Source organism: Schistocerca gregaria, chromosome 7, assembly GCF_023897955.1.
Source record: "Schistocerca gregaria isolate iqSchGreg1 chromosome 7, iqSchGreg1.2, whole genome shotgun sequence".
NCBI classification, from domain to species: domain Eukaryota; kingdom Metazoa; phylum Arthropoda; class Insecta; order Orthoptera; family Acrididae; genus Schistocerca; species Schistocerca gregaria.
The window spans coordinates 241477950-241550038 of NC_064926.1; the positions used below are offsets into that span (position 1 = coordinate 241477950).

The 72089-nt window shown below is 40.3% G+C and overlaps 1 protein-coding gene across 1 annotated transcript; it reads left to right on the forward strand.

Annotated features, from left to right (window-relative positions):
• Window positions 1-4722: 4722 nt before the first annotated feature.
• Window positions 4723-31344, forward strand: LOC126281532 (transaldolase). Its single transcript, XM_049980579.1, has 6 exons — window positions 4723-4906; window positions 11204-11327; window positions 22698-22805; window positions 23340-23471; window positions 25383-25756; window positions 30880-31344. Exons 1-6 carry the CDS (start codon window positions 4810-4812, stop codon window positions 31050-31052), a joined length of 1008 nt encoding a protein of 335 aa, XP_049836536.1. The 5' UTR covers window positions 4723-4809; the 3' UTR covers window positions 31053-31344.
• The last annotated feature ends 40745 nt before the right edge of the window (window positions 31345-72089 follow it).

The following is a 72089-nucleotide window of genomic DNA, read 5'->3' on the forward strand; positions in this document are numbered from 1 at the left end:
AGAGATTTTGCTACCAATGGATGATTTAGCTGCTTTTACACAGTGGCTTCCAAGTCGTAATTCCTATCGTAATTTTTGGCTAATACAGTGGGTAATGCTGCAATGTAATGTCTGCCTCCTTCATAGCAAACAACGACATGCCACTTGCCCTTGTAATAACATTGCCACTTCTGCTTGGTTAACAAATAGCTGCTTAATACTGTAGACATATGTGTAGGAATAATTTCCTGTCCATCCGAGGCCGTTTAACAATGTTGTGCTCATTTTAATCACCATACAATACAGTACATGGGCATTTCACCACATGCTGCTTCGGAACCCTTCCATCTCACAAAGAGAGATCTTCTGCAACTTTCTGTCGCAACGTTTCTCCTGCCTTATCCTGCCACAGAGATTTTAACTTAGGGCTAAAGCCATGGCTTTTGCAGCCTTAATTACAAAGGTTCATTATACTTTTAAAACTAAGATCTATTTAACAATATCGAGAGGTTAATGCAAAATACATAATTCACAGCTATACTTTAAAAACACAGTTACAGATTATTGGTTGCATACTTTGCAGGCTGGTGGCAGCACCTTACAGCTGCGGGCTGCCTTACTATATCCTACTGCCATTAGATGGCACATGATCCCTCAGCGGTTTGTCATCTCACTACTTGCTATACACAGGTTGTTATGACTGTCCTGCTACTGATCATATCTTTTAAATTATGACAGAGAATAACGAAAAAACTCCTATGAAATGAAACAGAATAATGCTTACACTGTGTGACATATACTTGTGTCGTTACAAGCAGTTATATCTAGTCTGTATTTCTTTGACTACATTGATTGCAGCTCCTGCCTTGTATAGACGCCTCATGTCCCATATTCTGAATCATATTTGTTTGCCATTATCGTCATCTGGGTTTTTCATAAATAGTTTTGAAAGCGTCTTAGGGTTTTTATGAAGAAAGAATGCTGACCTCTTGTCAGATCTGAGGGACTACCCTCACCCATTACGGAGTTTTTGGCTTTTCAGTAGGGGTGGGTTTCCTTAGCCTTTTTTTCTGAATAGCTTTTTCTCTTCGTTGACTCATAAAGAGTAGTTGAGGTTGATTTCCTAGCCCTCCAATACAGTCTGCTCACTGACCCAGTTTCCTGCTGAGGCTGGTTATCCTGCTTTTTCTGGGTTACTTGACTTAAGCTCATCATGTCACATCACATCACAGTACCATCACATCAGGGTGTGTTCACACTGTCCATCACGTCACATCACCTCAACTGGCTTAGCTCAGCACTGAACAGTGAAAGCTGGTGAAGTGAATGCTGTCAAAGCTGTTTGTTTTGCCTGTTTTCATTCTCATTCATAGGGTATAATTTTTGGGGTAATCGTCCCTTGGCCAAAAAAAATTTTCATTGCATAAAAGAGAGCAGCTAGAATCATCAGTGGGATTCATCCAAAATATTCTTGCAGAAAGCTATTCTGTAAGTTTCAAATACTAACCACCACATCTCAATACTTGTTATCTTCAATAGTTTTTATCTCTAATAACCATTATCTTTTTACATTTAATAGTGCATACCATAATCACAACACAAAATTAAGACATGATTTACAAGGGGGTCTGAAATATCTAAGTCTGGTATAAAATTGAGTTCACTATCATGCCACAAAAGTTTTCAGTTTCTTCCATCAGGTATTAAAGTCCACATTAATGTTCTGCCTACATTTAAATCTACATTAAGAAAATACCTTGTGGATAAGTCATTCTGCTGTCTTGCTGAATACATGCATAGTAATTAATAATATTTGTTGTAAATTTCTGTTTCTGTTTTAAGACTCTCTGTTTATAATGTTCGCCGTATTTTGTCTTCCTTGTTTAATACAGTCAACATATAAAATATTCTTTTTTCTGGACCACAACTTATTTGCAAGGATTTATTTCATTTTTGCTTGAACTATACCTTATTCATTTTGCTTCATCTTTTAAACATACTCAACAATTTGCAACATTTTTATTATGTAGATTTGTTTATTGTATTTCTTTAATGATATAAATAGACTCATTTCTGACATTTGTGATCAATCACAATATGGATAAACGGAATTCAAAACAAAATAACAAAATAAAAAGTGAGTTTATGAGTTACTATCTGTGATTAAAAAAATCGGAGTACAGTAGGAAAATTGAGGAACTTACAACAATAAAATTCATTAATATTCACAGCAAGCTTTATAACATACGTTCTTTATCAGTTTTGTGCGGCAAAGCGCTGTTATTGTTAATAAGCAGGATGGGCGTCAACTCTATTCTGTTATTACATAATCTAAATAATTTTTTGTATTGAGATATCTGATTCCGCTTGTTTAAGAACACTGAATGAGAAAAATATCTAAGTCCCCATGGACCATTTGCAGTTTAGCAGGAATACAGGGCGTAAAAACAAACATCAAAAAAAGTTTCGCATCACCTCAGTTCCGAGAGTTCCGGAACCTATATAGAAAATTGGAGTCGAGATCAACATAAACATCATTTCCGCCCTTTTTATTTCTCATGAAAATCACACATTGCATGTTGTACCACCACATACCGAGATTCTCAGAGGATGGTGGTCCAAATTGTTGTAAGCACCTGTATCTTTAATACTCAGCAGCACGACCTCATGCACTGATGTATGCCTGTATTCGTTGTGGCATACTATCCACAAGTTCATCATGGCACTGTTGGTCCAAATTGTCCCACTCCTCAATGGCGATTCGATTTAGGTACCTCAGAATGGTTGGTGGGTCACGTCGTCCATAAATAGCCTTTTTCAATATATCCCAGGCATGTTTGATAGAATTCATGTCTGAAGAACATGCAGGCCACTCTAGTCGAGCGATGTCGTTATCCTGAAGGAAGTCATTCACAAGATGTGCACAATGGAGGCGCGAATTTTCGTCCATGAAGACGAATGCCTCGCCAACATGTTGCCGATATGGTTGCACCATTGGTCGGAGGATGGCATTCATACCGGCCGCGGTGGTCTGGCGGTTCTAGGCGCGCAGTCTGGAACCACGCGACTGCTACGATCGCAGGTTCGAATCGTGCCTCGGGCATGGACGTGTGTGATGTTCTTAGGTTAGTTAGGTTTAAGTAGTTCTAAGTTCTAGGGGACTAATGACCACAACAGTTGAGTCCCATAGTGCTCAGAGCCATTTGAACCATTTTGATGGCATTCATGTATCGTACAGCCGTTACGGCGCCTTCCGTGACCACCAGCGGCGTACGTCGGTCCCACATAATGCCACCACAAAACAGCAGGGAACATCCACCTTGCTGCACTCGCTGGACAGTGTGTCTAAGGCGTTCAGCCTGACATGGTTACCTCCAAACATGTCTCTTATTATTGTCTTGTTGAAGGCATATGCGACGCTCATCGGTGAAGAGAACATGTTGCCAATCCAGAGCGGTCATTTCGGCATGTTGTGGTACCCATCTGTACCGCGCTGCATGGTGTCATGGTTGCAAAGATGGACCTCACCATGGACATTGGGAGTGAAGTTGCACATCATGCAGCCTATTACGAACAGTTTGAGTCGTAACACGACGTCCTGTGTTTGCATGAAAAGCCTTATTCAACGTGGTGGAGTTGCTGTCAGGGTTGCTCCGAGTGATAATCCTTAGGTAACGGCCATCCACTGCAGTAGTACCTCTTGGGCGGCCTGAGCGAGGCATGGCATTGACAGTACCTGTCTCCCAGTGCCTCCTCCATGTCCGAATAACATCGCTTTGTTCACTCCGAGACGCCTGGACACTTCCCTTGTTGAGAGCCCTTCCTGGCACAAAGTAACAATGTGGACGCGATGGAACCGCTGTACTGACCGTCTAGGCATGGTTTAACTACAGACAACACGAGTCGTGTACCTTCTTCTTGGTGTAATGACGGGGACTGATCGGTTGTCGGACCCTCTCCGTCTAATAGGCGTTGCTCATGCATGGTTGTATACATCTTTGGGCGGGTTCAGTGACATCTCTGAACAGTGAACAGCCAAAGGGACTGTGTCTGTGATACAATATCCCTTCAACTTCTGTGTTCAGGAGTTCTGGGAATTGGGCTGATGCAAAACTTGTTTTGATGTGTGTAATAATTCGAATGTGGCGAGCATGGGTTAACATCCGATGTTAACAGATGACGCTGCTGTCAAAACTTGCTTCCCGAGAAACCTTGACGTGACGTGACGTGACCCGATCATCCGTTGACTACCTGTGTGAATGCCGCCATTTGAAACAGGTTTGTGTGGATATGCTACCAAAATTCTATTCTGAGTCCTTTCGTTAGCGATGCTGTTAGTCTGCGTCAACGAGCCACCCACCCTTTTTTGAGGTCTTTTATTGGCTAGTAATATAGAGAGTACAATGAGAAATTTTGACGTTGACGTCCGACATCGTTGACGGCCTGTAATACCGCCGTCTGAAATGCATTGTGAAATATTTTAATTTTCCGTTGTATTTACTCAAGTGTGAATCGATCTTCAAATCGAGCTAGTTAATTAACAGTGTCTGGAGAAACTGTGTTAATAGAATCTGGGTGCAATACACTCTGTTACATGGATCTTTTGTACATCTTAGAAGCGTGAAAAGAGTTAGTAATAATTAACAAGTCTTTGTATTTACTGGATACCAAACGTCTTATATTGTTTCAAATATCGATAGCTCGCAGGGGCGTTATCGCTGTCATAATTTATGTTACCCCCACTACCTTGCCGTTCCCCTACTTGTTGCTATCCAACGAGGTGGCGTTGGTGAGAAGTTAGTAATATTTAAGTGCCGGTATTTGGGGAAAATGTCAGAACCGCAAGCAAAGAAAGCGAAGATGGCAAGTTCACTGGCACAGCTGAAGAAATATACAACTGTGGTTGCTGACACTGGTGATTTTGAAGGTAATTCAGTTGCAATACTGCATGTCATGTTATTCAAATGCACTTTGAATGACTCTGTTCTTTTGCGTTGAGCGAACACTTAAGTGATACCGAAAACTTTTCTACGTTTTTGACTATGAAGAAATTTCCAACTTTTTTTTTCGTTTGTAGCAGAAGGAAAAGTACACTAATGCCCTGAGGGCACCAGCAGGTTCCTGCGGTCATGCCGTCTTTCGAAATACCTGGGCGCGCCAGTGAAAGTACATCTTATAACTAGGTTGCGTGAAGCGATATATTGCGCGATACGGGAATTGGATCGAACGCCACACCTCGGATATTTTGAGGGATACTTTCCGATGTTCAATGAATTACTTGTGTTCGGCTCTAGTCGCCAATCAATGCTACAAACAATTCTCATTCAAAATGTTTCGGAAGAAATTCGAGAAATCAGTTATTTAAATTACTCAAGAAGTTCCAACATAGTCCTACTATATCGTAAACATTAATAATTTGACACACTCGTACATTTGAGTGAGTGAGCCAGCCATCCTTCTTTTCTGATGCTACAGCCCAAGATGGGCACTGGCCTCATCAACCTTCTGTCTTCTCCAGCACTCTCTCTACCTCCTTTCTTCTAGCTGACTCAGTTCTGTTTCTACATCATCCAGCCAGCACAGTTTTGGTCTCTTCACTGAGTGGTTACCCTCTGTTACAGTTAGCTCCTTCTTCAGCACTTTATTCTCTGCACAAGTCCAAACCATTGCTGCCTTTGTGCCATTAAATCTGTGGTGATTGATGGTTTTGTGCAGACTTCATATAGTTCTGCATGGGTCCTAGTTCTCCAAGTACCATTTCCTTATACTACCCTATATGTCTTGCACACATACTTCCTGTTATGATCTGTTGTGTTACTGTCCACATTTTGGACCCATATTTAATAGTTGGTTTTATAATCTTCATAAACTGTCATCTTCAGCTGTCTTGAAATACTGGAAGATAGCAACTTGTTAAGGGAGCTGTAATAGTACTAGTTACCTGCAGCTGTTCTTGTTCTTATCTTTATTAATACACTATTATGTTCTATACCCATTGCTCCAACACACTTAAACTGGTTTAATAGTTCAAGGGCCTGGATTTACTATCTATGATACACAAATTGAGGAACTAACAGTGATAAAGTTTATTAATTGTCAAAGTAAACTTTATTGATATGTATTTGCTATGATTTTTCTCTTCCTTTAGTGTTATTTAATGAGATTCCTTCAGCAACTTATGTTCCGATCATGTTTTGTTTTTTCTTTTCTTATGACCAGACCAAGGACAGCCACTTTGCAATCCAAAACTATATGATTTTCCAGCTGACATTCTCTGCTGTTTCTCCTAAGCATGGCTGTCCTCAGAAAATGCCATGTTCAGAGCTTTCCTGTTGTAAATAGTACTACCTGTTTTGCTTGGTAATTTTTGCAGACAGCTCCCAGAGCCAAGTTAAATAAAGCTGGTAATACAGAATATCCTTGCTTAAGTCCTTGAAATATCAGAAAAATTGGTGCCATTAGCTTCTGTTTTGCAGTTGATGTTGCTTAGGGTCATATTAATGAATCTCATTAGCTTTACTGGTATCCCTAGCTCCTGTAATGCCTTAAAAAAAGACTTTTCCTGTTGACACTGTCGTAAGATGCTTTAAAATCCACACATAGCTGATCCACCATCATACTGTACTTATAACACTTTTCCACTATTAATCTAAGAGTGAAAATCTGGTCTTTACTTCCTGAACCTGCACCTTCTGACAGATCAGAATCGTAAGCAAGACTGGGGTACTAACCAAGGTACTTGCTCCTTGCAGTCCTTCCCATGGCCAGCCATCCTTATACAGGATTTCCATGACTTCCCCTAAGTTGCTTAAGGCAATTGCCGGGATTGTTTCTTCAAAAGGGAAAGGTTTCTTTCCTTCTCCATCCCTCCCAAATTTGAGGTTCTGCTTGACCTCGCTGTCAATACTAATCTCCTCTTCACCCTCCTTGCAGTCGGTACCCTGCCACCTTAAAGATGTTGTTTGCTAGTGCCTCACTTGATAGTGCCCTGTTCGTGAGGCACTCCTGGCTTATATTTAGAGCGGAAGAGATACTGCACTTGTTTCTCGCAATTTGTTAGCATTGCTATATATTTAATGTGACACTTCTGGATGCACCGTCTGGATTACATTAAACTGCAATAATAATACAGCAATAAAATAGACATAATAACAACATGTAAAGTAAGAAAGTAAGGTATCAGTGTTGTTACAGCTGTAATGACATTGACTTGCAAGTCATGCAGGCATTGTTCTATGTCTGTAAATTGGGGGAGGGGAGGTGGGTAGAAAAGAATCAGTTATGTACAAAGAATATTCTGTTTGTAGGCTTAGTGTTTTCATGGCTACCATCAGCAACCTATCTTGTTTTGGTCATTGAACATACACTCCTGGAAATTGAAATAAGAACACCGTGAATTCATTGTCCCAGGAAGGGGAAACTTTATTGACACATTCCTGGGGTCAGATACATCACATGATCACACTGACAGAACCACAGGCACATAGACACAGGCAACAGAGCATGCCCAATGTCGGCACTAGTACAGTGTATATCCATCTTTCGCAGCAATGCAGGCTGCTATTCTCCCATGGAGACGATAGTAGAGATGCTGGATGTAGTCCTGTGGAACGGCTTGCCATGCCATTTCCACCTGGCACCTCAGTTGGACCAGCGTTCGTGCTGGACGTGCAGACTGCGTGAGACGACGCTTCATCCAGTCCCAAACATGCTCAATGGGGGACAGATCCGGAGATCTTGCTGGCCAGGGTAGTTGACTTACACCTTCTAGAGCACGTTGGGTGGCACGGGATACATGCGGACGTGCATTGTCCTGTTGGAACAGCAAGTTCCCTTGCCGCTCTAGGAATGGTAGAACGATGGGTTCGATGACGGTTTGGATGTACCGTGCAGTATTCAGTGTCCCCTCGACGATCACCAGAGGTGTACGGCCAGTGTAGGAGATCGCTCCCCACACCATGATGCCGGGTATTGGCCCTGTGTGCCTCGGTCGCATGCAGTCCTGATTGTGGCGCTCAGCTGCACGGCGCCAAACACGCATACTACCATCATTGGCACCAAGGCAGGAGCGACTCTCATCGCTGAAGACGACACGTTTCCATTCGTCCCTCCATTCACGCCTGTCGCGACACCACTGGAGGCGGGCTGCACGATGTTGGGGCGTGAGCGGAAGACGGCCTAACGGTGTGCGGGACCGTAGCCCAGCTTCATGGAGACGGTTGCGAATGGTCCTCGCCGATACCCCAGGAGCAACAGTGTCCCTAATTTGCTGGGAAGTGGCGGTGCGGTCCCCTACGGTCTTGGCGTGCATCCGTGCGTCGCTGCGGTCCGGTCCCAGGTCGACGGGCACGTGCACCTTCCGCCGACCACTGGCGACAACATCGATGTACTGTGGAGACCTCACGCCCCACGTGTTGAGCAATACGGCGGTACGTCCACCCGGCCTCCCGCATGCATACTATACACCCTCGCTCAAAGTCCGTCAACTGCACATACGGTTCATGTCCACGCTGTCGCGGCATGCTACTAGTGTTAATGACTGCGATGGAGCTCCGTATGCCACGGCAAACTGGCTGACACTGACGGCGGCGGTGCACAAATGCTGCGCAGCTAGCGCCATTCGACGGCCAACACCGCGGTTCCTGGTGTCCGCTGTTCCCTGCGTGTGATCATTGCTTGTACAGCCCTCTCGTAGTGTCCGGAGCAAGTATGGTGGGTCTGACACACCGGTGTCAATGTGTTCTTTTTGCCATTTCCAGGAGTGTATTAACCTGTGTATACTATATTTATTCAGAATGCTGTTATGGTGAATTTGATGCCTTTAGCTTCTTTTGAATGGAGGAAATTAGCACAAAGATGGGTTTACAATGACTTTTTTTTTTTTTTTTTTTTTTTTTTTAAGTAGGTCTAATGATGCTCACTAGTTTCTTCCTTAATGACAGCATGCAACTGTCTCCTGCAGAATGGCTCCGTAGCTCGTCCAACTATGAAATACGACATTATTGTTAGTAACTAATGGTCTGTTCAAATGGTTTTTTAGGCTCCTCAGTAAGTGCTGTACTATATACCTATGTACAACGTGCCCTACCTAAGTTAATTTACTGGTGGTGAAGAAGCCCAGAACTTTAAAACCTCTTATGTTACCCAGCACTCAATTATCACTGAGGGAATGTCGCTCTTTGTTGTGTTTTCATTTGTTTTCATCTCATTTGCATTTAAATGATTCCTCTGTCTTTTGGATAAGTTTATCTGTTTGTTGTACTGCCTTTTCCTATTTGTAGGCAACATTATGTTGCAACTTCTTCTAGCAGGAGACTAATCCATCTGTTATAAACATAGGATGTTCATTAGCCATAACATTGTTTTTGCTAAGGCGCTGAGGTAGTGACCTAATCCATCAAGGAGCAAAATCACATCTGTAATGACTTGGAATGTAAGAAATGGGTGGTGATAGAGTTAAGCATTTTGGTCCATGTAGAGCAGGGGTGTACGGACTTGATGGTACCACGAGCTGCAAACCCCTTGCTTGGACTTGGGTAACAGCTGCAAAAAATGTTAAAAACATTGACATTTATTTCACAAATATTCATTGTATGTTTCACAAATATTCATTGTATTTAGCAGATACATTTACACCAATGTATTTTCATAGAAATACTATTTATCCAATTTAGGTTGGCAAAGAGCGCTAATGTGCTGCTTCGTGGACTTGGGTAGGCGCACCGGCCCCGGATCAAATCCGCATGGTGGACTACCAACGGGGGCCGGTGTGCCGGCCAGCCTGGATGTTGTTTTTAGGCGGTTTTCCACATCCCACAAGGTGAATATCGGGCTGGTCCCCCAAGTCCCGCTTCAGTTTGCATGTCTCGCAGACATTTGGAAAAACATTTGCACTATTTCATGGTTTACACTAGACACAGACAACTGGGGTACACTAATTCCTTCCCGAGGGGTATGAGGTGGCAGCAGGAAGGGCATCCGGCCACCCCCTTAAAATTAACCCTGCCGACCCTGTGCATGGTGCGGAACAAAGAAGCAAAAGAGGAAGACTATTTATCACAATTTAATTTAAAATGTGACACTGTTACTTACAAAATTCCTGTGACGTTTGGCTCAAATTTTGTCATGTAAAAGTGCAAAATTGACTCTAAATTGTCCTTCATCAAGTGGTTCAAATATTTTGATTTCTTAATGTTTCTTATGGAAACAGTTTGTTCATATATATAAGTTGATCCTAAGAGCGTAGCGCATTTTAAAAACTTTATCTACACTTATCACTGTTTGTATCATCCAAGTGATAGAAATTTAGTGGATTTACTTCATCAAATTTAATTTGCAGTGTCTCGTGGTATTGTATGTTGATGAGTTCCAGCTGCACTGCTTCTGGTGCATTTTCAGGCAAAATGACAGAATGGTTACTAAATAAATCTGGCAATGGCTTTCTTTTTGGTTGGCTGTTATCCTGTATCTGTGGGCTCAGCCTGTTAAATTTTGATGTGGATTGTTCATGATATAGTATGGTCAAATATCCTCCTGTCGTCACTCTGTCCCCCCCCCCCCCCCTCCCCACTCTCCTGGGACATGTACCCCATCTGTTTGCACAGTATGTTAGCCATGTGAGTATGTTCAAGATGTTTGTGAATCTGTAACAGCCGGGATGCTGGTACCGGAGAGGTATTAACCTAGTTGGGTGTAGGAAAACTGCTTTCACACCACGTCCATATTGGCTGGCACACTGATCCTCCTTAATCTGCTGGGGATGATTTGACCTGCAGGCAGTGTCCCTACCCATTGCCTGAATTCCAAAAGTGGCATGCTAATGTTTGCAGCCATTGAGGCACGTAAATGTAATAAAGGATTTACCTTGTGGAAAGTCCCAGAAATCGTGTGTGTGTGTGTGTGTGTGTGTGTGTGTGTGTGTGTGTGTGTGCGCGCGCGCACCACTATTGTCGTGCTATTATTTGTTGTTGATGTTCATTTTCTTGCTACTATAAGTTAAGAAAATGAAATTCCTTTTGGTGTTGGTGTTTGTGGTCCAGGTTTAAAACCCAGGGATCCTTTCTGGTACTCATGTTATTTAGTGTCCCTTTCTCTGCTTCCTCACATAAATTCCTTGTTTTAAGTATTTTGATTTATTATTTCTATTTTGTAGTGTTTCCAAACATTTATTATGATGTAAATTTATTGCTAATTGATGCTATTATTCAGTAAATCTCATTTACAGCCATGAAGCAGTATAAACCAACAGATGCTACAACAAATCCCTCTTTGATGCTTTCGGCAGCCAACATGCCACAGTATAAGCACCTAATAGAAAAGGCAGTGGAATATGGAAAGAAGGCTGGCGGGTAAGCTATTTGGCCTTGCAAGCAATGTTGCATAATGATAGCATGACCTAGAGATAAGAATGTGAAAGATTGACTGTTTGACCTCAGATGTAGTAATCAGACTTCAAATCTTCAGAGTGTGAACATTCAGGGTGATAGCATTACTAATATGAGAAAGGAGAGAAATAATCTACACGTGATTCAGACGTGCTCATGCTGTTGACGGTTATGGTCATAATGTCGTAATATCCTTGCAGATCTACATGTATGAAACAATTAAGACCTGCTTTTTTTGTGTTGCTGTTATTAGAATATTTAGATCTGTCTTCTAAATTCTTCATTGTACTAAATATATATAAATAGTTCCACAGAACTTTAAATAATCTACGTTTCCAGGCCTTAGAGACCATATTAAATTTGCGAACTACATGGTTATCATTTTCAACCATCACTTGTAATTTGTTGGTTGCTTAAAATTCAGGTGTTAAGTGTACAGTATTTTACGTCTATATTCTAATAATTCTGTTGCTCACACTGGCTGTTTAAGTTATTAATGTTAACGGCCAATTACTTGAAATTTTTAGCTCATTTAATTTAAGAATGGTAACTTGGGAATTGAATTCAATCAAACATTTAAACAAACCATTCACACCATGCCTAGAGGGAGGGGGGGGGACTAAACAAATATTTGGTTTTATAAATATGCACAAATAAAATAATTTGCAAAATAACTTTTTTGTGTATGTTTGTACTCAGTCACAAACTTAAATGTTATATTTTACAAAGTAAATATTTTCAATGTCTAGTGTAGAGACTGTACAGTCATCTATTTCAATGCAAAGTAGATTGAAATATTCGCTGGTTCACCGTGTCATGCAAAATTCGTTGTAGTCTGGACCCTGAAAGTATTCCCCAAGTGATGTCTTTGGGGGAAAAAGCTTCTATCATAATCTAGTAAATGTGGTCAGCAAAAGAAATACAGTAAAGTTGGGAGCTTTGAGCAATGTAGTGAAAGCAGCCGAGAAAAAACTTGACAAAATGACAAGTCCTGGTAAGAATCACAACACATTAGATACTGAATTTGTAGACAAAATAGCTGCCTAGTACTTATCTTAAAGATTCAAAACATTTAGTATTACTGACATACACAAAAGTAGTAATACTAGCTTAAATTTTGAAACCCACAGCTTCTTCGTCGGGGCAGAGAGAGACAAAGGTTGATGAAGACTGAAGAGGAAGATCGGGTCACTCGTGCCCTACAATGAACAAAACCCAACTGAAATAATGAATTTAATTAATGAAAAGAGAAATACGTACATTCAGCAAATCAAATATGTGGAAGGAACAAAATTGCAAAACAGGGCAGGCAGGAGTAGAACTGCAGATATGTACAAACATGATTGACTATGAAAAGGAGATGTAGGACATTTGGAAGCTTTTGGAGGGGGAAAAAAAGCAGCTGTATGAACAGATTCCCCACCCCGCCCATTTTGCTGATGCTTCCCTGTGATGCTGCTAGTTACCCTTTGGTATTTGCTGGTCGCTGAACTACCACAGTCTGCTAAGTAGGTGTGCTGCATACTACCTTCCCCAGTAACTTTATAGTGATTTTCAACAAGGAAATGGTAAGTGATGTGTTTAAGTGAATAAAAATGGTTCAGAAGTAAATCTGTTACTTCAGTTGGCTCAGTTAATCCCTTTTCATGTTGAAATTATGGGCAAAACAAAAGGCATACAACTGCTGTGGAGTGTCTACGCCCTGGTGCCTCTTGGGGCATAACCAGCACAACAGGGCACCTAGCATTGCCAGGAAGTGAGGGCAATAATTTTGCAAAAGTTGTTTCCCATGATGTGTTGCAGGTTTAGAGGTAATATTGTAGAAGAAGAATAGAAAATGATGTACAGATTTATTTATTTTTATTTTGGGGAGAGGGGGTGTTTTTTTAAAGGGGGGGGGGGAAGGGAGAAGGAGATTTAAGAATGATTAAACAAGGAAGTCAAAGCATTTGGAATAGACAACACTACCTTGCTACCTTGAATTATTAAGATCCTAACAAGAACCAACAAAAACAAGTGTTCCATCAGCTATACGAGATATGAGACAAATGAAGTTCCTCGATGTAAAGAAGTATGAAATGGTTCCACTTTCAAAGAAATCAGGTGCTGACAGGTTTGAATACTACTAAAACACCTGTTTAATAAGTCATTGTTGCAAAATACTGACAAAATATTTACAGAGGAATTGGGGGGGAAAAACTGGTTGAACCTGGCCTAGCAGAAGATCAATTTGGCTTTTGGAAAAACCAAAGCAGTACTGCCCATATGGTTTTCCTTAGGAAATATATTGAGAAAAGATGAACTTACCTTGACAGCATTTTTAGATACAGAAAACAACATTTCTGACTAGTGTATACTCTTTAGAATCCAGAAATCGCCATGATACAACACAGGGATAAAAGGTTATCTGCAATTTGTACAGAAACAAGACAAAAGTTAGAGTGGAAGGTGATAAAGTGAGGCTCTAATTGTGAAGATGAGACAGTTGTAACCTACACTATTCAGTAGAAAGTATCTGTGCATCTATGACTGGCACCAGTGTGGGGAGTGTCCACCCTTCACATTTATGATGGCTTTAAATCTGCCGGGCTCACTTTCAGTAAAGTGGCTGAATGTCTCTGGAGAAATGGCAGTCCATTCTTCTCGGGGCCAAAATCAGGGAAGATAGTGATGTTTGATATGGGGATGTTGAGTGAAGCTGATGTTCTAACTTATGCTGATGGTGTTCCATTGGCTTCAGGTCAGGACTCTAGGCTGGACAATCCATTTCAGGAGTGTTATTGTCCACAAATCATTGCCTCACAGATGTTGCATTATGGCACAGTTCATTGTCATGCTCACACAACCATTGTTCTCAAACTGTTCATCTACTGTAAGCAGTACACACTGCTGTAAAATATGTTAATATCCTTCCACATTTAGCATTTCCTGTAGCATAAGAAGTGGCCACACCATAACCATGAAAAATGCCCCCATACTGATGGCAGGCAACCTTCTCCAGTCATTCACGAAAGCCAAACACTTCCATCGGATTGCAATAGGGAATAGTGTGATTCGTAAGGACCTGCTCAACCGTTTCCCCCCACCTTTTTTTTTTTTAAAAAAATAAATAAAAACTCCCTGCACAGTCATTGTGTTAGCAGAATTTATGGTGGAAATTTGGAAGTAACAAATGATAACTTTTGCATATTTCATGTGATTTTGCACAACCACCCTCCACAATGCTTGTTGGTCTGCGTCTGTCAGTACATGAGGTCTGTCATGTTTTCATTAATTCTGTTCATTTCTTTTTAGTTTCCACTTCAGTCACATTACCAACTGTCAACTTAGGCAGCTTTAGAAGGTTGAACTGATTCTGATAAATGTTACTCAGGTGACTTTTAGTTAGTCCATGTTTGAACTCATTGAACTCTCCTGACTGATCCATTCTGCTGTTACAGCTTCTCTGCATAAAACACATTCCTCTCGGCCATCTTTTATGCTGGTGGGGTCCACTTCTCATAACATTTGATTATAATTTCCAGATTTTATAGGGTTGCCTAATTACATTTGATGAGATATTCTGTTCCCAGTTTTATTCAATCTGTACACTAAGCAAGCAATAAAACACCAAGAAGGATGCTGTAATTCTGTTAGATGTCAAATGGCTTAAAAGATTAGTTGAATTGAATAGCATGCAGGGAGGAAACAAAACAGGAACTTAGATGAGTAGAAACCAGTGGGGGAGGAGTGGGGGGGGGGGGGGGGGGAGTAGTAGTGATATAGGATGTTAATTACCACTAAATATTTTTTGACAGTGTAGAAGAGAGCATTCCCTTAAAGCGAAGAGACACTTCATTTTGGTCACAGGACACAGAACCTACAGTTGCATACAATGTTATTGAGGAAGCAGATGGTGATTGCATCTACAGGATTTTGCTTTTTGCAGGCTTGTGAAGCAACAATCCACATCTTCGGACACACACAAAAATAGTATAAAATATTCCAAAAATAGTGTTGCAGTGATGACATTGAATAAAATGTGCTTAGTCTTCCAGTTGTCAAGTGGTTAAAAAGCAAAGAGCTTTTGACCAAGCAGTCCTTGGCTACTGTCAAATGGAATAACTGGCAATGGGTTATGGTTACATCCTTATATACTCTGGCTGCCAGCTGTGACATAACTGCTGTTCGCATAATTGGCCTATGTTGACTCTGTGGTGGATGCACCTTCTTCAGATTTGCGGTTGCTGAATTTGATGCTGCCTGAGCTGTTGTTCACTGTCTCTGTTAAAGGTGTTGTCAGTGATTTTCATCTGAATGGGCTATTAGATGCACTCCAAAAATCTAAACAGAATTGATTTGTTGTGCTTAACTCTGTGTGCAGTAGTTCACCCATAAATTAATTATAAGCAATTGCTAATATTTGCAACAGTATTCCACAATGTTTCACAAGATCTGTGCCTTCACTACTTATGGTAGAAACGTATTACACTTCTGTCGTACAGGAAATTACTTGCTCTTTCCAGTGCCACAATCGTGATTTATGTAGCTGTAATCTGTTTTGAATTGCTGGCAAAACTACCGGTATGTACATTTATAAACAACTAATTGAGAAACCCAGCGGGGCCCACATCGTCCCCTGTGCTCCTTGTAGTGTGGGTGGGACCCCATAATCATCTGCATATGGGGACACCGTCTGCAAAATGTTGCGGATGTAGTTAGTAGCAACAAAGTAAGAATTTAAATGTTGTTCATGATGTGGCAGGTCTTTATATGTCCACTGTTTATGACATATCTCATAAGCATCATAAAATGGTACAGTAATGCACTTGAATTCAGTGGTATACAGGGTGAGCCACTAACTATTGCCACCACGAATAACTATGAAACTGTGATAAGAGCTGAAAAGTTTATGGGACAAATGTTGCATGGGACAACGGGGGCCATAATATGACTTGGTATTTTATTGCTAGGCGCGGTTGCATCAGAGATATTTAGATGAACTTTGTTTTTTTAAATGGGATGCTATAGTTTGGTACTTACTTTCCAATAGCGGCTATCAAGTCAAATCCAATTATGTGTAACAGTAAGGTCTTGAAGGTCAACGAAAGTCACAAAGGTGGCATGAACGTCCATTTACAGAAAGTGTTCAATGTGATGACCATTGGTATGAAGGCAGTTTTGCAGTCTTCTTATGACGAATTGAGTAGTATTCCTGATCACACTGGCACTTATCGAAGCACATGTTCAGACAATTCTCTCTGGCATACCTTCAGGTGTAGTTAGAACTTCTTTATAAACAATGTCTTCTACGAATCCCCAAAAGAAAAAATCCAGAGGCACCAAGTCTAGCGAATGAGCTGGCCCCGACACATATCCTTCGTATCCAATCCGATTTGGGAATTGTCTCTGCAACTCATTTCTAGCAATCAGCAAAAACTTGTCGGACACCTATCGTGTTGACACTACATTCTGTTCCTTGTTCATAAAGGTATTTCTTCTAATAACGGACCTAATGTTTCTTGCAGGAATGTGGTGTACTTCGTACCATTAAGATTTCCTTAAATGAAATAGGGCCTGTAATTCTGTCCTCCAGAATACCACATCATGCATTCACTGAACACAGTGTTTGGTGTGCAATTTGCTGCAGCCAACATAGATTTTTGGTTGCCCAATAATGCACGATCTGCAGATTAGTATTTCCATGGTTCGTGAATGGAGCCCCATTAGTAAATAAAATCAAATGTCATCCCATTGAATCCGAAGTAGAGCCCATCGGCAGAATTCTATGCGATGCATACAACCTGTACCAATTAATTCTTGGTGGAGACTGATATGGTAAGGATAATATTTATGGTAATGCAGAACACGAACAACGCTACTCTGACTTGTGCCAGATTCCCTTGCGATTTGATGCAAACTAACACAAGGATCTTGAATCACATTGCCAAGACTACCAATTTCTGTTCCCTCATTCGTAACTTTCCTTCACTGGATATGTTCATGGTGCATTTAAGATCCAGTTGTTCTCAATTTATCCTACATATGTTTAAATATATGATGTGTAAGGTGAGTACGTTCAGGATATCTTTCAGCTTGTAAGTATCTAGCTCTCACTGAATTTCGTTTTGCAAACGAGAAGCATATCGACTAGTTCTTCGAAGGAATACATCATTCACATTCGCTTGATTCGACGATACTAGTCTTACCATTCCTATTAGTGTTATATTGCCAAATTGTCGAATGGTATTAAGATTTCAATGGCTCATTAGATGGATACGCTGTATTTGGCGAATATTTACTATTAGCACAATATACAACAGAGAATTGCCAGAGCATGTGCTTTGATAAGTGCCGAAATGATAAGGAATACCACTCGATCCATGATAAGAAGATTGCAGTTCTGCACTAATCCCAGTGATCATAACTTTGAACACCTTCTGTAAATGGACATTCATGCCACCTTTGTGACCTTTGTTGACCTTCAAAGACAAATAATCCTGAGTTAATAACGAGCATCAAAACTGATTCAGGGATTAGTGAACACAGGGCTGTCGTAGCAAGATTGAATACTGTAATCACCAAATCCTCGAAAAATATACCTATTCAAAAAAGCAGATACAAATTCACTTAATGCCTTCCTAAGAGACAATCTCGCCTACACTGCAGTCTGAGTGGTGGGTTGTAGTATATTTACATTGCTCAAGACCTGAGTCTGAACAAGCACACAGGGACAGGGGACTGCTAGTTATCAGGATCTCAAATGGTTTAATGTGTGCTGGAGGCCCTTAGAGAATTAGTGTGTGGGACTGGAAAGAAGTCCAGTGTGCACTTGGCATGCCTTCTGGGAGCCTCGTCAGAGATGTGGAGCGGGCCCAGACAGCAGCGATCAAGGGTACAGGGTGCAGTCCTCTGCAAGTTGTGGCTTAGGTTGGCACCAAATGATGTCTGCTGCTTGGTTTCTGAGGCCATCCTCAGTTCGTATAGGTGCCTGACTGGTCTTACACCCAGTGTGCAAGTGGAGCTCACAGTTTGCACTATAATAGCCAGAATTGATTGGGGGTCCTTCAGTTTCGAGTGGAGGGCCTCAGTCAGTTTCTGTCGAGTCTGTGATGGTCTTGGCTGCAGATTTCTGGATCTCTCCATTGTGACTTGCAAAATTTTAAGACTCACCTTGATAGGTCAGGGTTGCACTATGCGAAGGAAGCACCGACTTGGGTGGCAGAGTGCCTGTGAGTGCCCATGGTTTTTTTAGATGGTAGTTTGAGGTCATGTGATTGTCAGTTGATAAAGAGAGAACAAAATTGGGCAGGATACACACACGCTTAGATTCTGAAAATTGTGGAAGTAAACTGTTGAAATATTTGTAACTAAGTTGCTGAATTTGCTGCCTTCTGGGAAAGTTATCATGCTCAGATTATTCTTGGAACTGAGTGCTAGCTGAAACCAGAAGTAGAAAGCTCTGAAATATTGAGTGAGGCATGAAATGTGTATCAAAACACAGTTTCGAAACCACAGTGCAAAAAAATTGAGGCTGAAATTGAGTGTGACAGAATTTATTTGGACACTTGTGAAGGCCAGATAACACTGTCCATAACATCACATCCCATCCCATCAGAACTTTATCCAATGCATTTCAAATGGAGCCATCCACATTGGCCATCTTGTCAGGTTTCCATCAAGGTTTCCCGGGAAGAAAGTTTTGACAATTGATGTCATCCACCCGTTCATCACGTGGTGCCTGTCATATTGGTTGAGCTAATTGTGTAGCCTCTGCTATTGCTGTTTTGACAGTTCGGTAAGCATGATCTGTTTTGTTTGTACATTGCACCCTTGTGTCCTGCTTCGGTGCTCCCTTCAGAAGCTCATTCAGTGGAGCTGTTATTAGTGTAGACTGTTTGAATCCATCGTAAAAATTAATGATGTTGAGAAAATAATGTGGCTCCTGAACTGAGACAGGAATACTTGAGTATAGATTCCATTTTATCTTTAGGAGGTCGGATGCCATGGTCATAGATTGTCCAAGAAGTTTTGAGTGTAATGGGGGGGGGGGGGGGGGGGGGGGGGGAAGCTAGAAAATGAGTAGGGGAAAGAAAATACTCAATCTAGTGATAGCAAGAGTCTGTAAAGTGAAATGGAAAGAAACCTAGGAAATCAGTAGTAGCTGTAACAGAACAAGCTGTTACAAATAGTTAGGTAGGCTATAAAGAGTTTGTATCAAGAATTCAGTGAGTAAGACTCTCATCAGAAATGAGAATAAACCACAGCCGACAGGAATAGCGCTGGTACCCATGCTGACATTACAAGTGGGGAGAGAGAGAGAGAGAGAGAGAGAGAGAGAGAGAGAGAGAGAGAGAGAGAGAGAGAGAGAGAGACTAAGCAGGTGACCTAGTATATGAGATGGAAAAACTAAATAATGAGAGATTGAACTACTATAGTAGAAAGTGGGTAGTGGGAGAATAGGGGCTATGTAGGAATGAGGAGAGAGACTCCTCAAGTCCTGCTGTGAGTTTGAAATAGTTGCTGCTGCCTGAGTAAACGCATTGGTAAATGTGAGATTGTTGATACATGCAGGATGGCTATAATTAAACTTTTGCTACTAGAGCCAGTGTTGGCAAAAAAACTATTTATCACGTGGGTGCCCAACTGTATATATTTATTGTGTGGGTACCCAACTGTATAAGAATGATGACCAGGCTTTTTGCTGCAGGCAGGATTTGTGTCATTGCTAGTGTTGGGGTTGTGCTTTACCATTAGATGCTCGTACTGGTTCAGTGTGACCTCAACAGCTACGTCTATACTCTGCTAACTACCAGAAGATGCATGGCAGACAGTATATCCCATTGTACCAGTTATTAGGTTTTCTTCCTCTTTCATTCACGTATGGAGTGTGGGAAGAATGATTGTTTGAATGCCTCTGTCCCTGTAGTAATTATTCTAATCTTACCCTCATGATCCCAACATGAGCAATATGTAGGGGATTGTAGTGTATTCCCAGGGTCATCATTGAAACTTTATTAATAGACTTTCTTGGGATAGTTTACATCTGTCTTCAAGTGTGTACCAGTTCAGTTCCTTCAGTATCTGTGACACTCTTTCGTGGATTGAACAAACCTATGACCATTCATGCTGCCCTTCTCTATATACAATAAATATACCCTATTAGTCCTATCTGGTACAGATCCCACACACTTGACCAATATTCTAAGATGGGTTGCACGAGTGATTTGTAAGCAAATCTCCTTTTTAGACTTATTGCACTTCCCCAGTATTCTACCAATAAACCAAAGTCTACCACCTAGTTTACCAGCGACTGAGCCTATGTGATCATTCCATTGCTTATCCGTACAAAGTGTTAAACGCCAATTCCAACAGTGACTCATTGATACTGTTGTTGAATATACATTTGTTTTCATTTTGTGAAGTGCACAGTTTTATATTTCTGAACATTCAGAACAAGTTGCCAGTCTTTGCACCACTTTAAAGCCTTATCAAGATTTGACTGAATATGTGTGCACCTTCTTTCAGATAGTACTTAATTATAGACAACTGCATCATCTGCAAAAAGCTTTTTTTTACTATTAATATTGTCTGTAATGTTATTAATATACAATGTGAATAGGAAGGGTCCCAACATGTTTCCCTGGGGTGATCTCGGAATATGTTCTAAGGCTATTGATGACAAGGCTATTGAACAGTAGTTTTGTAGATCCCTTCTATTACACGTTCTGTAGACAGGTGTGAGGTGTGCTGTTTTCCAAGAACTGGGCACGATGTTTTGTTGAAGGAATCTGACAGATTACAGTTAGAAGAGGGGTTAACTCAGGTGCAAATTCAGTAAGAATCTGACAAGATTCTAATGGGCCTTGGAGCTTGTTCAATTTTAACGATTTAATTTGTTGCTCAACACCACAGCCACTAATATTTATTTCAGTCATCTTTTCAGTGATATGAGGATTAAATTGGGTCAGTTCCCCTGGGTTTTCCTTCGTAAAGGAACATTTGAAAACAGAGTTAAGAATTTCAGCTTTTGCTTTGCTACCCCCAGTTTCAGTTCCTGTCTCATTTACTAGGGACTGGCAATAACTTTGGTGCCACAAATATTCTTTTAAGCTTGGGCCATAGTTCCTCTATATGCTCCTGCACTGTGCTTAAAGTTTCAAGTTTCTCATTGAAATATGACACTACTGATTTTTCATTAAATTTATTGAATATATGTATCTTTCTGCATGGTTTTTGTTGTCCCTTGTACTTTGGTTAATCATTTTTCTCATAACTGTGTCTTGGCCACTGATACCAGTTTCGATGTGGACATTCTCAAGAGGTCAGGTTTTTTTCATTGCCATTAGATCCACTAAAAGTCCGTCATGAGGGGGGGTTCCTATCTGTTGTAGGTGGTCTTCAGAGAAGGCATTTAGTAATGTTTCACAGGATGCCTTATCATGCCCACTGCTAATAAAACTAATTTTTCCCAATTAATTGTTGGATTATTGAAGTCTCCACCAATGATTACAACTGAGATTTACTCTAAAGTTTGCAGTTACATCAGGAGGTGAATCGAGTGGGTGATAGGATCCACCCCCTGATACTGAGTCTTGCCCATACCATCTCACTTGCAGCTTTCATTTCTTACTATACTTATAAAGCTGTTTTATCGAAACAAAAGCAACAGTACTCCTTCTCTTACCAAGAATCATTGCATTAAGATAATATGGAGTGGTTCCTCTTTCCGCACAAGGACTGAAGAACTTGCTTCAGAAGTTTGAATTAATTGGTGATTTGGAAATTGTTCCTGGCTGATGGCCTATTGTATCAAACATTGTTGAGAGTTACTATTGATATGGCTGAGAATGCTGGACACAGTGTTTGATCTCCAAGCAGTGCACTAGCTGTGTCACTACAGCTGAACATTCTATGTGATCCACTGTTCGATAACTGCTGCGAACAATTGTGACACCCACCTGTGGTCACTGTTGTCTCCTGGTGGGATGAATACGTGATTTGACTGCATGAAATAGTTGTGATTTCAGTGAGGCAAGATGACAGCATATCTTGTCTTTCAAATTTCTCTGCTGGGCCACAATTAGTGGGTTGTCGTGGAGCAGAAGAAATTACAAACAGCTCTGATCGGTACTTAAAATTTTTCCTTTTATTTTGTTTTACTGAGATCCATTTATTTTGTGGACGTAGGATAATGTGGGCACCACATTCATGTTGAAGTCACCAATGCCCTTGGTATTTGTAATCAGTGGAATTCTAAATTGTGTTATGCTTTTTTTTTTTTTCCTCCAGACAAGGTGACATGTAAAATTTCAGTAGGTCTGTCACAGGTTTAATTTATGCTTGATATTTCAGGTCAGTAAAAGATCAAGTTGAAGCAGCAGTGGACAAATTATTTGTACTATTTGGTGCAGAGATTTTGAAGATCATACCAGGACGTGTTTCCACAGAAGTAGATGCAAGGTAAGACATTTCAACATACATTTTTCAAATGATTTTTGTCGTGTTTTTACTGTGATCTTATGAAATTTAGCTCTTGTGTTTGAGTGCTTCCCTGAAATTTGTTAAAACTTAATATTGTAATTCTCAATCAACTACAGTCTTTAAATGTAATGAGAAAATAGTGTCACTGAATCTTTGAAGCAGTTTCTAAAAACAATTTTATTCCAGTATGCACTCATAACATTTTTATGTTAGTGTGTAAAATGAAAATGTCAGTATAGTAAATTCCCGGCAATAATCGTACAAAAAACATTATTAAAAACAATTGATTTGATATAGAGTTCACAACATGTAACCTACAAAATATTTAATGCAATTTCTTCTTGATTTAGTTGTGATTAGACAAATGTCTGTACTCACCTTACAATCAGGTGAATGTGAGAGATCCATATATTGTTGGTTTTATAATTTTATAACCAAATAAAAGAGGGATGTAGGCACTTCATACGTGATGACTACACATGTAATTCTTACTGAAACATTGTTAAATTTCAGGTTGTCTTTCGACAAGGAAGCAAGCATAAAAAAAGCAAGGCGACTCATTGAACTGTATGAGGAAGAAGGTATAAAAAAGGATCGCATTCTTATTAAACTAGCATCCACATGGGAAGGCATACAAGCAGCAAAGTAAGAATGACTACTAGAAAATTCTTTTTATGACTCCTTTATATACACACACACACACACACACACACACACACACACACACACACACACACACACACACACACTGAAGAGCCAAAGAAACTAGACTAATATCGTGTAGGGACTTCACGAGCACGGAGATGTGCTGCAACACGATGGTGACTTGGACTCGACCTAGTGTCTGAAGTGGTGCTGGAGGGAATTGACACTATGAATCCTGCAGGGCTGTCCATAAATTCGTAAGAGTACGAGGGGCTGGATATCTCTTCTGAACAGCACATTGCAAGGCATCCCAAATATGCTCAATAATAGTGTTTGGTGGCCACAATAATAATGTTTGGTGGCCAGCGGAAGTGTTTAAAAGCAAAGAGAATAGCTCCTGGAGCCACTCTGCAGCGATTCTGGATCTATGGGTTGCCACATTGTCCTGCTGGAATTGCCCAAGTCTGTCGGAATGCGCAATGGACATGAATGGGTGCAGGTGAACAGACACAATGCTTACGTATGTGTCACCTGTCAGTTATATCTAGACATTTCAGGAGTCCCATATCAATCCAAATGCACATGTCCCATACCATTACAGAGCCTCCACCAGCTTGAACAGGCCCCTGATGACATGCAGGTTCCATGGAGTCATGAGGTTGTCTCCACACCACTACACGCCCATCCGCTCGCTCAATACAATTTGAAATGAGACTAGTTCGACTAGGTAACATGTTTCCGGTTATCAATAATCCAATGTCAGTGTTGACAGAACCAGGTGAGGCGAAAAGTTTTGTGTCATGTATTCTGTAGTCATTAAGGGAACACGAGCGGGCCTTTAGCTCCGAAAGCCCATATTGATGATGTTTTGTTGAACATTTTTGCACACTGTCCCATTGAACATTTCTCTTCAGTCGCCATTTGCCCCGTTCTTTGAGGATCTTTTTCTGGCCGCTGCGATGTCTGAGATTTAATATTTTACCAGATACCCAGTACTCACGGTACACTCGTGAAATAGTCATGTGGGAAAATCCCCAGTTCATCGCTACATCGGAGATGCTGTGTCCCATTGCTTGTGCGCCAACTAGAACACCATGTTCAAACACGCTCAAATCTTGATAACCTGCCATTGTAGTAGCAGTACCGATGTAACAACTGCGCCAGGCACTTGTCTGATATAGGCATTGGCGACCGCAGTGCCTTATCTGGATGTTTACATATCAGTTTATTTTAATACGCCTGCCTATTTCAGTTTCTTTGGCATGTCAGTGTATGTGGAAAGAATGTAAAGTATTAATACACAAATTCAATTATTTTACTTTGTGAAAAAAAATTGATCACTGTCCCTTTTCAGCTCTCCATCAAAGACCACTTGTAAGATTAAATTTCCCACAACTGTTTTACCAGACTTTCATCTGAAAGATGAGAGGAACTGTTTGGGAGTAGGAGAATGAGAGGGGGAGGTTGGTTCTGTTTATTGATACTATTTCAGTGAGGTGGTGGGTAGAGTCATAGTAAAATGCAGTAAATAAATTAAACAAGTTTACAAAACATACCTATGGAGAAGACTCGCTGTTGATACTCAATTTCAATAAACTTATTACTGTGCATAAATAGGCCAAAATACCAATTGTTGAGATTTAATGTAGAATAACCATAGAAAGCTAGTTGTTAGATAAATGGGTGGATGGACTTGGGCTTGTTTGGAGAAGCTCTAAAGGAAACAACCTACAAAATCCTTATTCAACCAGTTCTTGAGTACTGCTCGTTATTCTTGAGACTCAAATATTTGAGCTTTCTGCGAAAATATATTATGTCTCTCTTTAATAAGTTTTGCTTTATAATTTGAATCTTGCAACTATTTAATGTATGCACATATAGTTTAATAAATATTAACTTTTTGATTTTTAGGGAACTAGAAGAAAAACACGGCATTCACTGCAATCTTACACTGTTGTTTTCATTTTGCCAAGCTGTTGCCTGTGCTGAGGCTGGTGTTACCCTAATATCTCCTTTTGTTGGCCGTATTCTTGACTGGTATGTGGCAAATACATCACAGAAGCAATATGAACCAGAGGAAGATCCTGGTGTGCAATCGGTCACAAAGATTTATAACTACTATAAGAAATTTGGTTACCAAACTGTAGTGATGGGTGCATCCTTCAGAAATATTGGTGAGGTGAAAGCTCTTGCTGGCTGTGACTTGCTGACAATTAGCCCCAAACTTCTACAGGAACTTGATTCTAACACAGATGAGGTCCACGAGATGCTGACGGAGAAATCTGGTGAGTAAAGCACACAGTTGCAAATGCAGTACTTCAATGTTCAGTGCATGTTACTTAAATGCCTCAATATTATTAATAAAAAGGCAGGTAAAAAAAAAAAACTCCCCCACCAACAACAAGCTTTCTTTAATGCATCTCAGGAGAGCAGTAGAGTAAGTTATGAGCCAAACGCTTCAGCATTTCTGCATGACAAAAAGTGTTTGGAAAGTTCTATTAGAAGCTGTTTGTTGTGCACTGATTAACTGGCAATAAAATTATGTTTCTCTAAAGGAGGTGGCAGAATATTTGATGGCATTTGGAGTCTTTATTAACAAACACATATAACTTCGTTTTTAAAATTGAGAGCTTTTGTAACTTAGCAGTGGAGGTCCATTATCAGGCCCAATGAACTGCGCGGTGCTGGGTTTTATTCTGCAGGTAATAATTTAGAAATAGCACAGTTAGCATGTGAAAACAGCACTTTCCTGAAGCTGTACTTGGTGCTACAATTTTCCACAGCCAACATTTATTTTCCCCATTCCGCACTTGCCAAACCATAAACATTTTTCACATTAGGGGGCATCCTAGTTTTCACATTACATACTGGTAGTAGACAGGCATAAAGTCACAATCACTTGCAGAACCATTGATTTCTTGATCCATCTGGGGAAGGTATTGGAGAAAATGGAAGTAATAGGTTGTCCATTTGGAAAGCATCCATTTCCCGTGGTTACGGGAAAGACAATTGGAATAAGAACAGTAATGTTATGGTGCTGTTAAACACATGTGTGCTAGTGTGTTGGAACTTCCAGACAAATTAAACTCTGTGCTATACAAGGACTTGAACCTTGAATACTATTTTACCAATAAGATCTTTGCTGTTGTCTTTGATGCAACTCTCCATGCTACTCCTATCCTGTGTAAATCTTTTCAGCTGTGAATAACTGCTGCAACCTACATACACCTGAGCCTGCTGAGGACTTGGGGTCTCCTCTACCTTTTACGTCCATACTTCCGTGCGCTACTAAATGTCTCGGACTATGACCTATCAGCTGCTCCCCTCTTTTACAGAAATTTTATCACAGATCTCTCTTCTCCCAATTCAATTCAGTACCTCCCATTAGTTACAGAATCTATCCAGCTAATCTTCATCAATCTTCTTTAGCAACACATTCTAAAACCTTTCATTCTATTCTTGCCTGAACTGCTTTTCATTGGCGCTTCCCTTCCATTTAAGAAAAGCTCAACACAAATACCTTCAAAAGAGATTTCCTAACACTTTAATTTGATTCAATGTTATCAAATTTCTCTTCATCAGATACGCTTTCTTTGCTATTGCCTGTCTGCATTTTAGATTCTCTGTACTTCAGCCATCAGCAGCTATTTCAATTGCCAGAGAGCAAAACTATATAATTCACTCAATTTCGTCTGCTTCAGTTAGATTACACTCCATTACCATTGTTTTGGTTTCTTTCGTTGATGTTCATCATATATCTTCGTTTCGAGACACTGACAGTTCTGTTCAAAGGTTCTTTCAAGTCTTTTGATGTCTCTCATCTTTGCCAAGGACATTATAATTCTGCCAAAGTTTATATTTCTTCTGCCTGAACTTTAGTTCCTTATCCAATTTTTTGTCTGGTTTCCTTTACAGCTTGCCCAGTGTGCAGACTAACATTCTCACTCACTTCTTAACCACTGCTTTCCGTTCATAAGCGTCAGCTCGTATACTTGCTGTCTGATAACTGTACAAGTTGTAAATAACCTTTTTCTCCCTGAATTTTACGCCTGCCTCTTTTAATATTTTGAAGAGTATATTCAAGTCAACATTGTCGAAAGGTTTCTATAAGTGTGCAAATGCTATAAATATAAATTACAATGAAATCCAGACCATTAGCTGCTTGCAGGCGTTGATAAATATCAACGGGAACAGTTGAAAATGTGTGTCCTCACTGGGACTAGAACCACGATCTCCTGCTTACACGGCAGACGCTCTGTCCAACTGAGCCATCGAGGACACAGAGGATAGTGCGACTGCAGGGATTACACACACACACACACACACACACACACACACACACTCTCACACACACACCATCTTCATGCCTTACTGATATATATGAAGATGGTATCTGCATATACGTAAGGCCTATTGGCCAATGATCTTCAGTGTGAATGCACTCACATTGCTCACTCTTGCAGGAATCGGTAAATTGATTGCCGCAAGTAATGAGTATAGTGGACAGGGGCACTACAAATGTAGTGTGTAAATAGTAAGTTGGAAATCTATTTCCTTGTGTTTCCTAAATGTTTTCAGAAACAAACTTCTCTTCCCTGAGGTTGGTTTCACCAGTTTCCCCATTCTTCTGTAAATAATTCATCCCTGTATTTTCCAACCATGACTTATTACAATGAAAGTTATTTAATATTCACACCTTTCAGCACCTGCTTTCTTTAGAACTGACATTATTACATTCTTATGAAGTTTGAGGTTATTTCATCTGTCTCCTACATCGTGAACACCAGATGAAGAATTTTGTCATTGGTGGCTCTCCCAAGGCTATTTGTAGTTCTTGTGCGATTTCGCCTATTCCTGTGGCCATGTTTGGACTTATCATATTTCAAGGCTTTGGCAAATTCTTCTTGCAATTTCATATTTCCCATCTCATCGTCATTTTTGTCTTCGCCTTTTTCTGTAATATTTCCTTAAAGTTCATTTTCCTTGTGTTCTGTCTGATTATGCCTTCCCCCTTCCAGCTTTCCCTTCTTCTCTTAGTACTAGTTTCCCGTTGAAGCTCTTAAAATTCATACAGTTGCTTCTATTTTCTCCAACGGTCTTTTTCATTTCCTGTAGGTAACATCTATCTTTCCTCTAATACATGCTTATATGGACTTTCATTTGTGTTACTCTCACTTCTTTATCAGTTTTGCACTTCCTGCCAATATCATTTTTAAAATGCTTGTATTTCATGTTGTATGCATCATTTGCTGCATTTTTATATTTTCCCCTTTTGTCAGTTGAATTAGATATATCCTGTGGTAGCAAAGGATTTCTACTGAGCCTTCTCTTCTTTCCTATGTGATAGATTGCTGCCTTCACTATTTCGTCTCTCAATGCTACCCATTCCTCTACTGCTGCCCTGTTTCATCCAATTCTTGCCTAATGCTCCCTTTGAAATTCTAAATAACTTACTTTTTTTTTTTAAAAAAAAAAAAAAGAAAGAAAGAAAAAAGAAAAGCCTGCACTGGAACTTTTCTGTCAAAGGGAGTACAGGGTGATCTGGGGAAAACCTGGGAAATTTTTCATCCGGGAGAAAACTGGAAAAAACCCGGGAATTGTTCAGAATTCCAGGAATTTTTCATTGTTTTAGTTTTCAGTTAAATTGTTGTGATTTTGACTGGTACGAACCAATACTCTAACAAAGGATATTTTTTGTATCCCACTACTGCAGAATGATACTGCAGCAACAAAACATGAACGGGGGGGGGGGGGGGGGGGGGGGCGGCGGCAGCGGCAAAAAAAGCATAAGATGCAAAGGAAATGCACCATATACATCAACAAAACAGTGCTCGTACAAGCGTCTGCCAACAATAAAGTGTGTCAAAGGCTTTAGGAACACTATTCAATGCTTTATAACAACAAATTGCCTCTGATGAGCGTGACGTGACACCTGTTTAAATTAGATTCGTTTGAGCAGTTGCGAGCGGGCTCTTGCGCATGCACAGTTGAGTCACGTATGTGTAGTACCTTCTCCCGCTTCTGGTTACGCAAGTGTGGCTGGGTGCCACTACTTAATATTGCCCCTGTTCAGAAATATCATAGATCCTGGGCTGATGCACAGAGCAGTCTGAGTTGTGGTGGGGAGGTGGGTGACCTGTGTTGAGCGATTTTTCCTCCCCCCCCCCCCTCCCCTCCCCTCTTCGTTTATTGCTCTTGCGTTAAATGATGACAACATGGATGTTTGTGGCTGGGACCTATCAAATGAATTAAAATATGTTTGCATAATTATGGCAGGCTAAAATGCGTTAATAGTTTCAGATTTTATTTCCACTTGCGATAGTCAAGCATTAATCGCCTTACAGAACAATTAAGTTATTTTTGCCGGTTTGCTAAAGAGATTTGGCTTTCATTAATCCTTTCTACTGAGGCAGTCAATTTATTTGAAACGAAGTGTTTAATTTCACACTGTTGGCTAGTTTCAACTGTTCGCTGCATTTCAAGTGCACGTCTGGCATTATGCTATAATAAAGAACCAAATATGAGTACTGGTACTCCAAGAAAATTTACATACGGATGTGCATTTTAAGCCGAATTACGCATTTGAGTATGTACACATACGAACATATGGGCTTCCTTCATCATCATAGCTGCACAAGTGCAGCGACGTCAGTTATCAGGCGCTTTCTTGCAACTACTGAAACGAACCCATTTCCAACAGGTCGAGGAAAATATTGCGAATGGTGATTTGAAAAGCGTTACATTCAAAGCAGATTTCCTTTTATGCAAGATGAACTATGTGTGAGAATGTAAGATGAATTTCTTAAATCGCAAAGTGTTAGACTCTCATTTAAAAATCAACTCTTTGAGGACGACCGTTTAGAAGAATTTCGAGCCCAGAAGATGATACATTTGCTTCATTATTAAAAATTTTACTGGTACATCTGTGTGATGTATCTTGAAGTGTAAAATGCACAAATAAAGATACATTATATGTGGAAGGTTAGCTTCTATTCCAGCTTATTAATCTTCGTGATCAATGTTATATGTAAATGCTACGTATTGATGACTTTTACAGTGCCGAGGAAGAGTATACTGTCACTTAATATGGAAAATGTGTATTTTCACCTGGGAGAAAGTGTATTTTTAACCAGGAAATCCGTTTTTTTTTTTTCCCCCCCCCTTGTCCATGTATACACCCTGGAGTATAATCAGTCTGAAAATTTCTAGCGCCCTCAGGTCTCGTCTACATGTAAATCCACCTTTTGTAAGTCTTAGTATTAAAGATAACTACATTATACTCAGCAAAATTTTAGCAGTGACATCAGGAAGCTTAAAATACAAAGATGTCTGCCTTTCAATATATACAACTGGCTGAATTTGTAGTGAATTTTGATTATTTTTAAATGTAAATCTTTTTCATTTTCAGCACGAAAGTTGGATATTGATAAAGTGACACTTAATGAAGCAGCCTTCCGTTGGATGTTGAATGAAGACCAGATGGCCACTGAAAAACTGTCAGAAGGCATCCGAAAATTTGCAGAAGATTCCAGGAAACTTGAGAAGATGCTTACTGAATACTTGGCTGCTAAAGGAAAATGATGTGTTTAATGAATTTTCTGTTTTAAGTGGCCTTGATACTTGAACAGCAGGTGGAAAATTTTCCTTATTCATTGTAAATGGGTAACAGGATTTTAAATATGTGGCATCGGTAATTTATCATTTAATGAACCTTGTTACTGGGGATGTAAATAATTCCAGTAAGGTGCTGTTGATAAAACCTAATAATGAAGTACGGTTTTAGATAAATTTATTTTGTGAGTGATGTTCTACAGTGTTACATGTTTATAAAACAAATTCTAATGTGAAATATAAACAAAGTTCGGGACCAGTGGTCATCCGTGTAATTCTTTTGGTTCACCCTCCCCCTCCCCCCTCCTTGATTTCTTTTCCTTTCTTTCTGTTCCACATGTGCACATACGTGGAATTATGCACACATGCAGTGAACAATTTGACAGTAACTAAATGCTTATAGCTTATGTTTACTCAAGTTTATCAACTATTTACATAAGAAGTGAGTAGTTCAACAGGGTTGCAAAAGACAAAGAACACAACTATATACAGTAAAAATGGCAAAAGGATGTACGGAATTAGAGACAAATACCCATTTGTTGTAGAATCATAACATATTCTGTCACTGCACTTTCACAGAGATTACAGGAGAACAAAGGATCTTCTCTGAAAGGACTGACATGACCTCTAGAGGGAAAACAAACCACAAATGTGTATATGACTAGTGCTTCACTCACGGTCTTGCAAACAGTGGATTCAGCTGAACTCGGTAATTGTCCTAATACATCGGACACACTGTCATGAATGCTCTCGATACGTGTGAAGAATTTCAAACAGGTCAACACTGGGAATTCATAGGCATTGCTGTTACTTACAGCAAAGAACCGTCTCTGGAGGTTTACAGTGAAATGCTAAATCGTTTGGTTAATATTTTCGATTTATGTACTAAATGTCAGGAGGTTAAATGCAAGACCATGCCCGTAACAAATAGAAAGAAACCGATAGCACCAAATTGCAATAACTTCGGGAGCCTGTCACTCTTTTGGATATGTAGCCGTCATACTTGGAAGCAATATACTGTTGAACAGAGTGAGTACGTGACCAAAGTAGTAAGAATTGGAAATGGAAGACTTAAATATATTTAAAGATTTCTGAGTAAATGCAGTGAGCAGGTAAAGGCAACCTTGTACATAGCACAACCTAGGATAATGAATTCACGTGAAAGATTTATGGCAGAATCTGATTTGTACTTTCTGACCAATCTTTCTGCTCTTTTTCCTGAATATCTTCGTTTTCTAACTTAAAAAGATCAACAGGATGTAAGAAAGGAAAATAACTGTTAACATCCAGTATGCTGGTAAAATGTAATTTTTGGATTAAAATATCAACAGAAGCTCCTGAAACTGGCTTCAAAAGACTATAATGTACCTCCAATTCTGTGATCTGCAGAAAGCTCATCAAAGAATTTGTTCACTTTACGGGTACCAATGTGTTTTGAGATCAGCTTTTGATCATCGCTCCAAACTTTCACTAGTACTTTCGCTTATTCTACCACAAGGCTTATTCTGCCACAAGGCAGCTAGTTCTATGACCTTTCATGCACTTATCCAATTTAGTGTTGGTTTTATTATTTTGCAAGTTGCTCTGCCTTTTATATTTTAATGTTTTTTCAGCGACAAGGCTGGAGTCGGTGGCAGTGGGTGGGTGGAAGGGGGTAGGTTTCACAGTGGGAATGATTACTGGGGTAGAAACCCCTTGGTAGGCATAATGGCCAGGAAAGTCATATGTTTCAAAAGGATGTTATCGAGACCAGCAGGATGACAGAAAATGACAGTGGGTGGTGTGAAGAGGATATAATGGACAAAGAATCGCATTTCAGTTCTTGACTTGGGAAAGTCTTAGCCTTTGCACAATAACATTTTTAGGTGTAAAGGGCCTGGGTGGTACTTGGTGACAGAGGTAATGCATATTAGGTTATGCAAGTAGGAGCTGTATCAGGTTGAGAGGGGTATACTGCCCAGTAGACCTGTTTTTGAATAAGGTTTGCTGGTTAGTTGCAGGAGGAAAACAGCTAGGATGTCATTATAGATTGAGATGTTGAGGGATTTAGTGGTGGTGCAGATATGTTTTTCAAGAATTTCTAGGAAGAGAATGTTTGCTGAAGGAGTGGCAGCTGTCAGTGTGGATATTGTTGTTTGTCGATTGGCTTTAAATGGACTAAGGTTTGATGCGATCTTTAGTAATCTACATAAAACACATTGTGGTTTTTCCTTTTTGGGCATCAATCATCTGACTGTTTCGATGTGGCCCATCCTGGCTTCCTACAGCGTCAACTACTTCATCTCAGAGTAGCATATTCTCGTAACATTTGCATTTCTTTGTTGGATATATCCCAATCTCTATCTCCCTGTACAGTTTTTGCCCTTTCTAGCTTCCTCTAGCAGTGTGGAAGTTATTTCCTCATGTATCAGTTATCTGTCCTTCCTGATTCTGTGGAAAGACAGCTCCCTGCCTATTATATCGGACAATGTTTAGCATTATTCTTAAGTCTCATACTCTTAGATTGTCTTCTTTTCCAGTTTTCTCACAGTCCATGATTCACTTCTATACAATGCTGTGCTCCAGATACACGATATATTCTCAGAAAACAAGTTAAGGGCTATCTTTGATACTAACAGACATATTTGTTTTTAGTGAGATGCTCTCTTTGGCTGTACTACTCTAAGTCGTATACACATTTTGCTTACCCATCATGCTTTATTTTGTTTCCATGATAAGAGAATCCTTTTCCTTTGTCTGCTACATGGTCCCCAATTTCAGTATTAAGGTTGCTGTTATCTCAATGTTGTTACTTCTATTACTTCAGCCTTTCTTTAGTTTACTCACAATCCATATTCTTTGCTCAGTAGACTGTTCATCCCATTTAAAAGGTGCTGTAATTCTTCTTCACTTTCACTGAGGGTATCAATGTCATCAGCAAATCTTATCATTGATATCTTTTCCCAGGAATTTTAATCTCACTCCAGAAACAGGTTCTTTTCTCAACCCCCCCCCCCCACCCACCCCCCAATTCCTGACAAAAATATGAAGCACCCAGAAGATGTGGGTGGATGTCAATGTAAATTTGTACATGTACATACCATTGGTGGGTATGTAAATTGTTTTCAGTACCTCCATGATAAAAGGCAGCCACTGTGCTTTATGCAAACTTCCTACACTGGCCTGCAGCTCATTGTCTGTGCCAAAATGCTGTCCTCATAGGCAGCAGTTCAAGTCGACAAATAGACAAAAATCAGAGGTAGCAAAGTGCAGGCTGTAAGGTGAGTATTCCCATTGAAAAGCTTCAGTAGTGTCTTTGTTGCATCTGCAGTGTGCAGCTGAGTATTGTCATGAAGACGGACACACATGTCAGTTACATTATGTGGGCTGCATGAAATCACTTGGAACTTTCTGGCCTGAAGAAATCGAATCACAGTACTTGGGGAGAAACTCTATTGCTCTAGGTGTCTTTATGTGCTCATTGTGCACTCGGAACTGAAAGGTACAACTTGATGTGATCAACAGGCATAATAAAGATACTGTGCAAAGCTTCATTGAACTTTCACTATGGTTCTAATTTTGCAACTGATTGGAGCTAAAAGGAAAAAAAAAAAAAAAAAAATAAATGTAGTGCCTGTAGTTAGTAGCAAAAACTGACATGAGTAAAAATCTACGATAATAGTGCAAGAAACGTTTCAGTACACATGGGTCTGTGAATGAGATGTATGTGGGATAACTGCAAATATGTGTTTACAAGCCACCACTGACTTCAGTATAAACAATTGCTCTAGTTACTATATATGTATTTGAAATGTAGGCTTTCTAATTAGGTCCCCATCTAACTGGGTTCAAATTGCACCTTAACAAAAAATACAATTCTACTTCGGCTCATTACATGTTACAGTTTACTGTACACTCCTGCATGTTGAAGGATTTCTTGCACATGTTTGCCCTCACATTTTGAGCCAATACTTCACTTGTCTCTGCAGTAAGTTGCGAATTCTTTCAAGCATCCCTAAGCATCAGACAAATCTTGACAAAACTGTACAATTCACTGCTCCAGTTCTGCAAATGTACCAATGGGAGAGCTTTCTTTTGAGGTGGTCTCAGATAGGGGATTAATATTAGGTGACCTTGAGGGCCAAAGTACAGGCTGTGCTTGACTTGTCCATCCTGAACTATACTGGCACTTTGGATGTAGTCTTATATGAGCAACAAATTGTACTGGTCGGTGCTCCTTCATAAATGTAACACATTCCCCAAGCACTGCATAAGATATGGTAGATTATGGTTGAAATTTGAGACCAGTGGGATGGAGACTAAATCAAAAAGTTTGCCTTTCAAGTACAGGGTGATCAATCCTTACTGCAGCCGCCTGGCAGGTTTAATTTTCCGCTGCCGGGGAGTACATTTTCTGTCAGCTGTGAGGCCTTTGGTTTTATAGAAAGGTAGGACAGGTTTGTGAGGCGACAGAATAGTGAACTGAGTGCAGTGTTGCAAGTGAAATGACGAAATACAGTTATTTTATTCACCAAAGAGTATCCACGTATGATTCATACATTCTACAGAATTATCAAATGCGGCAAGGAAACAATTTCAACCAGAATTTCCTGATGTCATAATGGGGGTACAGTTCATCAATTGACAAACAAATTTTGAGATACGGGAAGGGTTCTTGACGGGAAAGATATACAACCACGTACAGTAAACTCTGAATAAAACTGGGCATATTCTGGAAAGGTCTTTGAGAAAATGAGTTCCACATTGTTCTCAGCAAATGGGAAATTCGTATGGCTCTGTTCAGATGGTTACAAAGGTATTGAAGTCACAGTGCTGTAAAATAACTATAGTATAGGAATTTAAACCGGGTGACACTGCAGAAAAGTAGCGGCTCTGTGAATGGATTTTCAACAGGAAGCATGATGGAGAAATTGATTCTCCCCCCCCCCCCCCCCTCCGAATACATTAATTCATAAAATAACTGTTACTGGAGCTCCTAACAAAATACACGAGACACCCTTGTATGATCAAACTATAGGAATGTGGTGCATTGTTAGGTGCGGTTTCAGGAAACAACAGTGAGAGGTATATGGAAAACATTTGTGTATGTGCTTCCACAACCTTTCGCGGACGTCTTTGTGATGGCACATAGAATCAAGTTCTCATTACTAGAAATTCATGATGAGTTTCAAGTTATCAGTAACAACATAACGGCCTCCTCATTCCCCCAATTTAAACCCCTGTGATTTTTATCTCTGGAGAGCATTAAGAAAGAAAGTGTATAAATCAAACCCACACACTAAGCTGAACTTAAAACTAACGTTCGTCAAGGAATTGCTGTCATTTCTCAACACTGATGGCAAGCAGTTCCAGCGCCTCCTTGTTTAATATACATGAGTAATTTCTTTTTTCTTTTTAGCTGTTTATGCTATGTGTGTTAGAAATAACTTACACGAAAAACCGTATCATATGCAAATGGACTTACAATGTCGGAACTCCAGGAAGGAGTTATGCGACATAAATGAAAGTTGGTAGGCATGTTCCTAGATCCAAAAGATGATGTCTATTCATTCTTTGCACCAGTAGCACAAGAATGGCGTTAGCAGTGCCACTATGAGAATGAAAATCAGGTGTGCTTTAAATACATGCTGTAACGGTCATGAGGTCTTAGTTACTTTCGAAATTGGTCGTGGTAAATTGATTTTTGTCAAGAACACTCTTAAGGCTTCAAAGACCCATTATCAACACCTCACTGAGTCTGAACAAGATTGAGTAATAAGGTGATGAGAAGCTGGATGCTCCTTCCGCAATACTGCAGAAAGACTCAGCAGGGTTGTAGCAACTGTACATGATTGCTGGCAGTAGTGGTCGAGAGAACGTGTGGTCACAAGAAGACCGGGCTTTGGATGGCCATGTGGCACTGCGAAGAGGGAAGACCAGCCTGTTTGCCATATGGCTATGGCGCATAGTACTGCATGTGCAGAAACAATATGTACAGCAGTAGGCACTACATGACACAAATAACTTTTACAAATTGGGTATTTGAAGGACACCATTGAGCCAGATGCCCTTAGCATGCATTCCAGTGAATCCAAACTATGACCATTTAAAACTTTGGTCGTGTCAAGTGATAGCTCATTGGAGTGCATGGTGGAGGTCTGCTGTACTTTCTGATGAAATCTGGATCTCCCTGATGCAAGTGACAGCAATGTGTTCATTAGAAGGAGGCAAGTTGATGGCCTGCAACCAGCCTGTCTGTGTGTGTTTGACTCACTGGACCTACACCTGGAGTTTTGATCTGGGGTGCAATTTCATATGACAGCAGGAGCACTCTCGTGCATATCCAACACACCCTGACTACAAGTTTGTATGGCAGTCTGGTGTTTCGACCTGTTGTGTTGCCATTCATCAGCAGCATTCCAAGGGGTGTTTTCCAACAAGACAATGCTCACACACATACCACTATTGTAACCCAACATACTCTACAGAGTGTCAGTATGTTGCTTTGACCTCATCTATCTCCAGATCTGTTTCCAATCAATTACATATGATTGTACAACTCCAATGTGATCCACAAACAACATTAACTGTCATTGTATTGACCAACCAAGTGCAACAGACATCAAATTCCATTCCACAGAGTGACGTCGAGCACCTGTATAACACAATACATGCACATTTATACCCTTGCTTTCAACATTCTGGCGGTTGCACATGTTATTACTATACCAGAATTTCACATTTTCAAAGGGCTTATCTTGCACTTAAATTAACCTCTGATGTTGCAATGTTAATCACTTGCATATTACCTAGACAAAAGTATTCCTGAAATTTCCTTACTCTACATTTTTTTTTTTCTGACAATGTGTTCACTGTGGACCTCCTGCCACCCACACTGTGGTCACGACAACCAGCCTTGCCTGTCGACCACATGCAGCGAAATTTATTGCGTTAATAACTGATCACCCTGTATCGTACCAGCTATGACAAAATTTCATACTGAAATCAGTGGTGGTCCAGAATCACACACTTGCAGTGATGTCACAAATCACATTTTTGCAGGTCCATGTTTAATGGAACATCTTTGCTTCTGTTATACTTTTACAATGCCGGCTTTCACTGTTAGTTGGAATCCACCTTGTATATATAATAACAAAATTTTTATCATAACATTTATTGAGATGAACAAATAATGAAACTCATGGCTTTGTGCAAATATTTTCATCTGATGTTATTTCAGTGGATCAGTTTAAACTGGTACTGTCAGCAGTAATATCACCCATGTCCGCTGTGAGAAATGTGTTAATGTTACCAGTCGGCAAGGGGGGAGATTATTATATCATGGCTGCCAGCTATTAAGGGTTGTCTGTAGCAGTTGCAGATTTATTGCCTTAATTTCGAGTTGTTGGAAGTTATCAAAAATTTATGGAAATTGACATTTTGCATTTTGATATTTTAAAAAAGAAGCCGGAAAAGATGCTGTTCACATTTTGCTACTAAAATGTTATATAGACTGTAATGATTTCCTTCCTGATAATGTAGTAAACCCATCACCACTGCTTACTAACGGCATTTACATTGAATTCAAAACATTTTTTGCAACATTGCTTGCAGCTATAGTCTGATCCTCGAGCAATGGTAACTTGCACATGTCAAGGCATGGACAAGGATTGTGCTGTTGACTATTCCAAGCGATAGTTGCGGTACATGTGTACGCATGCTTTCTACTTGAAGGAAGCATATATCCTACAAATTATGTCTCTCACCTGCTTATGCAGAATGTATCACTCAACATCAACATCAGTGATGACATCTCAAAACAAATGGAATAAAAATTCATTAAATAATTCACTACTATAACATTTAATGCTTGCATTAGCTACAGCATTCAGAGCACAGTGCTCAGAACACTACTGAATACTCACTGGCTGTTGGAGAATACCTGACATAGGTACATGGCACAAGTCTAAATTCGACTACCATCATTCGTGACTCCAACTATAGTACTGGACTACCGATGTCTGCATGATATTGTCAGTATCTTGGCAACACAAAAGTAGTGTTCCACGGCTGTGTCACTACAGGTCAAAGGAACACTGTTCCTGGCCTGCTACCACCAAATGCCACTATGCAGCACTAGTGTTGTGTGTTGTCTTCATGTTTTCTTTTACAAAGTGGAGTCGACAAGAAGCAAAATTTACGAATTTGTCACTCTCTGTGAGACAAAAGAGTGCCTCTGGAATATTTGGAGTCATAGTTATCAAAATAGTGAATAGAAGTGTGAATCCCTTCAAAAAATGCTGTGTTGCTTCGCTCCAACAGCAGTGATGTAGATAAAAAAAAATTAAGTTCACAGCAGCAACAACAAAGACAACAGGATTTGTTATCTGACTTTGGAAAATTTGACATAAGTAAGTGCAGTGAGCTACTGCCATATGAAAGGGCAGTGAAAACAAAAAATGATAATTTTGGTTTATTTTAATATGAAAATAAAAATAAGTATATGATGAATTAAATATATCTTATTTCTTTAGGGTCAGAAAGTGTTACAAATACGGCCTTTAAAGGCCTAACTCAGGCTTCTAATTTTTAAAAATTTTCCAGTGGGCGGCTCGAGGAAACAGACTGACTCCCATCTTTGTCATGTGATTACTGACAGCTTCTTCTCGAGGTTGGTGGTAGCTGTGTTATATTCATGACATTAACAAAATGAGTAAGAGCCCAAGGAAAAGTAATTCATATCTTATAGAACAGTGACAGATGGGGAAGGGATGGAGTGTGGCACCAAATTACATGTTTCTTGTGTGGAAAAATGGTCTTGAACTGGCCCTGAAGGGAGGACAGGAAGAGAAAGTCCCTCCACCAGGCCCATACTGAGGTGATTCTGCACCTGTGGCAGAGTTGTGCCCCCCCCCCCCCCCCCCCTTGCTATTTTCCTATGCAGTTTTAGAGTATTTTATAATTTTGTAAGTAGATTTATGAAAAATGAAACGTAACTGAATGTTACTTAAATGAACTACACTGATGGAAAACATTTCATAGAACAGATTAAATGTATTGTTACAGTAAATAAGCTACAAACTGTATAAACTTTATAAAAAGTGAAAGTAAAACAAAACCTATATTTAATTGTGTTGTGCACTATGAGAAGTATGATGAGAAGTATCTGCACACCTTTTGCATTGCAGAATGATATTCTGGGTGGATATGAAAACTTTTGGAAGTTTCCCCTTCCTGGCATGTGTGCCAGGACTGAAGCCAAGGCAGGCTAGTATGCAATATTTGGACCAGAAATCTAACTAGGAAGAATAGTTGATATTACATGTATAAGGGGCAATCAAATGAAAATGACACAGGTGGGAAAAAGTAAGTAAACTGTTTATTATTTCAGAAGTTATCACCATAACTGTTCATACATTTTTATCTCACTGTGAGACTAGATGGTTAATGTCCTGATGAAAAAATGTTTGCAGTTGCTTACAGAACTGTGATTGTACCCAGGCATGCATCTCTTTGTCCTAAGCAAATCGAAGGCACCAAAAATAAGGAAATTGCATGGGGAAGGATTGGAACTGTATGAAGAATGTGCAAGGGCTTCCCAGAAAACTTCTGCAGTGTAGCCAAAACAACCTTGACTACACATGGAAGGGCATTATCCTGCAATAGAATGATGCTGTCCACCAACATTACAGGGCATTAAGATTTGATGGTGTGCTTCAGTTTTGAATAGGAAACTGTACCTGGTTCAAGAGGGTTTGCAACTGTCGTGAAAGAGTTTATTGACAGCAGCTGGCTGATGGGATTATTGTACATAGTGACAGTCCATGGGGTGCAGTCATGGGACTTGTCCTCAAAAAGTCTTTATGTGGCACCAGGAAGTACATGTTTTGCAGTGACTATCATCACCTTAACGTAAGAATTGTCACTGATGTATATCACATACTGAATATAAAAGAAACTCAGGACAACTTGGGTCAGTGTAAATATTTTTCAACACTGGATTTAAAGAGTGGCTTTCACCAACTGGATGTAGTGCTCTAGGAGTAGCCAAAGACCACTTTTACCATCCTATGGCACTGTCACCAGTACTGTCGAATGTTGTTCAGTCTCAAAAATGTACTGGCTATAGTAGGATGGACTGCTTAAGGGCAAAAACCGAAATGATGCATGGTGTATCTGGGTGACATTACAGTGTTTTTGAAGGACTTAAGAAACAAGTATAACGACTGGAAAAGTTGTTTAAAAGACATGAACAGCAAGTCTAATGCTGATTGTTCATAAATGTCAATTTGAAGCAACAGAAGTAAACTAAGTTGGGCATGTAATCAGTAAGGAAGGTGTAAAACCTGATCCACAGTTAGTGTTGGCAGTTTGTAATTTCTTGCAATTGTAGACCGTGAAACAGTTGCAACAACTTTTTGGCCTTTTTAATTACTATAGAAAATGCATCAAGAATTTTACTGAAATTGCTGAGCCTCCGTACTGTTTGCTAAAGAAAGGATCAAAATTTGAATAGTCTCACTGTCAGACAACGTTTGATACCTTGAAACAGACACTGATGTCAGATCAAGTGTTAGTATTTCCCAACTTTCAAGATGAATTCATTTTTTCCTGTGATATGAGAAATGTGGCAATCGAATGCATTCCCATCCTGAATATACGAGGATGTGCTGAAAAGTAATGCACTGAATTTTCTATGTGAAAGCACATAAAGTTTTTTTAAATAAAACAAATTAACATCCTACACTGTTCAGCCAAAATATTATAACCACTGACCTACTATCAGTATAAACCCATCCCAGCGGTAGCAGCATCACCTAGTGAGGGATGACTGCTAGTCAGACACATGTGCAGTACATGTAGTACCAGTGAGTGTGCTGCCCATGTGTCCAATGGGGAGATGCATGATCTACCTGAGCTTAACTGAGGGCAGATCGTGATTGCCCAGAGGCTTGGTATGAGCATTTCAGAAACTGCATGACTTGTTGGGTGTTTGAGGAGTGCTGAAGTAAGTGCCTTCAACACATGATCCAACCAATATAAAACCATGTCCAGACATCATAGGGTTGAGCAACCACCCCTCATTACAGATGTCGGATGTTGTAAGCTTGGCAGACTGTTAAAACAGGATAAGTGGTTAACTGTGGCGCAATTAACATCAGAGTTTAATGCTGGGCAGAGTACAAGTATTTCTGAATACACAGTGCACTGAACATTTCTAACAATGGAACTCTGCAGTTGACGGTTGACGCATGTGCCAATGTTAACACCATGACATCGACAACTATGACTCAAATGGACATATGACGCTTGGCACTAGACACTGGCACAGTGGCAGAGATTGCATGGTCTGATGTATCCCAAAACTTTCTTCATCATGCTGATCAGAGAGCACATATCCATCGTCTTCTGGGGGAACAGCTCCTTGACACCTCTAAAGCACAAATCCCTTGTTTTCTAGGGGATCAGCTTTGTGACATCTCTAAGGTGGGACATAAATACACTATGTGATCAAAAGTATCCAGACCCCCCCAAAAACATACGTTTTTCTTATTAGGTGCATTGTGCTGCCATCTACTGTCAGGTACTCCATATCAGTGACCTCAGTAGTCATTAGACATTGTGAGAGAGCAGAATGGGGTGCTCCACGGAACTCATAAACTCCGAATGTGGTCAAGTGATTGGGTGTAACTTGTGTCATATGTCTGTATGCAAGATTTCCACACCCCTAAACGCCCCTAAGTCCACTGTTTCCGATGTGATAGTAAAGTGGAAATGTAAAGGGCACATACAGCACAAAAGCATACAGTCTGACCTTGTCTCTTATCTGACAGACACTGCCGACAGTTGAAGAGGGTCGTAATGTGCAATAGGCAGACATCTATCCAGACCATCACACAGGAGTTCCAAAATGCATCAGGATCCACTGAAAGTACTGTAAAAGTTAGGCGGGAGGTGAGAAAACTTGGATTCCATAGTTGAGTTGCTGCCCATAAGCCACACATCATGATGGTAAATGCCAAACAATGCTTCGCTTGGTGTAAGGAACATAAACATTGGACAATTGAACAGTGGAAGAATCACGGTACATGATGAGGCATTACGATGGCAGGGTGTTTGTATGGCGAATGCCTGGTGAACGTCTTCTGCCAGCGTGTGTAGTGCCTACAGTAAAATTCGGAGGTGGAGGTGTTACGGTGTGGTCGTGTTTTTCATGGAGGGGGCTTGCACCCCTTGTTTTTTTGCATGGAACTATCACAGCACAGGCCTACATTGATGTTTTAAGCACCTTCTTGCTTCCCACTGTTGAACAGCAATTTGGGGATGGTGATCACATCTTTCAACATGATCGACCACCTGTTCATAATGCACGACATGTGGTGGAGTGGTTACACGACAATAACATCCTTGTAATGGACTTGTCTGCACAGAGTCCTGAGCTGAATCCTATAGAACTCCTTTGGGATGTTTCAGAACGCAGACTTCGTAGCAGGCCTCATGACCAACATCGATACCTCTCCTCAATGTAGTACTTCATTTCATGAAGAGTGGGCTGCCATTCCCCAAGAAACTTTCCAGCACCTGACTGAATGTATGTCTGTGAGTGTGGAAGCTGTCATCAAGGTTAAGGGTGGCCAACACCATATTGAATTCCAGCATTAGTAATGGAGGGCACCACGAACTTGTAAGTCATTTTCAGCCAAGTGTCCTGATACTTTTTATCACATAGTGTAAGCTGGTGGCAGCTCTATTATGCTCTGGGGAACATTCATGTGGGCATCCATGGGTCCTGTGGAGCTCATGTAAAGCACCATGATGGCCAGGGAGTTTCATATACTGGTTACAGACTATGTACATCCCTCCACGATGATCATATTTCCCAATGGCAGTGGCATTTTTGAGCTAGATAATGTGCCACGTCACGAGGCCAGCAGTGTGATGGAATAGTTTCAGGATCACAGTGATGAGTTACAGATGATGTGCTGGTCTCCCAAACCATCAGAAATTAACTTCATCAGACACATCTGGGACATGATTGAATGTGGTGTCAGAACTCATCGCCATCCTCTCCAGAATTTACGGGAATTAGGTGGCTTGTGTGTGCAGATGTGGTGCCAACTTCCTTCATTGACCTACTAAGGCCTCATTGCTTCCATGCCACAATGTGTCATTGCTGTTATCTGTGCCAAAGGTGGACAGACCAGCTATTATGTAGGTGGTCACAATGTTCTGGCTGATCAGTGTACATATTCATTCTTTATGTTTAAATATTGATTTTTCAACACAGTCAGCCAGGTGATGCACACATTTCTCCCAGCGAGAGACCATTTTGCTAGTATTGTCACTATAGAATATTTGATTTTCTTGCAGAGACACAAGCTCACCTCTGTTTGCACTGTTAATCCCTACCAAAGTAAAGTTCTCAAAGGGGTTGTTTAAGTTTTACAAACAGATGAAGCTGTGTCACACACTGAGTCAGCACAACCGTTACCTTCACTATGAGCATGAACAACCCAATGACACACATTCTGAAGTCAATACAGTCATTGCCATGCACACCTCTCATTCTTCTGCGAATTTCAATTGAGGCACATTTCTGATGCACAAACATAGCTACACTGCACGCCTCCATGTTACATACTACAATTTGGAGCCCTCAAGCAGCTTGCGTCAGTGAAGTGTGATAGTCGGCCAAGTAAATGCATGACATAGAATACGTCAACTGCTATTGAGAACAAATAAAAAATTCAGAGGATCTACTTTTCAGCATGCCCTGGTAGAGAATAAGCAACACCCAGTGGCATATGTGTCCAGACAATTGAATAAAACAGACTAGAATTATTCCACTGAGGAGAAGGAAATGTTATTAGTTTTCTATGATATTTATTACTTCAGTTGTTATTTGTATTGACAAAAGTTTAAAATAGTGGTGGATCATGCCAAAATGAAATGCTGGTTGGGACTGAAAGGTCCTTCTAGTATATTGACACAGTGGGCAGTGAAGTTGATCACATTTGTTTATGAGGTAATGAACAAACCAAGGAAAAAGCATATTAACACCAATAGTTTAAGCAGAAAAATTGGAATTTTACAAGCACTGGGCAAGAGAACTGCTGAGTGGCAGAGAACACAAGCTAATACTGACTTTAGGCATTTAGGTCACAGCCAAAGTGTGTGATGCATAAAGGATTATTGTGCAGAACAACAAAGTGCAATCAAATATAGTCATACCCATGGCATTCAGAGATGAAGTTTTGAAACAACCAAATGACCAGAACGATTGCCCAACAGGTAGATGAAAAATTTTAGTGGTGATGTAGGTAACATATATGTGTATCATTATATTAGGAACTGTATACCTCGTGCTCAACGAGCCGAGAAAACAAAATCAGAATGATAGAACTGGATATTTTAGATCCTTTTAACTGAAAACCTGCAGGTAATAGTTACATGCTGCCCATAATAGATAATTTTTTATGGCTTGTAGGGATGATTGCTGTTCCTGACTAGCGAATATAACAGCATAACCAATGGTGAAAAATTTATTTCACACATTAAGCACTCCAGATACTGTAATCACAAATCAAGGCATTAATTTTTATGTCCAATCTGATTGCTTTGCATTTGCAAGCTTTGAACAAGTTCTTTCCACTCACAAGCAAACAGGAGAATGGAGACAGTACCCCACACAATTTCTATTATGTTAAGCAGGTATTTCAACAGCAATCATAACAATTGGAAAGTGCACCTTCAATACATCACTGTGGTTTACTATTATAATGTGTATGCAGCTGCTGGTGTTTCACTGTATGAGGTATTATACAGCAGGAAAATGCCTTCACCTTACAAAGTTATAAAATCAAGACTTGGAACCAATGGTGAATAGGTAAAAAGAATTTGTAAAGGTAGTGCAACATTTGGCAGACAGTAAAATAAGTGAACACAACAGCTTTAGAATGTCAGGAATGGATGGGACAATGTGTGGTAAATTTCCACAATATAGAGTTGCCCAATGTGTTTTGGTAACAAAACCAAATACACCTGAGGGTACAAGAAGAAATTCCTAACTCAATGTGAGGGACATACCAAGCCTTGGAAGTAACTTACCTATCAACATTAAGACAGAAAAGTGGACAAAAACTTCCATTATTCACATGGGGTGTGTTAAGTCATTCAAAGGACTGTGAGTGCTTTACCACGAGTTCCATCATCATCTTCAATACAGAGTGTTCAGTCTGAAAGAGTCAAGAAAGGACAAGTCAATAATAATCATGGTGCAGACAGGAGGTCTTATGCACTTAGACCATGTTAATAAATAGAAATTTGACGGAACTTTTAAATCATTTGTTATATAGGTTATTATGTGCATTGACTGTCTTTGTCCTAGATTACCTATATTAAGGGTTATTAAGAGTTTATACTACAGCATGCTGGCTGAATGTGGCTGACAGCTGTGGGGTAGCAAGACAGCAGCTCAGCGATGTCATGTGCCCAGGTTGGACAATCAAGTAGTGGTCGTTAGTTCACAGCCCAGTGGAGGCAGTGTCATAGATGCGATGATGACCAACACAGGCTGTGCTTTGTCAGAAGGACCAACTTTGATGACTTGCTGGTGAGCTGGCCCAGGCACTTTAAATTCCATTTCCATGTACTAACAGCTGTGGAAGGCTCTCTGTATCAAGGCTGTATTGATGGCCTGGTGTGACATAATAGGCAGGTCGGTCAATCAATTGATGGGAGACCATGTGACGTCCCTCGCACTGAAGCACCGGTTGCAGAAGCCACGTCTGCTGATTATGCTGAACTGGCAGGGCATTGGCAGGTAAGTGTGACTTGATTTGGGTTGCTGGACTTTCGTCCCGGCTGTCAGTGTTTGAACCATAACAGTTGTACTGGCAGCAAAAGTTTTTAGAGCTGGTGACAACCCAAAACCAAACTTTCCTGACTATTACTCTGAACCTGGTTTTTCTACACTACCTACATGAATTCATGGCACCACAGAGGGGGTGAATCCAAGCAGAGAAAATGCTTTGACATATGCAACAATATCTTGACAAATAGTGTCACAATATCATGATCATAAGTGTTATGACTTCCAGTGCTGCAACGTTTCTGATTGCAATTAGTGCAATGTACTTCTCTTTTAAATGAAGATCTGTATACCTCTCTGAGTTACTTCTACACCAGAGACCCATAGATTGGTTTACTAATAGAACAAAGAGTTAATAAGTGAAACTTAAGGTGATAAATTACTTGTTAAATTATTAGATGAGATTGTGAGTTTGTGAAAGATTGTACTAGCGTGTAAGATATGAATTCGAGACAATATACAGGTTTAACAGGCTTAGTTTAACAGACAGAACATGAAATACAGTGTTATAGGATTAAGGTTTGGAACATGAGTTCTGTGGTTCAGCTCTATGGTAGCAACAAGATAAACAAAGTATATAATGTATAACAGTTGATGTAAAATATATATGATGAGATTGCTCCAGGTGCATCCTGAACGAAAATTTGAGATGAATTTTCTGAAGGAAGAGAGTTTGTTGTGCCCCAAAATGATATTCTGGGCAGATGTGAAAAATTTTTAAAGGTTTCTCTGGCCAGCACCAGCGCCAGAGCTGAAACCAAGTCAGACTAGTATGCAATATCTAGATTGAAATGCCAACAAGGAAGAACAGCTAATATTACAAGTAGCAAGAACACACCACTGAGGTAAATGCTACACATCACCTAAGCTGCATGAGCAAAGTGCCAATGTGGCATGGAGAAGGCAGCATGACGTCCTTCATTTGGCCTGACATGGTGAAGTTATAATCCATAAGTCATACACAAGAATGATTTTCAGCATACAGAATCTGCATGAATAACTAAAGAGAAAGCCTGAAGAGGAGAGCTGGGACACTGCAGTACGATACAGAGTGCTGACGGGTCCAGAAAAATCACTAGTTCAGTCATTCATACTAGGCGTAATGTTATTAGCACAGACCAAACAGTACAACTACTCTGACATCTAAAGCCCAGTTCTCAGTTTGCAGCTATGCAGTCCTGAGGTGGGACCTGTGACACAGTTTGCCGAGATGACAATGCAACAGCCAGCTCAGCCTGAAGGACTTGGCTGCTGTGAGCTGCTGCTGCCGCTTCGTCTTTGCCTTCGCTAATAAGGAGACTTGAGTGCCTCCTACCAACAGGCCTCCCGGAGGCCTTGAATGGTAATTGGTGAGCTGCTTAACTACCATAATCCTGGGAGACTGGGGAAGAGCAATAGCTGCCACCTCCCCTCCTCTCCCACCCAGCACCTACTAGCAGACAAAGACGTCAGTGGCTGTGCTCTCGTTGTGAGGCTATGACGTAACTTTCCACGACTGTGGTCGGTAGGAGGGGGGGGGGGGGGGGGAGGAGAAGGGGCGCAATATCTGCCGTCTCCCCTCTCACCCTGCATCTACGAGCAGACATTGGTGTCGGTTGCTATGCTCTCACTAAGAGGCTATGACATAACTTTTCACGACTATGATCACTTCGTGCACAGCTATTGGGTGTCATTCCCAGGGCGCCATCTACAATGGCAACCACAGTGCCCCGATAATCTGCTACCTATGCTGCTGGCCACTGGGACATGTGGGCAGCGTCCACAGTACATCTCAGCCCCATCACTGTGGCGACCAAAAATGCAAGATGTGCGGGCATCAGCCCATACCGGCGCCCTTCTGCTCGCCTGGCTGCTGTCAGATATGAGGCAAGATCTGTATATCCATGAATAATAAATTCGCTGCTTGACAACTACTAAGGAACAACTGACGCTTGCTAAGGAACATCTGCCAGTTGCAATGGAACAACTGACAATTGTTATGGAACACCCAACCGATGGTAGCAAAGGAAAATGTGAAGGGTGGGACATGTTAACTGCAGTGATGCCTACAATTCATGCAGTATGATGTATGACGAAGGTTGCTGTGGAATCGATTAGTGCGATATTCCCTGTGGTTTAGCAACATGTCTCGAAGACATAATTTGAGTGCTTATGATTCCCTGCGGTATGGCGTCTCCAAGACATTATTTGAGTGCTTATGATCGTTGACGAGCAGCTGCACGGCTCAAAGCTGGTCAAAGTGTCAATGTTGTTGCCACAGTTTAAGAACTATCATGATTATTATAAAGATCTGCTGCTAGAAACTAAAAGTAAATATGTAGCCACAATGTTAAGGAACTCTACTAACACTGGACTAGCTGTTTGGAAAGTAATAAATAGCTTTAGGGATTGTAAGGACAGATCTACTAGTGATTTTACTATAAACCATAAAGGGCGTATCATGAAACTTCAATGTCAGATTGCAAATGTTTTTAATGAGTACTTTTCTTCTGTTGGAAAATCTGTCAATGACCATTTTAAGAATCTTCAGTATAGATATAAGGGCATTCCAATCAAACAAAGCATATACTTGGCCCCAACCAATAGCAAGGAAATCCAAACCATAGTAAGGTCATTAAAAAATACAAAATCAGCAGGCTATGATGGATTGTCTATCAGTACACTGAAAAGATGCATAGACAACATATCTGATGCCATGGCCACAGCAGTAAATGATGTAATTGCATCAGGTTGTTTCCCAGATAGTCTAAAGATAGCACAAGTAACCCCGATTTACAAGAAAGGTGATAAATCAAAAATTTAGAACTACCGTCCCATCTCAATCTTACCTGCATTTTCTAAGGTAGTTGAGAAAGTTATTGATACTAGATTAATGACATTCCTGAGTCAACACAATTTAATATTTGAAAATCAGAATGGCTTTATGAAAAACAAGTCAACTTCAGTAGCCGCAGCACAATTAATAGACAAAATAATAACTGCCATAGAGAATAAGGAGTATGTAACTGGAGTGTTCCTTGATCTAGAAAAAGCTTTTGATTGTGTCAACATCACCATATTACTTGACAAGCTATGGAACCTGGGTATTAGAGGAACTGGCTATGATCTAATAAAATCCTATATGTGCAATAGAAAACAATTTGTCTTGCTTAAAACAAAAAGTGGGTCTTTCAAATCTAAAATTACTGATATCGAATATGGAGTGCCTCAAGGTTCTGTCTTGGGACCCCTTCTTTTCTTAATTTATGTTAATGACATACAGTATTGTTCCCCTAACTGTAAAAAAATATTGTATGCAGATGATACATCAATTGTGTGTAGACACGAAGACTATGACAGTCTGGAGGTGCTGTGCAACAGTGTAACTAATGAAATAGTGAAGTATTTTAATGAAAGCCATCTAAATGTAAGTGCTTCAAAGACTGCAATGATGGAATTTAACACAAGGAAACAAATAGAATTTGGTATGAAATTATCCATAGGAAATGACATTGTGAAAAAAGAAAAATGGACAAAGTTCTTGGGAATTACAATCCAGGACAGCCTCAAATGGGACATGCATATCGATTCCTTAGCCTGTAAGCTGTCGAAGAATGTATTTGCTATAAATATGATGAGCAAATATTGTAAGGATATGGGTGTACTAAAAACTGCTTATCATGCACTATTCTCATCAAATTTAAACTATGCTGTAGAAATATGGGGTGCAACAACTCAAGCCAACCTAAGCACATTATTAATACTACAGAAAAAAGTTATCAGAATTATTTGTGGTGCCAAACCCAGAGAATCATGTCGAAATCTGTTCCCAAAATTAGGAGTGCTTACCATTATAGGTTTATACATATTGAAAGTTATATTGCTCGTTAAAACAATAAATCCAAATTTCAACTGTGACCTGCACCAGTACGATACAAGGCAAAAGTTCAGATACCATGTAAATAGCCACAGAACAGCTTTATATGAAAAAAATGCACTTTATGCTGGGCTGAAGCTAGCTAATGCCCTACCAAAAAGTTTCACAACCCTTCCTAGTAACAAATTAAAAGATCAGCTAAAAAAATTCTAATTGAAAACCCTTTTTATTCCTTAGACGAGTACTATATCTATATGAAAAGTGCTTCATAAGTATGTCAATCTCATAGTTTAAAGTAACTTACAACTAATACGATGTTGATAACAACAATATTTGTAATATTGTGATTGTATACTACCAAATGTAAAATGCATCAAATGTAAAATTTATTAATACAAACAAACCATTAGTTTTTAAATTTATAAACTGACGTATTCAGAAGAATAATCTATATTATGTCCTGAAACTGTATTATTTCTAGGGATTGTATTTGATTATTCGATGTTGAATAAATATTATTATTATTATTATTATTATTATTATTATTATTACAGTAATCGGTGTGACCAAAAGTGTTCTCTCACGATTAAAAAAGGCCACAGAAGGCGGAAATTATATGAAAAAGCATGCTAGTGGTCGTAGATGCAAGAGGATCGATACAGAGCTCTAGTGGCGAAGAGGAACAGACATCCGACCCCTAGGCTGATCGCTATAGACCTTGCAACCACTTCTAGTACATGTGTCTCTTCCTGAACCATTTTGCGGTGATAATTCAAGCTGGTTTGTACGCAAGGCTGTTAAATGCATCCCACTTCAACCACACCATCGTCGAGGAAGAGTTTGTTGGTGTAGAGAGCACTTTGGTTGGGTTCAGCAACAGTAATCCAGAGTGATGTTCTCTGGTGAATCCCACTTCACTGTGGAAGTGGTTTTGGCTACCAGTTAGTGTGGAGAGAGAGGGGAACACGTTACACGCCATAGAATGTTCATCAACATCATTGGTATAGCCTAAGCTTTACGGTGTGCGCAAGCATTATGAACAGTGGCCAAACACTACTGCATATCTTTGTGTGAGGTACCGCTACAGCACAGCGGTATTGCAGGGTGATTATAGAGTATCATATCCCGCAAGGAGTCCCCAAAGGATTGGTAGGTGGCATGAATAACAGGGCAAAATGTGCATTAGTGGCCGAGGAGAGCATATTCCATACTGAGAGCCTGATATTGAAGTTTATGTTGGGAATCTGACTTGTCTCAAATGTGAACGCTATTTATGTTTGTTATTCTGCTTTATTATGTGGCGAAATCTCTTCCATTTTTATTTCTAAATATACCACTCCGTCTCTATTATATATGTACTGCGCTTTATGTTGTACATCATTGCCAGCAATGTCTCTGCTCCTTGGTAACTGTCAAGCGGTCTATGTATTCTGTTAATGACGTAATACCAGCGTCTTTGGGGGTCTGACAGATCTTCACCGCAGCACTCTGTTCCATGCCATCCTGGCAATCATACAGGCCACAGCTATGGTGCTCGGTACACTATCAACGAATATTAATATGGGGTATGCCCCCTACATCGCCTTATGGCAGCTTGAACTCTCACAGGACACTTTCAGTGAACTGGCTGAATGTCTATAGAGGAATGGCCGCCCATTATCCCTCAAAAGCCGAAACCAAAGAAGGTAGTGATGTTGGACGGTGATGTCTGGAGTGAAGTCAACGTCCTAAATCATCCCAAGTTGATCCATTGGGGCCAGGTCGGGATTCTTGGCAGGTCCATCCATTCCGGGTTCTTAGTCTCGAAAAACGATAGCCTCAACTATGCTGTTTTATCAGGGGGTTCATTCTCATGCTGATACCATCATCGTCTCTGCTATTCCTTCCAGTGGTTTCACGCGATTTTTGCAAGCTTCCTCCGCAATGCTCGACGGTTCCTGTTCATCGGTACATGCGGTCTGTCTCGTCTTGTTTAACTGTTTTCGTTTCACAATCATATCACCAACAGCCGACTTGAGTAAAGGCAACGGCCTTGCCGCAGTGGATATACCGGTTCCAGTAAGATCACCGAAATTAAGCGCTGTTGGGCGTGGCCGGTATTGGATGGGTGACCATCCAGCCGCCATGCGCTGTTGCCATTTTTCGGGGTGCACTCAGCCTCGTGATGTTAATTGAGGAGCTACCCGACCGAAGAGTAGCGGCTTCGGTCAAGCATACCATCCTAACGACTGGGAGAGCGGTGTGCTGACCCCACGCCCCTCCTACCCGCATCCTCCTCTGAGGATGACACGGCGGTCGGAGTGCGATTTGAGTAACTTTAGTACTGTTGAAATGCATCTAATGAATCTGTTACTTACGTGACATCCAATGACTAGTCCACATTCGAAGTTACTGAGCTCTCCCGGCCAACCCATTCTGCTGTTACTGTGTCTCTATTGACACAGAGTAATACTCTCTGCTCGTTTTATACTGGCGAGGCGCTTATCGTGATATCTAGTGTTCAGTTCTGTATTACATGGTATTGTCCGGATACTTTTGATCAGACAGTGTATAATAAAGTACATATTTCATTTGCTCCTCATAAATTATTAGTAGTGCATAAATTACACTCTAAGACAAATAAATACATAAGTAAATAAATAAAAAATAAAACGGTACACCACGAAGGAGTTATGCAAATGTGTCACAAAGTAATATTAGTACTGGCATCGCCAGAAAAAGGTAAATCATTAACTTTGGTGCCCGGTGGATGAATGTGAGACACTGCACCACAATTTCACCGTGCAGCTGGCAGGGATACTAAATAGGTGACACGTCGACACCAGGGCATAAAGCCTTTGCGAATTTCATTCCGTGTACTCAACTGGACAGTAACTATGACTCGCAGACAGAAGCTTGAAGAATGTACATAGATATCAACATTTCGGAGAGGACGTGTAGGGACTCAAGGAAGCCGGCCAGAGTAATTAGTGAATCTCTAGGCATTTGAATAGGAGCTACGTCACTATTTGAGATGTTGGCAGGAGTGGGTTTACCATGGCTGAACACATTGTCAAGAAGCAGTCAACCTAGAGAGATGACAGAGTGTGAGGATCGAGCAATCGTCAGAAAGGCACTGAGCCGTGGCTGGCTCTTTTAGATAAGCTAAATCATTATGGTTTGAGTGGGGCAGTGCACAAATGGTTTAATTCATACTTAACTGGAAGAATGCAGAAAGTTGAAATAAGTGGTTCGTGTAATGTTAAAACAACAGCTGATTCCTCAAACTGGGGTGCTATCAAGCACGGGGTCCCACAGGGTTCGGTCTTAGGTCCTTTACTGTTCTTGATATACATTAATGACTTACCATTCCACATTGATGAAGATGCAAAGTTAGTTCTTTTTGCTGATGATACAAGTATAGTAATAACATCCAAAAACCAAGAACTAAGTGATGTAATTGTAAATGATGTTTTATTAAGTGGTTCTCAGCAAACGGACTCTCTTTAAATTTTGATAAAACACAGTATATACAGTTCCGTACAGTAAATGGCACAACTCCAGTAATAAATATAGAATTTGAACAGAAGTCTGTAGCTAAGGTAGAATTTTCAAAATTTTTAGGTGTGTCCATTGATGAGAGGTTAAACTGGAAGCAACACATTGATGGTCTGCTGAAACGTCTGAGTTCAGCTACGTATGCTATTAGGGTTATTGCAAATTTTGGTGATACGAATCTCAGTAAATTAGCTTACTATGCCTACTTTCATTCACTGCTTTCGTATGGCATCATATTCTGGGGTAATTCATCGTTGAGTAGAAAAGTATTCATTGCACAAAAACGTGTAATCAGAATAATTGCTGGAGCCCACCCACGGTCATCTTGCAGACATCTATTTAAGGATCTAGGGATCCTCACAGTATATATATTCCCTTATGAAATTTGTTGATAATAATCCAACCCAATTCAAAAGTAATAGCAGTGTGCATACCTATAACACCAGGAGAAAGGATGATCTTCACTATGCAGGGTTAAATCTGACTTTGGCACAGAAAGGGGTAAATTATGCTGCCACAAAAGTCTTTGGGCACCTACCAAACAGCATCAAAAGCCTGACAGATAGCCAACTAACATTTAAAAATAAATTAAAAGAATTTCTAGATGACAACTCCTTCTACTAATTGGCTGAATTTTTAGATATAAACTAAGTAAAAAAAAAAAAAAAACTTAATCATTAGTGTCATGCAATATTTTGTGTAATGTAATTTCTTGTACAGACATCTTTTATTAACCTGACACGTTCCACATCATTACGAAGTGTCGTATTCATGATCTATGGAACAAGTATTAATCTAATCTAATCTATGCTTGTCTTTGATTAAACCTCGGTGCAGCCCTGTGGTGTTATATCTCCTGCGGTTATCGCGATAATGTTGCTGTCCTCTCCGTGAGTGGCAGCAGCGGCGTGGATCGATACTAATACTGCTGCACTATCTTTGGTGTGGCGGATATATTTTCCGGCTGGGTGGTGTGTGACCAGTCGGTCGGTTGGCGTGGAGCAGCAAGGAAGCCCCCGTCGCGCAAAGTTGGGCCTGAGCCGCTGGCGGCGTGTACGCGCGGTTGGAGTGTAAAGTGCTGGTTGCGAGTGCTACGAAGTTCGTCGCTCACCGATCATGGACATGAGAGTTGAGTCCTCACTTAACCTACTGCCGAACCTCAGCTGTTTATATTTCTTCATTTGTTCCTGGTTGTGCCGGCCGGAGTGGCCGGGCGGTTCTAGGCGCTACAGTCTGGAACCGCGCGACCGCTACGGGCGCAGGTTCGAATCCTGCCTCGGGCATGGATGTGTGTGATGTCCTTGGGTTAGTTAAGTTTAAGTAGTTCTAAGTTCTAGGGGACTGATGACCTCAGAAGTTAAGTCCCATAGTGCTCAGAGCCATTTGAACCATTTTTTGTTCCTGGTTGTCGCTTTTGGGACATATCCGCGAGCAACAACGTGTGTGTTTTCAAGTCGGCTAAGATTCCAGCCATCTTCCTGTGGAGTTTAACTTAATTTATTCCCTGTTATTGAAGTTGACCAGAGGTATCTTCCGCCTTGTGGCCGTTGATGTTCCGGTTACCTGCCCTTGTCGCTGACATAATTTTAGGCAGTGTATTTCCCTCGTTGTGTTGTTGTTGTCCAGCGTGTCGTGTAGTTCCACAGCTGAGATGTTTTTGGTCGTTGTGGGCGCCAATATTCTGTGTGTCGTTGTATTGAAATCTTGTGGTCGTTTTGCTGGTTGCGTGGAGCTGAACTGATCTTGTTCATTGGTCGGTCGGCTGTCTGTCAGTTGGGTTGCCTTCAGATTAAGAAGTCGTTGGACAGGCTGCCTGTCTCATCTAAACGGGTGTTAGTGTTACAATCCCAGGCCGACCCTTGGAAACTTCCTTGCGTGTTACATAGTAATTTCCCTGTTTGGGTTTTAGTTATTTGGTTATGTGTGGCCTTCAGCCGAGTATGAATATCTGTTAAATTAATGTTCTTGTCTTGCACTTAACGCATGAGATTGTTATTTTTTTATATGGGGCCTTTAGCCCAATTTTACATGAGATGTTTTAAGATAAGGCTTTCTGCCTTTTAAATTGAAACCCTTTTTCTAGGTCTTAAGCCGTTAAACACATTTTGTCAGTGTTTGGCCTTCAGCTGAATATTAATATCTCTTAAATTAAAGTTCTTGTCTTGCCCTTTAAGGCATGAGATTGTTATTCTTCATAGGGGCCTTCAGCAGAATTGCATGTGGAATGTCTTAAGATACAGCCTTCTGCCTTTTAAAATTGAAACTGTCCTTTCTAAGCCGTTACGTTATTTGTTGATGTGCGGCTTTCGGCCGAGTTTTAATGTCTTTTAAATTAATGACTTGTCTTGCCCTTAAGGCGTAAGATTGTTATCCTTTCGTTTTAAGATAAGGCCCTTTGCCTTTTGATTGAAACTCTTCTTATTAATATGCGGCCTCCAGCCAAGTTCCATTAAAATTAAATTGCTAAGGCCTTCAGCCTGTTTAAATTGAAGATTTAGAAAATATTCTTGGGTAAAACCTCCAGAAGAACCCTGTATTTCAGTTTCTTGCTTAGGCCTTGTGTCTTGGATTTTGAGTGAGACCTTCAGCCAATCTATTCTAAGGAGGACGATTAAAGTTTCGAGTGTTTTGCATCGTTGTTGTAATTTTGTGTGTTGATGGATAAAGTTTGTATGTTGAGTGAAGCTGACAGCAACATTTTTTGGCCCCTTTCCACAACCTAATACGCTCTGTCCTGATAGCCCAGGCTCATCAGGCACTGAGTCCCGGGTTAATCGTTATCATAGATCTGACGTGCAGTTGGTGCTTCAGTAACCACAAGGACCGTTAATAGGCGGCTCACAGAAAGGGACTGAGCTCACAGCGTCATTTCACCGAGAACCATTGACCTCTGTACTGTCTGCGTGGTGCCAGGCACATTCGTCTTGGAATCTCATTAATTGGCGTAAATAGTCTTCAGTGAAGAGTCCCGCTTCAATCTGAGCTCTGACGACCAACGAAAATGTGACTGGAGATGTCGCAGACAGCGGTGGGTACCAGCCTGACTGTCGCACACCATACTGCCCAACCAGGTGTGATGGTCTAGGGTCTCATTGCATTTCACAGCCGGACCATTTGGTTGTCATGTGCGCCACACTTACAGCACATTGGTACGTCGACGTTATTCTACATCCCGTTTTGTTGACTTTCAATGCAGTTCATCCTGGGGTTACATTTAAGAATGTTAATGTCAGCGCACATCCGGGCGATAGTTTCTAGTGTTTGTTTCCGTGATTGTCAAACTCTGTACTGGCCAGCAAGACTACAGTATATCTCCGCAATTGTGGACGTTATGTGCAGGTCCTTTACCTTGCTCAGGATTTTGACCATCTAAGGCGTCAGTTTGACAGAATATGAAACGATATACCTCTGGAGGATGTCCAACAACTCTGTCAATCAATGTCAAGCCGAATAACTGCTTGGATAAGGGCCGGTGGTGAAGCAAAGCTTTATTGAGCTGCTCAGTTTGTGAAGTTCTTTCTCTTGAATAAATCATCCATTTGTTCTGAAACTGTAATCATCTGGTAGTCTGTATATGTACATCACATCTACCGATTTCCACCCCATTCGGATAATTCCTTCGTGGTGGGTCTTTTTTTTGTCTTAGAATGTATTTTTGGAGAAAATTCTCAGTTCCAACAATTGTGCTTTTTTATAATTTTACATTGTATTTCCTTGCTTTGAATGGAAAAAAGCATTATGTCGTCAGTGAAAACACATCCTGTCTACAAAACAGTAATTTTTCAGTTTGCTTTCTCTCTTACTCGACCCACATCTTCTTTAATTTATTAAAGTCACTGGTATTGTCATAAATATCATCAAAGCTATTTCAGTGTTAAATACACAATTCTTAATCCATAATTTTGAAAATCGTTCAAAATATCGAAATGGAAAGTCGTTAAATGCTCTTTCGTCAGCTCTTTGCTACCCGCCTGGGTAGTGTCGCTTGTTAACGCTACCGCTTCTGGGACTGGAAGACATGCTGGTACCGAATCGAATCCGCCCACCGTACAGTGGGCCAAAATCCTAAAAAAGTGGCCATAAATTTAAAAAAAGTTCCGAGTTAAGAAGTTTCGTTTAATAGTTTGGCTAGAGTAATGCTGGTACTATTGAATCCAGGTCGTAGATGCGGCCCACTGTTTCTTCCGACGTTTGAATTTCAGGTCCAACTAGGGATGGGAAAAACCGATTGATTAAAGCCGAGACCGGCATTTTTGTTCTGAATAACCGGTATATTTCCGTATTTGTTTGGTCTCGGCTACAGCAGGTGTTCTTATTTTTGCTAAAATATCAATTAGCCTGTGGAACTGTGCTAAAATTTTTCGTTTTTAAATAAACCCTTTTTTAAGGAACGAGTAATTTTTATTCGTAAAATTTGCATTACTTGGAAATATTACGTTATTGTAGAAAATGGGAAAAGCGATTACTGCTGTTTTAACAATAATGACGACAGAAACGAGCAACAAACACGTGGGATAAAGATTGGTACAGCATTGCTGAAACAATAATGTGGAGCAGCCAATTACATGGTACGTATGTACATGCAGTGTGGAAGACTTGCACCTCTCGTGAATACAGTAGTTTAACACTGTCGTCGTCAGACATCAGTTGTATTACAGAATGTCACTGGCCCTAGTCCGGAAGTAAGTTACGAAGTGCGGTATCAATGAGGTACAATACTCCATTTGCTTTAAAAGATTAAAAACTGGACGAGCCACAACCAACTTGTGACATAATATAAGGGGGAAGGGTAAAATTTAACAGTTCATTCATAGATTACAACAAAAACAGAAAGCGGCTGATCTGCTGCCTGTTTTCTACATGACATGCCTTTATCTGCGTGTAGCCCTTGAAAACGACAAATTAACACGAAAAACGAATTATTGAACCTCAGTTTGCATCCTTTAGCACTAATTACTCGTATTGTCCAAGTAGTGGTATGATCCGCGATTACAACATTATTTTTGAACACAGTTTCAAAAAATTAAAATAAGTAGGAGAATACTGCTAGTTTTTTATAGTAGTCAACTACTTCACTTTTCCAGAAAAGCAGCAAGTGGTCGACGGACTAAGTTTTCTTTTATTTGCCTATTTAATTCAACATTTTGATTCCATGTATCTTGAAACTAAGGGAGTTAAAATGTTTCAATCTTTGTTCTATTTATATGTTTATTACAGGAAGTAATAGGAATGAAAACCCGAAAATCGGTTATTTTAGAAATCGACCTTTTGTAGACCTTCGTCACCAGTTTTGTAAATGCCTCGTCAATATTGATGTGGAGGCCGAGCTGCCACCGTTTTTACGATTGGCCGAATTTGTGAATTCGTGAAACGGTTTCTGGCGCAGTACACCGTTAAGACAATTTCTCATTGTCATTGTTACACAGCTATGCCGCACGGCCAAGTAACAGGATAAGAGAACGAAGGTTCTACAACACTCCAACAAATTGGTAACAAAGTCACGCAAACGAGTTAAAAAGATTTATTTATCTCTGTGACTTGTTGAATCAATAAGTCTGCAACACTGTAATATAACAAAAAAGGTCCTCAGTGGCTAAGTGCAAAAAATCGTAGGCAAACTTCACAGTACATAGCAAATGAAGTTTACAACAACTGCCTGTTCACTTCTAACGTAAGAGTTCCCTGAAAGACGTTCCCGGTATAAGTGAGCTATGGATGATGATCTATAACCCAGTGGGCGAGAGCTGCTCTTCTAATCTTCGGAGTAGGCTTCTGTCCGTTGCCGTCCGGTATTTGGCGGATTGTACTCAGCTGGAAATTGGCCGAGGTGAAGTCGACATCTTCGTCCTCAGCGCCGGCCGTGGCGCTGGTGGAACTCGCCCAAGTGGCGAGTCTATGGCTCTGGCACCAGCTCCGATTTTCGCGCCTGTGGTGGTTTTGCCCTGGCTGCGTCTTGATCGGACGACACAGCACGACTATTACGAGCGGTTTTAATAGTCTGTTTAAACTGGGGTTGAAAAAACCGACACAACCGAAAACCGGTTGCTTCGGCGATAACTGCCATCCGTCGGTCCAATTCATTAGTGAGCTGCGCGGAGCTAATCGGGCTGGGAAAGAACCTCATCATTCGGTAGAAATATTTTTGTACACAGAAATCAGATCGAAATGTTTTGAAATGGAGTTTATTCTTACTACACTACTGGCCATTAAAACTGCTACACCGAGAAGAAATGCAGATAATGAACAGGTATTCATTGGACAAATATATTATAATAGAACTGACATGTGATTACATTGTCACGCAATTTGGGTGCTTAGATCCTGAGAAATTAGTACCCAGAACAACCTCCTCTGGTCGTAATAACGGCCTTGATACACCTGGGCATTGAGCCAAACAGAGCGTGAATGGCGTGTACATGTACAGCATCCCATGCAGCTTCAGCACGATACCACAGTTCATCAAGAGTAGTGATTGGCGTATTGTGACGAGCCAGTTGCTCGGCCACCATTGACCAGACTTTTTAAATTGGTGAGAGATCTGGACAATGTGCTAGCCAGGGCAGCAGTCGAACATTTTCTGTATCCAGAAAGGCCGGTACAGGACCTGCAACATGCGGTCGTGCATTATCCTGCTGAAATGTAAGGTTTCGCAGGGATCAAAAGAAGGGTAGAGAAACGGGTCGTAACACATTTGAAATGTAAGGTGCACTGTTCAAAGTGCCGTCAATACGAACAAGAGGTGACCGAGACGTTTAACCAATGGCACCCAATACCATCACGCCAGGTGATACGCCAGAATGGCGATGACGAATACACGCTTCCAATGTGCGTTCACCGTGACATCGCCAAACATGGATGCGACCATCATGATGCTGTAAACAGAACCTGGATCCATTCGAAAACATGACGTTTTGCCATTCGTGCACTAAGGTTCGTCGCTGAGTACACCATCGCAGGCGCTCCTGTCTGTGATGCAGCGTCAAGGGTAACCGCAGCCATGCTCTCCGAGCTGATAGTCCATGCTGCTGTAAACGTCGTCGAACTGTTCGTGCAGATGGTTGTTGTCTTTCAAACGTCCCCATCTGATGACTCAGGGATCGAGACGTGGCTGCACGATCCGTTACAGCCATGCGGATAAGATGCCTGTCATCTCGACTGCTAGTGATACGAGGCCGTTGGGATCCAGCACGGCGTTTCGTATTACCCTCCTGAGCCCACCGATTCCATATTCTGCTAACAGCCATTGGATCTCGACCAACACGAGCAGCAATGTCGCGATACGATAAACCGCAGTCGCGATAGGCTACAATTCGATCTTTATCTAAGTTGGAAACGTGATGGTATGCATTTCTCCTCCTTACACAAGGCATCACAACAACGTTTCACCAGACAACGCCAGTCAACTGCTGTTTGTGTATGAGAAATTGGTTGGAAACTTTCCTCGTGACAGCACGTTGTAGGTGTCGCCACCGGCGCTAACCTTGTGTGAATGCTCTGAAAAGCTAATAATTTGCATATCACAGCATCTTCTCGCTCTCGGTTAAATTTCCCGTCTGTAGCGCGTCAACTTCGTGGTGTAGCACTTTTTAATGGCCAGTAGTGTATTATCTCTGCAAATCAACCTTAAAACCCAGCTACTAGTCGCAACTCCGGCTTTGAGCAATTTTTATGCGACAATTGGAATATTTACACTGAGAAAATAGGATTAAAACTTTTACGAAAATAGAGTAAAACACATTTGCTCATACAATCGTACAGTTATTAGTTTTATAACATTGCTAATAAAACTCCGTCTGAACAGACCTCGGAAGGCCAACCAGTATCGACCGGCCGCCGTGTCACCCTCAGTCTGTAGGCGTCACTGGATTCAGCTGTGGAAAGGCATCTGCTCAGCACACCACTCTCCCAGCTATTGTCAGTTTTCGTGACCGGAGCCGCTATTTTTCAGTCAAGTAGCTCCTCAATTGGCCTCACAAGGGCTGAGTGCACCCCGCTTGCTAACAGTACTCGGCATATCCAGACGGTCACCCATCCAAGCGCTAGCCAAGAGCAATAGCGCGAACATCGGTGATCTGGCGAGAACCGGTGTTACCACTGCAGCAAGGACGTTGGAAACATTGCTGATAAGCTATTACAAAATAAATATTGACTACAATGTTACCAATAAGTCAGCTGTCAGAATGTGTGCAGCAATCAAAAAGCAAGTTAATAAGACAATAACGCCTAAAGCTTTGGCCGGAATGTGCGGCCTAGCGGTTCTAGGCGCTACAGTCTGGAACCGCGCGACCGCTACGGTCGCAGGTTCGAATCCTGCCTCGGGCATGGATGTGTTTGATGTCCTTGGGTTAGTTAGGCTTAAGTAGTTCTAAGTTCTAGGGGACTGATGACCTCAGAAGTTAAGTCCCATAGTGCTCAGAGCCATTTTTGAGCCTAAAGCTTTGCGCGAAAATCTTCTCCCGTGAAAAATATGGAGGATGTAATCGGGAGAATTCTGGCAACAACCGATCCCTACATTTCTTCTTTGCGGAAATAATTTCCAAGGAAAGTGAAGATTTATCCTCGGAAGCTGTTGCCTCTTGGTACTTGCTGTAACGGATCACGAGGAATCATACGCTGAGGATGATGAAGAGGGTATAAATAATGGTAAGGAAGAAGATGGAAATAATGAAGAATAAGAAGCAGAAAAGGAAGAAGATTAAGAACACTTATAAAACTTTCAATTTTTGTTACTAATACATATTTTTCGTAATAAAGGCAGCAATTGTTAATGAAGTTTGTTATTAAAATTATAAGTATTCACTGAAAACATTGTTTTTTCACTTCATGAATGTTTTCCAAATCCTTTGCGCCATATTTGGTCCGCGTTTTTTAATTTTTCAATTTTGATATAAAAATCGTTATCAGTGGGGTCAGAAACTCCATTATACCCATTTTTGGCCACACTGGAGCAGTTTTGAAATTTTGGCCAGGCTTTCAGGATTCTGCCTCATGTTCCCATGTTCCACCTCAGATACGCACTGTGCAAACATATCGTATACTTTCTCACACTTGCACACATAATTTACTCCATACAAAGACATATTGTGTACACTGCCTCTTCCGGTCTTCTTAATCGCTTAATCAGGTGCAGCTGCAGCTTTTTAATGGACCTGGAAAGCAGCCATTTCATTAATTAACTCCACTGCATCACTGTTCTGGTATTTTTGACTTCAAAATCAACTCCACATTTTTCGAGATGGGAAACAGAGTTTTCATTTAAGGCGTTGCTTACAGGAAGTTAATGTCAGATGAAATGGTGTGTTTGTTACACGTGTGTTTTCTATTTCATTTAGGGTTCTATCAGATATTTTAAAGCAGTACAACTCTTAACAGTTTCTCGGTACGGGTCAAGGTGCTTCTTATTCAGCTCGTTTTTCTATTCACTTTTCCCAAACTTTTAACAGGAAAACTGTGTTGGGTGGATACAGAAGCACAAACATAGATGGCTTTGGCTGTGTGCTTCCGAACTCCTTTCTAACGCAGCGCTTTAATATTTTTCACAAAATCAGACTCGATGCTACATCAAAATACATAACACATTAGTAAGGAACACTTGCAGTGGTCTTACGACACTAGATGCTTGAGCCACGTAGGCGAGATCAATGGTAGAGCTTACGTTTGTTCAGATGAGACTGCAACTTAAAAAGGACACTGTCCAGTTCGACATGTCGAAATCTGTCCTGAAATGTTTTATACAGGAAGAAAACACCGAAAGAAACACAGTGTCAAAATTTTATATACTATGACACGTTGCAAGTACTTTTTTTTAAAAAAAATGGTAAAGTTTGCCCAATTCCTAGCTCGCTGAGGCAGCTGGACAAGTGCACACCCCTACCACAGCTGTAGCAGACAGCTCATGCGCAATGCGGTGGACCATGTCCTTGACTGACAGTACATTGGTAACTGGTAACACGGTTCAACGTGATCGTAATCTGTAAAGTGAATTTCTCTTTCCCTTGATGGTTACTCTGGCACAATATTTGCTCGAATTTACAACCCATTTAATATCTATAATACTACTAGTAGTCTTTGGGGTATCACTAAATGTTAACTATGGAGATAAAACTGAAATAGTTTTCATTGTGATTTCTTCGAATACGCTGTCTGTCTTAGTGTAGGTTCCAGAGTTTCACAGTAATGTGGAATCCTGTTAATGATTTCAACCTTGCAAACACTTAATTCGAAGAAAGTGGTATATAATCGAAACTACCTACTTGTCCTGAAGACCTAAGTATGTTATTTATTAGTTAATTTCTTGGACATTCATTCCAATGATTTTGACTTTGTTAGAAATTTTGGAAACATTAGAAGAAACAACTCAGACAGTTTCGTGAATTGAGGCTCGAACAAGGAACAATTGTTGTACTAATTAAAGTTCAGAACAAAAATAGAGTACCCTCCAAGCCCAAAGGAAACATGTACAGTAGTAGCATTTTGTGACAAAGAAAAGGTTATAATCTTTTGGTGCAACGAAGGAGGAAGAAAGCGCTTAAACATAAGCATTGTGCAAAGCCGGTTTCGCTTCGTAAAAACGGAAGAAAGATTTCCATGAAGTACGAAATATGGTCAAAATGAAACTTGCAAAAGTGTGAAAGAAACAATTCAAAAGATTTAGAGCTGCTAGTGAGAGGCAATGCTCCATTACCGAGGCAGACCTATGAGACTGGGCGCTCTGAATTACCGGTTAAATGAACGTTACTCATGTCCAGGCTTCTTTAGCTGGTTAAACAGATTCAGGACATTATACAGAAAAGGAAGTCGCAACATCACAAAGTTTACTTCAAGTAAACCTATAGATGACATGCCATTAATAGGTAATACTAAAGAGAAATTCATAGCTGAGGTGAAGACTAAGGTTTCTATTATCCCCTGAAAGCTGCGTATAAGGCCAGTGAATCAGGTTTCGTGCACACCGCACTTTATCATTTCGAGCGAAAAAAGACAGAGTCGTTTCTGCAGTTCATAAATGATGACACATACGTATACAACAATGCCAATGTTAAGTGTCAGTAGATTACTGTTTCTGCAACTTCATCTCTGTCCTCAGAAACATCAAGTCAATTCTTGTAATCGAAGTAACAAAATCTGAAAAAATGAGAGGGAATAATCCGAAACGCTCTCTTACCATTTCTAGAGAAGAATTTATTAATACTGAAGTTTTGGCGTGGACATAACGGCACCTCTGTCTTTTGGAGGATCACGAAAAGACTGTTAATAAATTCGAATTCCATGCGGAAGTAGTAGAGTGATTCGCCCTTTCGGTAAGAGATTTTTCAACAGTATAAAGCATTTTTCAGATAACTGTCGGACAATGTAATTTGCCACAGCTCTTTGTCATTTCAGGTTTATCAGCGAAACGGTATTGTTAAACTTAAGTCATTTCTCATTGCTAATCTGCATCATCACATTTTACGAAGTAGATTGTGTCCGGTATGCCGTAGGATATTCAGAACAATGGCCATGATCATTTCTTGCTCCATTCCAGTTCTGTCTAAATGAAATTAGTAATTACTGTGGAGTGCCCGAATGCATTAATTTTTCTTTTATTAGGTGTGCTGGAGTAAGGAAGACATCTGTTTTCGTCGTCCAATAGACACATCGCAGTTTTGTGACGATTAAAGGGAATATACAAGGAACCGTTTCACTGTTAAAAATATATATTATTCAAAGATTATCATAACAGCTGTGCTACAGGAACTCTTATAAAATATTTAATATCAACAAATTATCCCGATTGATCGATGTCGTATGTAACCTAACATCATACACTGCCTTGACTGCCTTTCTTCTGCTAGTCACTTCTGTGACGATTACGTCGGCAACAATTTATCTGCCGATACGAACTGCAAGTTATTAAAATTCAGTGATGTGAGACATTTTTGGTATTCACGTTTATCGTCTAGCAGGTGTCCTTGTCCTCTTCCTTGTCTATGGCGCACAAAATTTGTTGTGGTTGGCGTATCAGTTGCCTTTATGCATGTTTTAATGAGTATGGGCAAATAGGGATATTTCGTTTGTATGTGGATTAGGACTGTGTATTGTCTTTCTAGAGGTTCGTTTGTCGATGTTTTATTCTGATATCAGTTAATGCCAATTTTTGCTGTTAATTCTAGCCATCTTTTCTTTAGTTGTTTACTTTGCGTTTTGGTAGATTATTTTGTTTTTGGTCCTGGGATTCGTCTTTCTGTAACCCTTAATATTCTTCTTTCTATTGTCATTGTTTTTTCCGTTATTGTTTTGCTTGACATCCATACTGGTGCGGCATACTTTACAACGGGGCGAACTAAAGTTTTGTATGTGTAACATCGTTTCTATGTTGCACTATTTGTTCGGCATTTTAGTAGATGAAGTAAGTTTAGCCTTATTTTTGTTTTTATTGTGATGCTTTTGCACGGTGGGCCCATGACATCTATTTGTCGATGGTGCACCCCAGATATTTTCATTGTCTTTGTTGGTGGTGTCTCATGCCCAAAGTTTTTGTTTGACTTCTTCTGGCTTTTGTCAGGATTACGGGCTTGTTCGCGTTTGGAAAGTATTAGATGCGTTTTAAAAGCATTGGGTTTAGTTTTCCGACTTTCTGAGCCATTCTTCTTGACGAGTTAAGTAGTCTTGTGATTATTCGTTCGTTTCCTTTGTTGTAGGTGCATGGCACCGGTACGCCTATCGCTTGCGTAGAGCGTTGAACCCACGTTTCATCTGATTGGGCTTGAGATGACTACTGTGTATCAAGTATGTAGCAGGTGACAGAGGATGGCTGCCTGTTGTATTCTCGCTTTTGGTGGGAAAGGTTTGGATTCCGTTTCTTTTATGACTACTGTGGATGGGCGATTGTCAAGGGTGTTCTTCAAAAGTGTTGTGAGTTTTGCTGGTTTATCCACATTGAAGAGCTTGTAGAATAGAGAGCTTATAGTATTGTCCCTCATGCCACACTTTTCTAAGACCCTTTCAATATATAGAAATATTGCCGATGCATAGTCCAGGAGATTTAGGCCTTCCGTCAGGCCAGTGAGTAATTGTACAATGGGATCTTTGGTGGAACAGTGCTTTCTAAAACCAGATTGGCAATTTGGAATTATGGTGGTGTTTTCTGCGAAAGTGCTGAGTCTATTATTATTGTTTCGAATCCTTTTTCTAATACGTGGACCAGAGTAACTGAACGATGGGATCGTGGGTCGTTAGGGGGTTTCCCTGGTTTGAGAAGCTTCACAGTTTTGGCCTGTTTCTATTGTGTTAGGGCGTTGCCTGTGTTCATGGTTGCATTGTATAGTGTTTTTAGGCTGGTAAACGTTTTTTCATAGGTGTTAGGAAGACCTGGGGACGTTTTATGCTATCCATTCCCGAGGCGCTGCTTTTTCCTCTAAGGATAGCTTTTTCAACATCTGCATTTGATATTTCTGTTGGGAGAGCAGATTCGATTTCTGTTCGTGTAATGATTGTTTGTTGGAGTGCTATCAGATCTTGCTCAGAAGCGGATTTACACACTTGCCACCAGTAGGCTACTCAAATTTTACCGCCCCTACCGAGCTCTACAATTCGATACTCTACTTCACAATCATAGTAATTTCAATATTTTTGTCAATGAAGTTGTAACTTTATGATTTGTGTACTATCGTCCTGATTACACCACTTTTTCCGTAATTAGAATGATTGTTAACTAGGGGATCGATGTGTCAGTTCCTAGATTATTTTTGCAACCCAACGATTTAGTTGGGATTGCACATTTCTGATCTTATAGAAGCTCAATCATATACTACTAATAAGGCGGGGTAAGGTGTGCCTTAATACTACTTACACAATAACGTACATTCGGTAAACGTAATTAATTTTTATTGTGCTTACTTACAATTTAAAAAACAATATATTCAATTATCTGGTAACAGTCCGGCTGATGATGACTATGAAATTCAATTAATTAGGTTATGAAAGTTTTACAATACCCTTTTGCCCGATTTTTTATTCGCAAAATAATCAATTATACCATCGTATGAAATCTTGTTCATTAAATCTTACGACTACCAAAGAGGTAAGGTGTTAAGTTTTCTTGGCTTAAGGTAGAGCTTAGATAATTTTTCATTCGTTTTAAGTAAGAACAGCTTCTCTCACCCGAATAATTTGTCGCAGGTTTACATAGAGCCATGTGAACTACTATACCCAACTTTGTATAAACGTTTTGCAAATTCTGTTTTCGAAGGAACGAAGACAGACTTTGCAATGATCCAGAATCTGATTTCACCAAAACTTTTTCAGAAGAAAGGTGACACTGAAAATGTACGCATTTTTGAACTAACCCAATCTCTAAATCATTAGAATAAATTTCTTCCAAGAAAAGGGATTTTTCTGTAAGTGTTGATGATGAAAGTTCATTCATTTTGGCCAGAAAGGAAAACTTTTCATTGACCCTATTGTAGGCCTCATGACATGTTTTTAAAATTCCGATACGAGTCTATCAGTGAGGACGAGAAATGTGTTAACCCTTTAAGTATCACTTGCAGTCATTCTCATTTCTTCATCGGGTGTTTTCATCATAAATTCCTTTCCTTTTCGGTTATCTTTTTCCCAAGTATTTTGTATACTGCTTTGAAAGGCTTAGCTCCATCGCCTTTTCGTCGGAATACCCAAAATTTTCTCGTTCAGTTACGAAAAACGTGCAAAGAGTTTCGTAAAGATCGGCAACAGTGCCCAAATCTACGGTAGAGGCCTGAATTTGAACAACCATTTTGTTTATAATTAAACAAATTCCATGCAACAATCATTACCGCCGTTTCCAGTTTTCCTAAATTTATTCCTGTCGCTTCGTTCCCGCTACAGGCTTTTCGGTGCAATCATCCTTGATTTATTGCAAAATTTTACGGACTTCGTGCCAGGAATCTCTTAGACTTCTATGTGCGTTACTCTCTTTAGCGTTTTCCTTTACTCGATTTCAGCCATTAATTTTTGCCAGCGTTGTGTAGAACTAATTTTAGCCTGTAAGTCATTGTACACACCAGACATGTTTGTGGCATTATCATGTGATTGTCCACGACAGTCTTCAATATTTATGCTCAGTGTTTTGAGTTTAGAAACAATGGAGGAAAACATTTATTCAGTTCGTATCCCACTGAGGGCAAAAACTTGAGAGAAATCTTACACACTTTCCGTTTGTTTCCAAAACGTATGTAATGACGAGCGCAAGTTTGTTCACACGTGCTATATTTGGCGTTGAATCGATGATTGAGGAAAACTATTTCGCCCTTCTTATCTCCGTCTCCTATTTGTTTTAAGACTTTATGACCCATCAAGCGAATACACTCATCGCAAACGGTCTTTGATAAGTAACTGATACTTCCAGATCCTCGATTACCAAATAGTTCAATTTGACTAGCTAAAAAAAGGATCGAATTCAGCTAACAGTTCAAAAATATTACAATAATTTCCATTATGCAGATCACCGAAGTTTTCATTTTTTTCCTCTGAAAGCGAGGCCTCTTGAACACAGTCGCTTCAATACGACAACAACCCTCTTCAGAACGTTCCCTAGTAAGCAATTTCTTCATCAGTCTGGATAAACAGTAAATTGTCGAGTCGGCCGTCAGTCTCACTTCTGGCGAAGAATGCTACATTTATAAGCGCAGAGGTTTCATGCTGAGTTACTCAGAGTTCTGCATTTTCCAGTCATTAAGTCCTTCGTTCTCAAAGTGAGTCTTACTCTCCTGTGGACCGAATGCCAAATACAGATCTTTTACTTTCTAATTTCTGTCATTCACTTTATTATTTTTCGTTTATCTTTGGAGGATACACACTGGCAAGAAACAATGCTGGTTAGCATTTTTTTTCAGTTTTAGAGAAGTCACAAGACCTGCTTTGATCAAAGCCGCACCTTGCGATATTCTCCCTTAAGGTATAGTTGACTTCCAATAAAGCTGAATCTTTATTTTAATTTACTGTTGTTTGCACTTGGTCGTTACTTAAGTCTGGTTCTGGAACACATCTTCAATTTTTATACCAACTGATGATTCCTCTACCGCCTCTTCGTTAAAAACATAAACATCCATTTTTTAAAAAGTAGATTGTTCAGCAGATGGCTGTCACGGTTGGGCCGCAGAATTCCAATCAGTTTCATTTTTTTACAGATTGTATAGGTCTTTCAACGCTACTTCCACTTCCAATATTGAGATAAAAACTGTCAATTTGTATTGTTTACGGATAGTCTCTTCTTGTGCTTTTTCTTTTCATTTTGGTGTTCTTATTGCACTGAGCTCTACTAAGACGCTTTCTTCCATCACTCATCCTAACAATTTTTTATCCATGAACTGACTTAAGGGGACATTGTATGTCGTCTGCCGCCAATGTTAAATTATCGAATTTTGTGACCCATTATCTTGGAGACTTTTTGAGACACCAACTTACAATTTTCCGTAATTATTGAATGCACCTTTCTAGATACCCTGAACTAGAATTATTACTAAAATTGTCTTGTGGAACATGTTATCATTTTTTTCAAACACTCAATTTTTTGACAGAATTTTTTAAATAAATGAACATAAAAACAAAACATTTCAGGATATTTTAATTATTCTAGTTCCTATGTGTTGAATCTCACACTTGGCATGCTGTGACAATTTCATGTCTCTACTATCAGTACTTCTTTTTAGAAAACGGGACATTTATTGCAAAAAATGCAGTTAAGAGATATTGAAGTTTAAAACTTTTTTTTATTACACGTTCTTGTACAGAATTACATTTCTGCGTCTTTTATGCATTAGAATTGCCCTGGCCCATAGTCTGTGTCTTCTTCAGAGTCGCAACAACCCAGTCCTTGCCTTCTCCTCTTCTTTCTTGCTTCTTTTGTCATTTACTGAGCAGCTAACTCTGCTTCACATACACGAAGCTCATCCAGTTTCCACAGTTCTTTAGCTGTGTTCTGTCCAAATCTTACCCCTAACTTCTCCAGAACCTTAAGTCCTTCATAGTTCCCACCATTAAAAGTTATTACAGCATCAGGCACTGTTAATTTAAGTGTCATTAGGCCAACAATTACATATTTAGGCACACGACACCACACATTACTGAAGGACTCAACCATATTCTGGGTGTTCCTATGTAAATACTTCTTTAGTAGCTCAGGATTTTCCAAATACCTGTAAATGGGTTTGATTGCCTCCATTACTGCCAAAGAAAGATAATGTTTATGTGTAAATTCATGCAGGGTGCCAGAAAATTCAACTTGTCTATATTTACACCAACTGTTTGGTGGAGGTGGACACAAAACATGACACGGCTTTTCACATGTGTTTTCAAGTATTTCAGAAAAAAATGCATATCTTACATATCTGTTACCCGCAAAGCTGCGTCTCTTGAAGTTAATTTTACGCTTAGTCATTTTATTTGCGTATAAAAAGCAATAGAAGTTAGATTACTACAAAAATAGCCGATAATCACACTGCTTTCTACGAATACTAGTATCAGAACCAAAGGACTGATTTGTTTATTCGTAATGCCAACTTCTGAGACGTAGCAGCAGGCACAAAACAAAGCAATTCACACCCTTCTAGAATGTGTAGCTCCCAAGATATGACTGCTCAGCTGTGGCAGTATATGCGTAGCTGCGAAATTTGGCAGTCACACATCAACATTCAAAATATTATTTGAAGGTCCCACATATGTCTGATTTTAATGTATTACATACCAAAATGTTCAGGAAAGTCCAAAGTACATTATGGAGTAGAAAACAGAAAATGTCAAATTT

Excerpts from the sequence above, each read along its gene's own strand:
- LOC126281532 (XM_049980579.1), top strand. The coding sequence starts at position 4,810 with ATGTCAGAACCGCAAGCAAAGAAAGCGAAGATGGCAAGTTCACTGGCA. Across the intron at positions 23,472-25,382 it reads GAAGGCATACAAGCAGCAAA|GGAACTAGAAGAAAAACACG; the intron begins GTAAGAATGACT and ends TTTGATTTTTAG. Across the intron at positions 25,757-30,879 it reads GATGCTGACGGAGAAATCTG|CACGAAAGTTGGATATTGAT; the intron begins GTGAGTAAAGCA and ends TTTCATTTTCAG.